Raw genomic sequence first — 54,883 nt, 5'->3', positions numbered from 1 at the left:
CATAGAAGGTTGTGTCTGAGCTCCCCTTCCCCACCACCCTGCAGATGAAGGGAGGCCCACCACCCCCTCAGCACTGCCCCTTCCTGTCGCAGAGTCCTGAGATGTCACCGCTGGAAAGACATGTCTTTGGGTTGAGCTTTCAGAAGTATGAACATCCCAGGGGAGGTGACCCCGAATAAGTGAATGAGGTTCTGAAGCATTTCCCAGACTAGAGAAAAGTGAAACCGTGTGAGCCTGCTGGGCTCCAGGAGGGAAGCCTGGCATGGGCACAGCAAGGGAGCAGGAGTGAGCAGACAGGTCAGCCGGTCCAAGGTCTCCTAGTTTTCCCCTCCACTGCCCCTCAGAGTGGCCCAGGCTCCTCAGGGCCACCCATCCTCCAGCCTCTTTAGACAGCAGTCTGAGCAGTGCTTGGTCTACACTTGCACCAGCTTTGGCCACTATTGACCGGGAGGGAGAGGGCCACTCACGCAGGCCTCAGGACCGTCTGAGCCTATTCTATGTAGACAAGGAGCCCAGTGAACCAGGCCCTGCAGGGAAGGAAGTGAAGAGTCGGCTGAGCACCTCTGCCCTCTCTCCACCCTACCAGCCTCCTGCCCAGTTACCCAGCAAACGCTTTCCAGGAAAATTCTGGCTCGAGCTCCCATCTGGCTGGGCCTCAAAGGCTATACTTGGAAAGTGGGAGGTGCCAGGACGGTGCCCGTGGCAGCTCCGGGCCAGAGCTGGTATCACAGAAAGGCACAGCCATGGGAAAACCAAAGACCCCCAGCCCAAGGCCCCTCCTTCCCGGTCCGTTACCAGCTCCATTCTGAGAAAAACAAACTGTTCTCAGTCAAGTTCACACTGCCACCTTGAAATGCCTCAGTCTAGCAGAGAATGTTCCTACTTACGATTCCCAAAGGGCACAACTGTGTAGAAAAGATAAATGCCTATAAGTTACTTTTCCTTTCTTACACCACACACACACACACACACAGTAAACAGGCAGAAAAGACAACACTCCTTTCTCAGGTTTCCAGGCGTCTCTAAATTGCTGTTGAAAATTAGGGCTTGCAAGGTTTGTGTGTCTGTGAGTATGTATGGTGAGTGTGAGTGCACGTGATTGGTGTCAGTGTGGTGGCTGTGAGTGCTGGCAGGTTACGGGCTCTCGGTCTCCATCTGCAGGAATCATGGAGCTCCTGTGTGCAGACACGTGGCAGACCCCACTTCAAGGGCTCCCGAAAGACCAGACATGGCTAAGGGCCACCCCATGCTGCCAGCCGTGGGGACAACACTTTCTCGAGGTTCTCACCCAGTGATCTCTCCCCTCCCAAGCTCCAGTCCGTGTCTTTCAAGGCACCAGGACAGGCAAGGAGAGAGGGTGACATTCACCCAGCAGTGCCTGGGGCCAGGGCAACAGGCGGGGCTGCTGCCAGATGACCCACAAACTGGCTCCCACGCCCTGGAGTGCCACCACCATTGGCCAGGGTCTCTGACAGGGAAGGACAGAGGAAACTGACAGGACTGCTCCCTTGGGAGTCGGTTCCTGGCTTGTGGGTGGGACCTTCTGGCCCATAAGGTCACCCACCACTGGGATGGGGGTGGGGGGTCACACAGTGCACAGCAGCACAGTGAGGAGCCGCACCTACAAGGCCAGCGCAGGGTGGAGGACAGAGCTGGCGCAGGGTCTGTGCCCTGGGCCAGGTGGGGCCTCCCAAGAGCGCTAGCGGCTGTGTCAGCACACACCTGCATGGAGCAGAGACACCTCTTCCTTCCCAGTTTCCTCCAGACCACAAGCTCCTCGAGGGTGCTCGTTCCTTTCACATCCCCACCGAGTCTCCAGCTCAGGAGGCACCCAAACTCAAGCAGCTCGTGCTGAGCCAAGTGGGAGAGTCGGGGATGGGCTGAACCCCAACTGTGCCCAGGACTAGCCTTCTGGCCTCAGAGACACAAACACGGGTAATTACAAGGCAGCCTGTGCAAATGTGGGGGGGCCAGGAGGGATCCGGGTGGAGGAGGGCACTGCTGGCTTCTGGTCCAGGCTTCTTCCCATGTCATTAGTGGGCGCCAAGGCTGCGGTCACACCTTGGCTACAAGGGCTGGTCTCTCTGCCCCAGGCCACAGCACTGCCTGGTGTCCCCGGGACCCAACCTGCAGTGCAGCAGGGGCAGCAAAGGCCCCACCACATCCCACTTCCTGCCCCCTGCGAAATTGAGGAGCTCGCAGCCTATCTCCTCTCCAGTTAAATTAGGGTAACACCACCCACCTCTCAGGGGTCTGTTAGTGTCCTCAGTCGCCTAACAACTGCCACAGATGGGGGCCCTGAAACGGAAGAGATGTATATTGTCTCACATTCTGGAGCCAGAAATCCAGGGGCAGACAGGTCGCTGCCTCTGAAGGCTCCTGGGGTCCTTCTGCTCCTCGGCTCCCAGTGGCCTCGGGCAACCTGGCTTAACTGCAGCAGCATCCTGCCAACCTCCCCCGAGCCTCCTCTGGCTGCTGCATGCCTCTGTGTCTGTCTGTGTCTCCCCTCTTCTTGTAATGACACTAGCCATATTGGGTTAGGGACCGACTTGTTTTAACTAATCACATCTGCAGGGATCCCATTTCCAAATAAGGATCCGTTCTGAGGTCCTGGGGGGTCAGACGCAAGCACAGCTCAGGGAGGGGCAGGCACGGCTCAGCCCACGGCAAGGGTGTGGGGAGGTGAGACCAAGAGGCCACAAAGGAGAGTCCCTGTGCCCAGCGATGACTGAAGCAGGAACCACAGTGCCCACTTCTCAGTCCCTGGGAGAGCTGCCAGACAGGCCGGGCAGGGCAGGCTCTGCCCCCTGGGCTTGTTTAAAACCACCCTCATATTAAGAAGAGGGTGGGCCCAGATGGGCAACTCACTCAAGGCAACTTGATTTTCCTCAGAATAGCCCCCAGTCCCTAGAGAGGGTAACTGGGGCCAATCCCTTTGAAGTGCAAATACAGGACCCCATGCAGCCCTCCCGGAACGGTCTGGCCTGACATCTGCGCTGCCACCGGAAGTGCGCCCACCAGCTGCTCACGCTCTCCAGGCGACCGGCTGCAGTCAGGTGGCGGAGGATCAGGCCCCAGGCGGCCCCCCATCACCACTTAGCGGAGGGGGATTAAGAGGACTGAGTGTTCAGTGTGCCGACGGCAGCTGCGCCTGCCTCCGCATTTGCTGGGCTACCTGCTGTCCCTGCCAGGCTGTGTGATGAGGATGGGGGCAGGGCACAGGGGCCCTTTGTTTAACAGGCAGTCCTGGGGGCCTGGGGCTTGGTCACAAGAGGGGCTATAAGATTTTGCCAGTGGTCGTGATAAGAATCACTGAGTGAACTTGGGGACAAGGAGGGACAAAGCTCCTGTGTGGCAGAAGGGGCCCCAGCTGGCTGCTCCAGGGACACTCTCTGGGTTCCCCTCAAACCCAGGGCCAAAGCCAGCATCCAGACAAGGAGTGTTCTGCTGCACAAGCCACTGGGCTTGTGAATCAGCTAGAGCGACGTGGGGACCACTGCTGGTACTCAGCTTCTGTGGGGCTTTGGTCCAGTTAGCCAGCACGAGCTTCAGCTCCCTTCTGTGTAAAATAGGAACCATAACGCCCACTCATCAGCCGTTGGGAGCAGGATGAGAAAGGGAAGGTAAAGTGCCCACCAGTAATGCTGAACAGGTGTAACTCCCCACCCCAACCCCCAGAGGTGAGCTGAGGGAGAGGAAGGCAGGCTAAGGGAGGAAGAGGAGGAGCAGGCTCTGTGGCTCTCAGGTGATCCTTGGCTTTGAACTAAGACTGTGCTCAAGAAACGACTGTTCCTTTCTTCCTCCTTCCATTCCACGTATCTGCTCCTTCTCGACCTAGTCACTTGACCATTTCGCAGAGTTGCTTGCCTGTTTCAGGGCGCTGTTTAGGATCTGTCTGGGCTGAGGTTAGCAGACCCCGTCCTCAAATATCTCCCAGTCTGACGCTTGGATTGGCACTGAGAGAGCCAGGAGCAGCGGTGCTGGGGCTTGGGCCCTACAGCCTCTCTCTCGGGCTTGCTCAGCTGCTGCCTGGGAGTGAGGCCCAGGCTCCCTTCCTCTTCCCAGAGCTTGTCTTTGGGGCAGGGCGCCCTCCCTTGGAGGGGACAGGGCTGTGCCATCAAGACTGTGAAGCCTGTGGGGTACACCTGCCTGGGCCTCCCTGGACCCCTCAGGGACCTTAGTCCTGACCCACAGCAGACTTGGAAGAGAAGGTGTTGGAGTCAGGCCTGTGGGAGTATTCTGTGGTTGCTGTAATAACGTACCGCTCGCCGACTGCGTCTTCAACAACAGAAACGTGTTGCCTCATGATTACGGAGGTCCAAAAATGGAGGTCAAAGCCATGCCCTAAACCCAGGAGCGGGCAGAGTTGGTTCCTTTTGGGGGGAGTAGGGCAGACTCTGTCCCTGCCTCTCTCCTCAAACCCGGTGCCCTGCTGGTCACCCCTGGGCTTCCCTGACCGGCAGCTACGCCACTCCAGTCTTCACGTGATGCTCCCTGTGCCACTGTCTTCACCTGGCAGTCTTGGGGACACCAGTCATACAGCATTAGGGCCCTGCTTGAGTACGACCTCATCGTAACTTAACTAATTCTGTGAAAACCCTACTTCCAAATGAGGTCCCATTCTGAGGTACTGGGGGCTAGGACTTCAGTATAGTACTTTGAGGGTGCATTATTTGTCCCACAACAGGACTTCAGGGTAGAATGAGATTTTAAAGCAGAAGAGGAGCACCCCCCCCCACACACACACATTGTATGACACCAAGATGGTGTAATATATTTAGGAAAAGGCAAAGAAACCAGTGTGCCCGGCCCTAGGACCTGGAGGTGGGACGGAGGCTGCTGCTGTCTCAGGATAATCACTGTGGCTCACCTGTCTGTTTGCCACCTGGGGACATGGGAACTATTGAGAGTTTGCCTGTGAGTGATTTAAGGGGACAGAAAAAGAGAGGTGGCTCCTTGTGTGGCTGGGGCTCTGCCACCGGGGGAAGCCACCCAGGTAAAGCCCTGGCTGGGGCTTTATTTTTTATAAATATATTTTATTGATTATGCTATTACAATTGTCCCAATTTTTTTCCTTTTGCCCCTCCACCCAGTACCTCCCTTCCCTCCAGCAATCCCACCCCCTTAGTTCATGTCCCTGGGTCATGCACGTTAAGTTCTTTAGCTTCACCTTTTCCTATATTATTCTTAACTTCCCCCTGTCTATTTTGTACCTACCAATTATGCTTCTTAGTCCCTGCACCATTTCCCCATTTCTCCCCCTTCCCCCTCCCAGCTGATAACCCTCCAAATGATCCCCATACCTGTGATTCTGTTCCTATTCTGGTTGTTTGCTTAGTTTGTTTTTGTTTTTTAGATTCAGTTGTTGATAGTTGTGAGTTTGTTGTCATTTTAATGTTCATAGTTTTGATCTTCTTTTTCTTAGTTGTGTCCCTTTGACATTTCATATAATGATGGATTCCTTTAGCTTTACCTTGTCTGGGAAGCACTTTATCTGCCCTTCCATTCTAAATGATAGCTTTGCTGGAAAGAGTAATCTAGGTTGTAGGTCCTTGCTTTTCATCACTTCGAATACTTCTTGCCAGTCCCTTCTTGCCTGCAAAGTTTCTTTTGAGAAATCAGTGGATAGTCTTATGGGAACTCCTTTGTAAGTAACCCTCTTCTTTTCTCTTGCTGCTTTTAAGATTTTTTCTTCATCTTTAACCTTCGGCATTTTAATGATGATGTGTCTTGGTGTGGTCTTCTTTGGTGGTCCAGCCTGTTTGGGACTCTCTGTGCTTCCTGGACTTCTATGTCTAGTTTCTTTGCCAAATTAGGGAAGTTTTCTTGCATTATTTTTTCACATAAGCTTTCAATTTCTTGCTCTTCCTCTTCTCCTTCTGGCACCCCTATGATTCAGATGTTGATACGTTTCAAATTGTCCCAGAGGTTCCTAATCCTCTCCTAATTTTTTTTCAATTCTTGTTTCTTCTTTCTGTTTATTTCTTCTTTTTGTTCCAAAGTGTTGATTTGAATCCTGGCTTCCTTCCCATCACTGTTAATTTCCTGTATATTTTTCTTTATTTAATTTTGTGTAACCTCCATTTCTTCTTTTATTTTGTGGCCACACTCTATGAGTTCTCTGAGCATCTTTATCACCAGTGTTTTGGCCTCTGCATCTGATAGGTTGGCTACCTCCATTTCATTTAGTTCTTTTTTCTGGGGTTTTGTTTTGTTCTTTCATGTGGGCCATATTTCTTTGCCTCCTCAATTTGGCAACCTCCCTGCATTTGTTTCTTTGTATTGGGCAGAGCTGCTTTGACTCCGTGTCTTGGTAGTATACCCTAATGTAATAGGTGTCCTATAGGGTCCAGTGGCACAGACTCCCCTATCACTCAAGCTGGGTACTCAAGGTGCACCCTTCATGTGGGCTGAGTATACCCTCCTCTTGTAACTGACCCCTGGTTGGTGTTGGCAGATCAATGGGAGGAATTTACCCAGGCCAGTCAGCTGCAAGGACTGGCTATAACCACTGACCACCAACCTCCACCCTCCATGGAGGATCAGCTGTGCAGGGGCAGTGTGGCGGTGCTCCAACGTGGTCTGTAGCTGTCCACTGGGTGTGCTGGCCCTGGGGTTTCCCAGGTGGTGCAGGCCAAGGTCAGCCCCCACCTGTGTTTTTCCCAGGGCAAACCTGCCTGAGCTATAAAGCAATCTGAGATGGCTGCTACTTGTGCTGGGCTTGGAGAGTTCCAGGTGAAGCCAAGCTGTGAATCTAAGCTGGCTGCTGCTAGTGCTGGGCCTGGGGCTTACTGAGGCTACCTGTTGCTTGTTTTAGGGTTTAGGAAGTTGTGAAGCATGAGCCAAGAGCAGCCATTCTTGTGGAAAAGCAGCTTGGGTGGGCCTGTAAGTTGGGTGGGGTGGAGTATCTGTGAATCTCCAAGGTGGGTCAAACAGTGTTAGCCAGGTTGATGGAGTCTCTGATATGGCACCAGCTTGCCAACTCTGGGGGTGGGGGAGGGTTGTTAGAAAAGGGGCAATGGCCTCTGCTCGCCTTGATGATAAATGCTTCAGTTCCTCCCTGGATACCACTGGTGCCTTTCAAGCTGCCACCCCGGTGCTGGAGCTCAGAGGAAGTGAGTCTGAGTAGATGAGTCCATGTGTGCATTCTTTAAGAGCAACTGCTTGGGGCTCCAGCCGTTTCCTCCACCGACTCAATCCCTACTGGTTTTTGCAGCCAGAATTTTTGGGAATGTATCTTCCTGGTACTGGGACCCTGGGATGGGGGGCCGGGTGCGGTACTGGGACCCCTTGTTCCTGAGATATCCCTCCTGAATTTTTATCCACCATACATGGGTGCAAGACCAGCCCATTCAGCATCTGTGACCCTCCTATCAGTCTGGATGGATGTTGTTTCTTTAACTTCATAGATGTCAGAGTTCCATTCAACTCTATTTCTGATGGTTCTGAGTGATGGTTGTTCCATATTTTAGTTGTAATTTTGATGCGGTTGTGTGAGGAGTAAGTCATGTTTACCTAGGCTGCCATCTCAATGGGCCCCCCCCCTGACTGGGGCTTTTGATTCACGTTACTGTTAACCTCCATTCCTGCACTTCCTCATCTGTCAGACAGGTAACCAGTCATGCCTGCATCACAGCATTGTTTCAGTAATTAAATAAAGTGACCCTGTGTTCCAATCTCAGCCCCGAACGCAGTAACTACGTCAGTTCTGACCATGGACAACAGAGGCACCTTTGGGCACAGAAGCTCTTGGGACTACAGTAAGAACCAGGGTGGAAGGAGGGCCGGAAGGGGAAAGGAGGTATGCGGATGACTCCCAGATGGGGTTTCTGTAGGGTCTGCAGCAGCTGGGCTCCTGCCCCTCTGGCCCCCAAGCTACCCACCGGGACTGAATGCCACCCTGCTCTTCACAGCACCCTCTCCCTCTGCAGTCCACTGACACCTGGTGGTGGACAGGGGGAGCGCAGCAAGAATCACAGGGCTTTACGTGGGCGTTTATTTCTGTGACAGGTTAAAAGCATTGCCTCTTGCAGACAGACACAGGGGATCCCCAACTGAGGGGGGCTCAGCCCAAGGTGTGTGGTGCTGCTGCTGCTGTGGGTACCTCTCCTCCTTACGTGGGCCCGGCTGACCTTAGAGCCGGCCCAGGAGAGTCCATCCTGTCTATGTCTCTGATGATTCCCTAGTGTGAAAGCTGCCAGGGCCCGCCCCACACGACTCTCCCCACCCACCACCTCCAGCCAGTGACAGAAGCCACGATGGACCTGCATGCCCAGGTAACCACAGTCAGCTGGCTGAGAAGGTGAGTTTGTGAAGTGAGGAGAAGGGGGCAAGAGGGGAGAGAAAACAGCTGGAGAAGGTCACATCTGACCCTTTCCTGAAGCCTGTGAACCAATGCACATCCCTGAGGGTGCCCTGATGTTTTTGGTCACTGTCTGGGAATTAAGATCCAGGCCCCCTTTCCAACAGTGTGGGTGGTCCTGGAGGGCATAAGAGAAATCGGTTACACAGAGAAAGACAAATGCTGTAGGATGGGACTTCTATGTGGATCTACAACACTGAACTCCCAGGAACGGAGATCAGATGGCTGGCTGCCAGAGCAGGGGCTAGGGGAGAAAATCTGGCAAACAAACTTCCACCTACAAGACAATTAAGTCCCGGGGATGTAATGTACAATGTGGTGACTATAAAGTTAACAATTCTATGGTATATATGGGAAAGTTGCTAAGAAAGTAGATCTTAAAAGTTCTCATCCCAAGAAAATAATTGTAACTATGTACAGTGATGGATGGTAACTAATCTTTTTGTGGCGATCATTTTGTATGAATAATAATAATAATATTATTTATATATATATATATAAAATCATTATGCTATATACTCCTTAAACATAGACAATGATATAAGTCAATCGTATCTCAATAAAACTGGGGGTGGATCCAAGGCATGTCCCTCCTTTTTTAGGAGCACTGAGTTTGGAAGTATTTCCAGCTCTCAAAGGGCTTGTTCCTCACACAACAGCAATGAGTGAGCCAGGACCCTACAGCACCTCTCTCACGCCTGCTCAGCTGCTGCCCCGGAGGTGAGGCCCAGGCTGCCCTCCCCATTCCCTGAGCCTCTCCTTGGGGGCAGGGCGCCCTCTCTTGGAGGGGACAGGGCTGTGCCAACAAGACTACAGCCTGCAACGTGAGGGCTTCCTGGAGCCTGGGCCTTCCTGGGCTCCTCAGGAGCCTCGGGATCCTGTCTTGCCCGGAGGCTGTGAGGGGTCCCTGGTCACTGCCAGCCCTGTCCTCCGACCCTGCTCCTCAGCCTGTCTCACATAGCAGACAGGAACGCTGCTCCTGGTGGGCGCAGGGGCTCGGGCTCCCAGCTGCTGTCACAGCAGCCTGGCCTGGAGGTAGCCCTGTTGAGGTCCCTCCACTGATGCAGTTGGGAGCCATGGTGTGGGGAGAGGAAAGAAGGCAGTACAGCATCACCCAGGGGTGCTATTTCCTTTTGCTCTCCTGAAAAAGATGCCAGTCCTGAGCCCTCTGCCCCCAGACAGTTTGCCTAGGAATAGAATCCTGTAGCCCTGGGTTTGCCATTCCACTAAGAGACTGCGTGGCCCACCTTGATGGCCACAGGTCTTGTTGCACTAACAAGACTTAAGGTCCTATTCAGGACCTTCTTACTTCTCATCAAAAAGACAGAGACAGAGATGAAGAGAGGGAAGGAAGGAAGGAAGCAGGGAAGGAAGGAAGGAAAGAAAAGGAAAGGAAGGAAGATTGCCTTTAAGAACAAGTTGTGAGTTAGAGTTGGGTCAATCGTATGCTATCTATGTGACCTTGGGCAAATGACTCAGTACCTCGCTTCAGGACTAACTTTAGCAATAGGGAAAGCATCTCACTAGTTACATGAGAGGCAATAAAATGTAGCTTCCCCTGGACACTGAAGGTATCTTGAGATCATACAGTCTTCTAAGAAACATGGTGTCTTAATATTTCCACCCTGTTTTGAGATCATGTATTATAAACAATTTCCATTTGTTTTTCCCCCTCTGGTTTTCATTTATCAATATTTCTTATTTCTATCACCACCTGGTAATATAGGGATGACCCCCTGCACAGACTGTTTGCAGATGAGGACACCAGGTTAAGTGACTTAGTCAGTGAGATGGGGCATTGAATTTCCCCACAGCTGTGAATCATTCATCGTCAGTAACATAAGGAGTTTTTTCTTATTTTAAAATAAAAGGTGTATTATTACAAACATAAAAACAGAGGCCAGGAGATGACAATTTTTCACATAATCAGTAAGAAAGAGGCAAAGCCAGAATTCAAACCCAGATATTCTGTTAGGTATTTTGTAGTATTTTTGCTTAATCCTAACATTTAGAGTAGGTGTTGTCCTCATTTACACAGTAAACAGGGTTAGAGGTGGTAAGCAACCTGCCTGAAGTCTTGTCACTCAGCAGGAGAGCATGGATGTCATCCTGGGCCCGCTCCCCAAAGCCCACAGTGTTCACGCGAGGCTGCCAGGCTGAGGCTGTCTCTCCCCACCAGAGAAGCAGAATGGCACACGGGACCTCAGGACCCCAAGCTCCAATCCTAGGTCTAGCACCAAATCCAGTTCAGTCCCTGAGCTCCCTAATTCTCCGGGGAAGATAACAAGGTTACTCTTGGGAAGGCTGGAAAAAACAAGGAGATAATAGGGTAGGCTGATCTGGGGCTGGGGGTAGTGCTGGAATCTTCAAGACACAGAGGAAAAGCCACCTCCATATTCCCTCTCTGTACCTGAGGACTCGGTGCTTCCCAAAGCGCTCCAAGGATCACTTCCCACAGGCTGGTTCTCGGGTTTCAGGGGCAGAAGGGGAAGACCAGGGAGCGGGGAAGACCAGGGCATAGGGCTGACCAGGCAGACTGCAACAAGGGGCCAGGTCTGCTCTTCCAGGAAAACAATTCTCTGTTCCCAGACCCAGGAAAACAGGAGGTCCCCTATTCCAGGCTTCTGCCAGTGCTGAGAGGAAAGAGCAATGGCTTCAGTGGCTTCCTAAGTACTTATCCTATCTGTCCAGGCCAGAAGCTCACCAGCTAAAGAAAAAGGGAAAGGAGTAGAGCCATGAGTTTAGCAGTGATCTGACCTGGGGTAAAATGGTTCTCTCATCTTGTAAGTTTTTGAGTCACAGCCTCTGGAGTTGGATATGATAATTTACAAGGGGCAGGAGGGAGCTCATTATCACCTAAGCAAGGCAGTAAGAAAAAGTCCTGCCATCTTCCCAGGAGGGATGCTGAGCACAGGCGTGCACACGGGCCAGGTTGCCTGGCAATCACAGAACTTTAAAATCACATGGGCTCCCTCTTTTCACACCCACAGGGGACCCAGATTTCCAAAAACAAACACATATAGCTAAAAGGGTTGGGAATTTTATGGCAATTTGGTTTACATGGAATAATGTACATTTTGATGCATTAAATTAGCAAGGCTCTTCCCCCCTCTGGTATTAGACTTTAGGATTGCGGCTCCCCTGGGGAGGGAGTGGGAACTGTGTGTCTCTGGGAGAGGGCTCCATGGTAACTCCCCGGGGGCTGAAATCATCCTGTCTAGTGAGTTGGGTCTGGTTCCATGGGCATGTTCACTTTGTGAAAAATTCATCAGGCTACACATTAATGTTGTGTAATTCTCTACATAAGTTTCTGTCATAGAAAGATTTTTTTTAATTAAGATTTTGTTTTTTATTTTAGAAAGAACACCCAGTGCTAATGAGGACACAATGAAATGAACACTCATATGTATTTTTTCAAAGCAGTTTACCAATGTAAGTCCAGAGCTTTGGTAGTGTTTGTATTCTCTGTCCTATGCTTTCGGAAATCTCTTAAGTAAACATCTCAGAATCCAGAAAAATGTTTATATATCAACAATATATATCTTCGCAGCATAAGTGAAAAGATGAAAATACCCTAAATGTTAAACAATAGAGGAAATATGGTATATTTTTAAAGTCTAATATAGTCATTAAGTTGTCTGAATGCTTAATAAGTGCAATTTCCCACGCAATTAAGTAAAAAGGCAGGATGCAAAATTTATGTATCTTTAGTTTCAACAGTATTAAAGCACTTAAGTCTCATAATAAATAAAGGTCTAGTTTTTTAAAAGGGAAGGCATTAAGTATATCTTTAAAAGTACAGTAAATAAGAGTTCTAGAAGTTACTCATTTCCCAAGCACAACCAATTCTTTGGCATTAAGAAACCCGCCTTCCCACTGCTGGTGGGAACAAAAAATGGTGCAGCTGCCGGGGTAGACTTGTGGTTCCCCAGAAGGTCAAAGAGAGAGTTACCATGTGACCCAGCCATCCCAGTGCTAGGAGCATACTCGGGAGTCATGAAACACACACCCACATAAAAACCTGCACATGACTGTTCATAGAAGTATGATCCCCAAGAGCCCCAAAGTGGAAACAACCCAAATGCCCATCAATCAAATAAAAGGATAAACTAAACATAGTATATCCACACAATGGAATATTATTCGGTCATAAAAAAGATATGAAGCAGGACATGCTTTGATGTGAATGGACCTGGAAAACAGTAAGCTAAAATGAGAGACGCAGTCGCAAAGACAAACCATATACTGTGGTTCCACTTACATGAAATGTCCAGAACAGGCAAATCCACAGAGGCAGATAAGTTAGTGATTTCCTAGGACTGATGGGGGAGGAGCAGAATGAGGAGTGATTTCTAATGGGTAAAGGATTTGGGGGAGGGTGGCAGATATCAAAATCTTATGAAACTGATTGTGGTGATGGCTGCACATTGACGAGCACACTTTAAGGGGGTGACTTGTATGGTCTGTGAATTATATTTCAATAAAGCTGCTAGTGAAAAAGAAACCCCCCACAATGGGAACCATGCTCCTGCGTGAGCCGCCGTGGTCCAGGGCCCACTCAGGGCTTCAGGTCGTTCCCTGTGCAAGCAGACTCTCCTGTACACTGTGGCTTGCAGGCTAAGCCTGCCCTTACTGGCTTCAAATATCTTTCACCCTCATGTCGCTCAGAATCCTTGGTAAATCACAGGTAACTGCCTGCTATTTTCACAGGTTGGCAAAGTACTTAGGGGTGTACTTCCTGTGCTAAGTCTCCCTGCTGGCCCAGAAGTGAGCACTCTTGCTTCAGCCTTGACCCTGCCCCTCCCTTCAAGTAGGGGTGAGGGCTGGGGCCTTCTATCTTGGCTCACACTCCAGTCTGGTCTCCCTCTCACCCCCTCTCAGAGTTCAGCCTCCTCACTCTGGCTCCTGGGTCTCAGGACAGGAAGGGGAGGAAGCCCAGGAAGCAGCATGATGAAGAACAGATTCCTCCATCCTCCCAGAGGCTTTAATCCAAGCAGCTGAAGGGGATAAGAGGAGCGAACTGATAAGAAGAAAGGGGCTTTTGAGTTCTGCTAGGGGACCCTGGCTCCCTTCATTGTGTTACTGGACAGGGGCCTGGCCCTCAGCAGGTCTGCCAAGGGCCAGCAGTAGTGTGTGGGCTCTTGGCTTCGTGTAGAAAAGATTTCACAACACCAGTCCAGGTGACTGTGAGGGTATGCTTATTAAAGCTGGCGACAGTGAAACAAGGAGGGGCTCAGCATCGAAGCAACGGCAGAGCCCAGGCTAAGCTGCCTTAGCTCACTGGGAAGTCAGAGAAAAGGGGGCCTTGGGGGCAGGTTCAGGGGATTAGCCCAGGCCAAGCTGCCAGCTGCCCATTGCCTTACAGTTAAGGAGACACATGGCTGTAAAGAAAGAAGTGGGGAAGAGGGGGGAGGGAATGGCTCGGGCTGCTCTCCAAAGGGTGAGTGCACGCATGACACTCTGTCTTGAGGTTTTTCTCTCTCCCTTGCAGGTGGGAATCTTACAGGAGGTCTCAGGAGAGGATTTCAGCAGAACAGTGACCAGTTTTCTAGGTGTGCCCTCTCAGGGTCGTGGTCACTACTGACTGATCAGTGCCAGGGCAGGTCTTAAGTCTTTGCAGCTGGTCCTGGTATCGCCCACCTGGTTTTGCTGCTTTTCTGGACCTGGAGCTGAACTACAACTGAGGCAAAGATGTTATCTCCAGGGAGGAAAGGCCTGGGCAGGAGCGGTTCCCCTGGGGGCCAGGCCCTTGCGTTCCCAGTTTTGCCCGTCTTGGTGACCTTCTATATCTGGCTGTAAATTGTTCAGCCATTGTGTTTGGCTGTCTCAGTTCCCCTATTCCACTCCCCACCAAGAAGTTTTCCTAGCTTCTCACTAACCTGTTTCAATTGCAGTTGAGGAAATCCAAGCAAAAGAACTTTATTTTGAAGTTGCTTTTATTACCTGAGTTGCGTTGTTTTAGCTCTGACACCCCTCAGACTGAAAGCACACAGCTCACAGTTTCTAGGTGTGTATATTGCGAGTTTATGGCCTACACAGCTCTTTTTCTGACATGACTCCCATTATGCTGTATACATGTTCCATGGGAGAAAGAAGCTGTAACTGCTGTGAGTTTTGGCTTAGAAAGATGGGTGGGCCTTGAAGCTATGCCTGTTAAGGGATTCTGTATAACAAAATGTTCATAGTTTCTTCTGAGAGGCGGGATTATGGAATTCTTATTTCTTGGTACTTACCTGTACTTTCTGAGTCTTGTTGAAACAATGAGTATCTATTAAGTAAACACATGAGTGCCACTGAATAGTAGGTCCTGGGGGAAAGTACAATAGCACCAGAGAACAGATTGTCTCCACTCAGAGCATATCGAGGTTGCCAGTACCTGAAGCTGGCATCAGAGTCCTGGCATCCATGAAAGCTGGTCCTGAAGAGCACACTCAAGGTTTTTATGAACTCCATTCCAGCCGCCCTGTTGGAAGAGAACTTGACTCTAAGAACAGAAGTATAAAGACCTCTGTTCTAGAAGGTTGGATCTGGGTCCTAATCCTATTCAGTTACTTAAGAGGTGAATCATTGTATCACTGAGGGATGGTTGAGGGAGCTAGAAATATTTAGACTGAAGACTCAGAAAAAATGGCAACTATCTGCAAAGCAGAGGAGGGTTTTGTACAGGGAGGAGCCCAGGGGGCAGACCAAGCACAGCACTGTGCGAAGCCACAGAGGCAGAGGCGAGTGTTAACATGATTTAGAAAGAACAGTCCAACCATGAGGGTCCGTCCCTGCAGGGGACTGCCTCCTGACAGTTCCACATTCACCGGAAGCTGCGTGTACGTTTCAGATCTTCAAAGGGCCTTTAGTTATCAGGACAGAATTGGACCAGATAACCTATGTGATCCTTCTAACCCAGATCTCCTGATTCTACAGGGCTCTCTGCGTCAACTTTGGCTTGTTTTATTTTTATTAGAGCATGTTCCCTTATAGCTACAAGTTAATGTATAGCTTGCGGGGGCGGGGGATAAAACAGAACATTTGATTCAGGGAACCGTTGACCTCCCTGCTGCTGTAGCTGAAAATCGCTAGTCTGCATTCCGCAGCTGGGTTTGGGCTGAGCCTGGTGGCTCACGAGCTGCTGCCCTCTTGTGGAAGTGAAGAGAACAGCTGCTTAGAAAGTATGTGAGGCAATCGTCTACACACACAACCGTGGATCTTTCCTTCCCGCAAGTCTTCACTTTTCGGTGTGAGCCCCGAAGTTCCTGACCCTAGTCCATCATGACCTTTTGTTTACATTCACAACACCATGATGTCCCATCAAATACTGGACTTTTAGCCACAATATAAAGTCCTGGTTTCCACAGAGTGGCTGGAATTTGCGCCTACCTGTTGCAGGTTACAGAGTGAACTGGATGTCAACACAGTGCTATATGGGAAGACCACTAGACCAGGTTTAAAGGCCTAGGTTCCAGCTCACGTGCTGCCACCTTACATCACCTTGAACAAGTCACACGCTTATTACACTTATAAACTGCTCTGGAGCTTGGAGGTAAGATCCTTCGGAGAAAAGTGGTGTATCCTACGTGCACTGCATACGGTTGCTATTCACAGCACATGGCCCGTGTGTTTTTGTTCTAGGCCACACAGAGGAGACTGAACAGCCCCCGTCTTTTTCACCTGTGCCTTCTACTTTGGGCACAGCCACAGGCAGAGGTTTTTCTTTTCTCTTCAAAAGGAACCATACTGATCACGGCGGGCCCAGCAATTGCCAGGTTGTTCAGGTGCCTGAAAATATCGTTCAAGTGTTCCAGGCTGGTTTTGCTGTTCTTACTGAGGACACAAAGCCCTGTGACTCATGGGTCCCTGGGAGGGATTTCTCCAGGCTTCCCCCTGAGGGTGCCACACACGGTGTGAGTGCTGGGCAGGTGGGTGCTCAATGCCAAACCGAAAAATGGTTTGGAATAAAACCCCAGTTGGGAGCTGAGTGAGGAACATGCCATTTATTTTGTGGTGTGTGTCATGAACTTTGAAGGCACTCTAATGAAGAGACAGAGAATAAAGATTAACAGGCGATTAGTGATTGTGGAGACTCTTACGTTATAAAGGGGATCAAAAACAATACCTTCGCCTGGAAGAATGGACCTCTAATTCCATAAACTATGGCTGAGATCATGCAGTAATTTCACGGAATTTGAGAAGCAGGGCAAAGCCAGCGCCAGTGTAGAATATCAGATATGCAGCTCCCCCAGAGCTGACTCAGCTAGGACTCCCGTTTCCAGGGACTCAACAGGTCTCACACTACACAGAGGACAGAGTGTTTTGCGTTATCCTTTCAATATTTAACTTTATTTAGGGCATCTCTCCATGTCAGCATATAATCTATTTCATTCTTTATAAAGACTCCATAATATTCCTTTGTATTAATTTACTATCACTTACCTAATTAATCCATTAATGGACATCTAAGTTATTTCCAATTTTCTGTATTATAAACAGTACTGCAATAAAGCCCTTAGAAGACAGTATATTAATGTACACTTCCATCTAGTTTTTTAACAGAAAAATATTGAACTCCTATTTTTTTCATTTTTGATTACATTGAAATTCAATATTATTAGTTTGAAATGTACAGCATAGTGGTTAGACATTTATATAATTTATGAATCTAGTACCTACCTGGCACCATACATGGCTATTACAATATGATTGACCATATTCCCTATGCTGTACTTTACATCCACATGGACTATTTTCTGACAATTTGTATTTAATCACTTCGCCTTTCTCGCCCAGTCCCCCACCTACCTCCCTCCCATCTGGCAACCATTAGTTTATTTCCTGTATCAATGAGTCTGTTTCTGTTTTGTTTGTTCATTTATATTGTTCTTTGGGTTCCACACACAAATGAAATCATATGGTATTTGTCTTTCTCTGTCAGATTTATTTCACTTGGCATAATAATCTCTAGGTGCATCCATGTTGTCACAAATGGTAAGATTTCATTTTTTATGGCCAATTAATATTCCATTGCCTGTATGCACCACTTCTTTACCCAGTCATCTGTTGATGAGCACTGAGATTGCTTCTGTAACTTGGCTACTGTAAACAATGCTACAGTGAACACAGGGATGCATGTTATCTTTTCAAATTACTAGTTTGGGGTCCTTAGGATACATACCTAGAAGTGGGATTGCTGGGTCATACAGTAGATCTATTTTTAAGTTTTTGCGGACCCTCTGTACTGTTTTCCACAGTGGCCGCACCAGTCTGCATTCCCACAAAGAGTGCACTAGGGTTCCCTTTTCTCCACATCCTCACCAGCACTTGTTTGTTGATTTATTGATGATAGCCATTCTGGCAGCTGGTATGTCATTGGGGTTTTAATTTGCATTTCTCTGATTAGTGATGTTGGGCATCTTTTCATGTCTATTGACCATCTGTATGTCCTCTTTAAAGAAATGTCTGTTCGGTCCTCTGCTCACTTTTAAATTGGTTTGTTTGGGGAGTTTGGTGTTAGGTTGTATGTGTTCTTTATAAATTTTGGATATTAATCCCTTATTGGATGTATCATTGGCAAATGGTTTCCCTCAATCGGTAGGTTGTATTTTAGTTTTGTTGGTTTCCTTTGCTGTGCAAAAAGTAGTTTGTAGTCCCACTTGCTTTTCTTTCATTTCCTTTGTCCAGGGAGATTAATCGGAAACAATATTACTAAGAGCAACGTCAAGAGTTTACTGCCAATTTCTTCTAAGAGTTTTATAATTTTGAGTCTTTAATTTCATGAGTTTATTCCTGTACATGGTTTAAGGTGGTCTAGTTTAATTCTTTTGCATGTATCTGTCCAGTTTTCCCAGCGTTTATTGAATAGACTGTCTTTATCCATTTGTGTATACTTGCCTCCTTTGTCATAGATTAACTGACCATATAGGTGTGGGTTTATTTCTGGGCTCTATTGCTGTTCCATTGATCTATGTGTCTGTTTTTATGCTAGTACCATGCCATTTTGATTACTATGGCCCTGTAGTAGATGTGATCCAGATAGTATGGTCTCTCCAACTTTGTTCTTATTTCAAGATTGCTGTAGCTACTTAGTCATTTGTGGTTCCAAATAAATTTTAGGATTCTTTCTTCTAGTTGTGAAAAAATGCCATTGGTATTCTGATAGGAATTACATTGAATCTGTAAATTACTTGGGGTAGTATGGACATTTTAACAATTTTAATTATTCCTATCCACAAGCATGTTAATACACTTCCATTTATTTTTATCTTCTTGTGTCTTATAATTTTCCATGTACAAGTCTTTTACCTCCTTGGTTAAATTTATTCCTAGGTATTTTATTGTTTTTTCTTTTTTTTTTTTTTTTATTATTGACAATATTAAAGATGTCCTCCATTTCCCCCCCTTTGCCCACGTCCACCCAGCCCCCACCCCTGCTTCCCTGGCCTTCACCACACTATCGTCTCTGTCCATGGGCTATGCATGTATGTTCTTTGGCTAATCTCTGGTATTTTATTGTTTTTGATGCAATTATAAATAGGATTTTCTTAATTTATCTTTCTGATAGTTCCGATATTGGTGTATAAAAATGCAACGGATTTCTGAATATAAATTTTGCATTCAGCTACTTTACTGAATCTATCAGTTCTAAGTTTCTTGATGGAATCCTTAGGGTTCTCTCTACATAGTATCACGATTTTTTTTTTTTAAACCCATTTTTTTGTACTTAGGTTTTCCCACAAGATGATTTTCCTTCAAGAATTGGTTTGCTAAGTTTTTGTTGTCGCTAAATGGTATTTTTAATTTAGTGTGGGGAACTGTTCTCTGTTGTCCCCTAATACTGTATTATTTCAAAATGGAAAATTTGAAAAGCAGACAATGTCTGTTGACCTCAAGACACCTTGCACCATCTACACTTGCTAAAAAGAAAACATCCTAATGAGGTATTTACTATTAGTCTTAAAACATTTTTTTTTATTTACAGGGAATCTCACAAACTGAAGCGACAGTCAACTGCCAGCAATACATGTTTGATGAGTCATTTAGTTAGCCTAAACCTTAAACATACTCTTTCTCTTCCCAAATACTTTAAGCTAACTAAAATGGAAATTTTTTTCTTTCTAAAAAAAGCTGGTCACAGTGATCAGCTTTAAAGCATAATTTTAATGAGTCTTTTAATTAGCTTTCATCACTGGTACAGAAAGGTACACTAAGAAAATCTTTTCACTAAAAAGTAACAAACTAACAAGAGCACTACTTCACCAACTAATCCTAAGTATTATATAAGAGTACAAGAATCTGCCTTCATAAAGGTTTGTTACTACCAGTAGCCTACTCTGAGTGACCACCATGGACCAGACACTGCTCTAGTGTTTCACATATAAAACCTTGGAAGTCCTTGGAATAACCTCAGAAGGAACATAAGTAAACACTCACGCTCATCAAATGTCACAGTGGCAGCAGCAGGCAGCTGCAGTTCCTGCTGTGACTGGGCCCTTCCTCTGCACCTCCTACAAGCTGCCTTGTTGAAGAGAAACGGGACACCCCCATGATGCCACACCCTGCTACTTCAACTTTTTTTTTTTATGTACTGGACATCTGTTTAAATTTTTTTTTTATCCTCACACTAGAACATGCTCATTGATTTTAGAGGGAAAGGAAGGGAGGGGAAGAGAGAAACGTCATTGTGAGAGAGAAACATTGACTGGCTGCCTTTCCCATGAGCCCTGACCAGAGACCGAACCTGCGACCTTTCGGTTTACGGGACCCACCAGGGCTATTAAAATTTTATTTGAAGCAAGTTCGGTTTGCTTCAGTATGTATTTCATTTTCTATTTACCGCCCACTTTCATTATGGCAGACGAGTTTAGAGGTCCTGAAAGCACTTGAAACAAAGAACAATACAGACCCCTGTAGCAATTCTCAACACTGGATCAAACTCCGATATGTTGTTGGAAGAGGTAATACTACAGAGCTTGAAAGGGGCAGCCTGAGAAACAGGGGGTACAGAACTGGGGCCATGTTCCCTATGACCCAAAGGGTTGGTGCACAATACTGGTTATGATGTTCTAAACTGTGAGTGTAAGAGGTGCATTACTATATACATTTGCTTGTTGCTACTGTTTTCTGATTAGAAGACACAGAGTCACTTTAGATCACTTCCATTAATTTAATACTTATTTTCATTTTATATCCAGATGTCACATTTTCTACATTAAAATATAATCATGCCAACTCCTCCCAACCCCCCCAACACCCTCCGAGAAAAAAGTGAAGAACTTTACACACCTTGAAAGATGGAATGCACAGAGAAGTTGCTATTGCACCCAAGTAACAAAGAACACAGAGACCACACAGAGACATGGTGGAGTGCAGAGAAGACAGCTCAGGGCTCACAGCTGGAAGGAGCAGGGACTAAAGGGCTAAAGCTTTTAAATGCTATCACTTGTGCCACAAGATTACCCTGAAGAGGCAGAGATAGGTCAGAAAGCAGGACCAAATACGGGCGTTTTCCAAAGGCTGCTCTCTAACAGAGTTTAAAATATCCACACACAGGACAGCTTTCTCCTCCCACCTTGCCTTCCGCATCTAGCAAACACTTTAGAAAATTACACCACTGTTAGCATGTCCGAATGTAGAATGGGTACAGGTTCCTTTTTTAAAAATTGTATCCCAACTCTTTCCAAGCAACAACTACACTAGTTATTTTAATTAGGATTCCTGTGCATGAAAACCCAGTGGGGAGCAAGACAAGGCATCCCACCAACACCAGATCAACGCAGGATGTGCAAAAGCCGCGTGATTCCGTGTTACTCAGAGGGAGGGAGAACAGTCAGACCCAGGAGACCCAACTCGTGCAGACTGAGGAGGAAGAGGAACTCCTTTTCTAACCCACCCGTTAAACAGGAAGGAGCAGGTGACAGTGAAAGCCATCTGCTTAGAGCAGCAGCACAGACCCAGAGGGGCACCAACAACGCCAACACCACGTGCTCAGGAGAGGGCTCTGGGCCCTTCCAAGAGTGGGCTTCTTTCAGCCCTGCCCCTGCCCCTGCCTCTGATTTGAAGATGAACGCGCTGTAACTTCCGATAGTGATATTCTTGACGGTGTGGAGGGGACAGTCTGGAACATCCTAATAATGACATTATCAGGCAACTAGCTACCCACTATGTACAAATACACACGCCAGTAAGGAAACTCACCTCCATCCCTGAAGCTACTTTAAACAAAGCATTGAAAATCCAGGTTTTCTGAACAGGGGATAGTTTAAAGTCTGTAGCAGGTTAAGACACGGCAACACTGGCACAATATGTCACCTATTCTGTTCTTAATTACAGGGTAACACGGTAAACTCCAACACCACGGTGGCGATGGGGAGTGCGAGAGGAATACAGGAGACAGAACCAGGATTTCACAAGAGCATCGAGCCAGCGACGAGAGGCAGCTAGTGCTTGGCGGAGTCCCGCGGGTAGAACTCGCTCAGGGTGCTCTGAGGGATTCTCTTCAGCATTTCTTTGGGGAAAATTCGGAGCAGCTGCCAGCCAATGTCCAAAGTCTCAAAGACAGTGCGGTTTTCATAAGGACCTTATAAAAAAATTGAGATTGGATGAATAAAGGCAAACAACTCCCAGCGGCAGCGCAGCAGTGTCGCTCAGGAAGCTCCCGCGCCATGACCAGTCCCGTGAGCATGCAGTAAAGGAAGGCAGACGGACAGAGCAGTGAGGCCTCCCTGGGCTGGACAGGACTGAATGTGCAAAGGAGGGCACAGGCCGTAAGCACCATCCCATCAGAGGGAAGGGAGAAGGCCTGCTGCTGTCGACAGCAGCCATCAGTCCAGTGCATGTAGCGGGGAAGCAGGGAGAAGCTTTTCTGACAACTGGGTGGAATCTAAACGCCCAGGGCAGTGGACCCAATCCCCGTGCTGAGTCCAGAGGCAGCGAGAAAATGTTTCCCAGGAACAGAGGCTACTCCAGGTATTCAGAAAGCCTGAAGGGCCAACTGAGCACGTAAACACCTAGGTCAGTGGTTTTCAAAATTGTTATTTTTTATGTAGCATAAATCATCTTTATCATGTAAATAAATCTCATTTCTTAAGCAAGGAATCAGTGGCTAAAGTTCTGGATTCTTTTCTCTACCAGAAGAACTTCATCTTTACTTCAAACAAAAAAACATTCATATATTTGGCATATTTTAATGTTAATAAAAAAAAGTATCACACAAATAGAGAACTACACAAATTCTAAGTGTGTAGCCTCATGCATTATTGTTCTAAGTAACACTGAGCTCAGGAAGAGTATTACCAGCATTAGCAGGAGTGGCAGGGGAGAAACCAAGCAAAACAGCTTGAAAACCCTACATACGTGATGAAAAGAACTTTTTCGTAGAGGGACAATCAATAAAAGCTCCTCTGGCAATGGTATACAGGGAGGCAGGGAGACGGGTGAAAGAGCTGACACTAATGGCCAGGATGACAAATCAAAGGTGTGGACCAGGTCTTAAGATTCAAAAGTGTGGCCCAACTCAAAGAGTGGTCAGAGACCCCAGGAACTTAATAACGATGCCCGTTACTGAGCTTGAGCTAACCAGGACAATGGCCACACCAGAGGTAACACGGAAACCAAAAAGGCACAGTCAGCTGAGAAAAAACTTTGGTTCTGACCATGCTGAGCCTCAGGGGTGGTGGCATAAACAACAGTGTCCCCATTGAAGATGCAGGATTAGGGATTCAGAAAGAGGGTAAGGATCATACACAGCAATTCAGTCAGCAGCACAGGGTAAAAGCCAATGCTTGGAGAAAAGAAAGCACAGAAAGAACAGGCAACTAAGCATCTCAGAACATAAACAATTAAACAGGAGGACGATAAATCAAAAAAGGAGATGAAAACAGTGGGTAAGGAAAGTCCCAAACCCCCAAGCTCAGAGGAGATGGCTGAGAGAGGCTGGAAGGGGGAGGCCTGGCAACACCAGCAGCTGTAAGAAAGGAGAAATAAGGTAGGAGCTCCATTGCTGGGGACTGGACCAGAAGGCAGAGGGGAGGAACCAGCGTGCTGACTACAAAGACCTGACATAACTGAAAGGCCCTCTTCTCTAATCAGAAGACAAACTGTACAGAGACCAATATAAAACCTTTCAGGTTGGGAAAGAGGTCTTCAAAGCTACATATGAGGATGTTTATGTTTGTAAGAAAAAGGTCATCTTACCCTGAGCAATAAAGTTTCTCTCAAACTTCTGCAGAAATTCCAAGTAAAGAAGATCGTCTGAGGTGAGGGCTTCTTCTCCAACAACGGCTTTCATGGCCTGCACATCCTTACCAATAGCATAGCACGCATACTACAGAGGAAAAGGTTCACGGAACAGAGTAAGATTTTACCAATGTTCACAGTAATCTGGGCTACACAAGTGTACTGCCTTAGCTGTCTTCATAAGGGACCACAGAAGGAGAGTCACATTATTTACAAACACAATTCACATAAATACAACTCATGAAAGTATCAGACGAACTTGATTACAAAGCAGTCTCACTCTGAAGGGAGTCTTCAGGCATGCGATAAACATTACTACAGAAATACACTTCCTTAATGTGTCAATGAGCTTGCATTCCATAGAGCATTTAAAAATCAGAACTCATGCCATGGAGTAATCCATCAAGTTCTATTCAAGAGAAATATTTGTGATATCAGGTGTACCATTTCTTCTTCAAAGTTAGAAGTATTTTTCTTTATTTGTGCCTGCTCTACAGTCTCACATGACTATGGCAACCAACACAGAATATATAAAGCTGTGTCCCTCGGAGTCCCAGTGATGGCTTAATAAGTTAAATAAGAAATGTCAGAGTACCCTCTCAGGAATGCTCAGTAATTATTACTAAATTTACTAATAAAAATTTAAAACAGCCTTACAGCTTGGTTTCTTACTTAGGAACTACCTTACAAAGCATTAAACAAAGGTTTCAGGAATATGATTTTTAATCTTGGTTATCAGCATCCAAGTTTATGAAAAGAAGAGCTTGGTTCTAATGACTTTTTATATTTCACTTAAAGCCTATACTAAAATTCCATGTGAACTGGGAAAAGAAAAGTGATATGGGAGAAAGATAAGAGGTTTAAGAGAGCAGAAAGGATGGACCAAAGGTACTGACTTCTTTCAACACCATCCTTAGGAAGTTACACGTACCAGCTGGTTAGACACATCGGCGTGGTCCTTCCTGGTCATGCCTTCTCCAATAGCAGACTTCATCAACCGTGATAATGAGGGCAGCACATTAATAGGTGGGTAAATCTTCAGAAAAATGGTGGGGAAAAAATATTATATCTAAGCACAACAGTCAAGCTTTACTGGTAATCAAGAAGCATTTTGAAATTCATTATTAGCCCTTAAATTACATTAAACTGCTTCATTGTTTCCTAGATGAGTTTTAACATGATTCCCTGGTACAAAATACTTCATGGCACAATATTTCTTTTGAGAATCAAATCCAGAAAGTGAAACCTATACAACAGTACAAGATTACACTGAAAAACTGAATCCTCAGTATCTGCCTACAGAATCAAATCTAAGTGGTCTTCTGAACTCTGACCTAAAAGAAATCACATACAAAATAAAAAGATTAACAATAATTTCACCTAAAGGTGATCTACTACAGAACCATAAAAAATCAGTCTTGATTAGTCAGCCATAAAAAGGAACGAAATTGTGTCAATCTCAACAACATGGATAGACCTTGAACGCATTATGCTAAGTGAAACAGTCATACAGAGAAAGATAAATACCATATGATCTCACTTATATGTGGAATCTAAAAACAAACAACAAAAAACCCTGAGCTCAGAGATATAGAGAACAGATTGGTGGCTGGCTGCCTGAGGTGGGGAGTGGGGGTGGGGAGGCAAAATGGGTGAAGAAGGTCAAAAGGTACAAGTTTCCAGTTATAAAATGAGTAAGTCCGGGGAATGTAATGTACTGCACGGTGAGCATGGTTAACAGAACTGTACTGCATATTAGCAAGCAGCTAAGAGAGTGGATCTTAAGAAGTCTCATCATAAGAAAAAATATCATAATTTTTAACTATGGTGATGGATGTTAAATGGACTTACTGTGGTGATCATTTTGCAATATATACAAATATTGAATCATTACATTGTACATTTGAAACACAGAGAAGGAAAACTCTGACTCCAAAAAACCTCCGCTGCCTTGCGGCATACCTCTTCAGGGGAAAGGCTAAGGGAGTAAACCCCGACAGAAAATCCGGAGCCGGAGTCCCTAAGGCGGTTTGACGTTGTAGTCAACACCGGCAACTCCTGCGGCGCACCTGAAGCCAAGCTGTATTGACTCCGTCTTTCCCTTGGACCCTTCAGCTGCGAAGAGAGGGGGGGTCTGCTGCATGGGCAACAGCAGACCCTCCATATCACCCTGCCCAGGCTCTGTAGCTTCAGCGTCATCGCAAGATGTCGATTCAACACGGGAGGAGACAGATACCGTGTCACTCCCGAGTCGGACTGCACAGCCATTCTCGGCGGTGCAGATAGACTCTTAAGAAGCTACACCATCGTCTCTCAAGACGGACGGCTGCCGACGACCAACATTTGAAACAAATAAATTATTCCTCAATAAAAAAATAAAACAGAAAAAAATTGGTTTTTGTATTACTACCAAGATCGGTATATTATACCACCATGGAATAGAATATCCAAAAAATTTCTTTAGGACAACCGACTTCTTTTCAAGGCACAATGGAGTGGAAATTTTATTCTTAATTCTCGCACTCTTATCCACACCAGGATTTTGTAGTTAAGCCCTCAATTAATGTCATTGACTGGTTCTGTGACTTTAAGAGAAATGACATATAACAAAACCAGTTTTATCACAGGCTAATTGATATAAAGAAGAGTTAAGTTCCTATGGCATTTCATCAACTTTAGAACAAAATGACATTGAATTAAACAACGTTATTCAAGTATCTTCTGTACACAGAAACGACACGTTTACAGCCATATCAAAATCAATTTAAGTTGATATTTAAAAAAATAAATTCCTAAGAGCAAAGTCCAAGTCACTGAAGAGTAAGTGAAGAGTAGATTTGTAAGTCTGACAGCACTGCTCAAATGTAAAATACCTGTCTGTTGTGTAGCTGTCTGTCCACATAGATCTGCCCCTCTGTGATATATCCAGTCAAGTCAGGGATAGGGTGAGTGATATCTACCAGAAGAAGACATCCAACATTAGTTCAAGTATCCATCTCATATAAACCACCCCAGGATGTCAATCTGCATTACCTACAGCATTACCTAAAACTGCACTATATAAAATAATTCTGTGATGATGGAGAAGTTCTACAGCTGTGCTGTACAATATGGTAGCCACTAGCCAAATGTGGCTATTGAGCACAATAAAAATGTCACTGACACAACTGAAAAACTTCACGGCATTTCGAATTGATCCAATTTTAATTAACTTTAGAATTTAAACTGCCAAATGTGGCTAGAGGTTATTATGTTGGACAGCTTAATTTATCTGGTTGCAGCACAGTGAAGACATGTGTTGGCACATGGGATAAGTTAGCTGCAGTCATAAAAAGTACTATTTCTCCTAGTTATGTGACCTCCCCCCAAAATGTTTTAAAATTCCATCTAAACACAAAGCTCCCTTGCAGAAATCTGCCAATCAATGCTTACCAAGAGACTACTCCTAGCTTGTAAGTATTTCAACACGAAAAACACAGAGATGCTAGATGAGCACAACTGCACATGCAGGCAGCACCGAGGAGGTCCCACCACTGAGTCGTTTCTAAGTCAGCTGAATTACATCAATAATTTTGTAGCTACCTTCTTGGAACACACAATTTTCCTGTCAGAGGCAGCCTAGTGGACCAGCCAGTGTGGATTATGGATTCAGACGGCCTGCGTTCTGAGGCTGTCACTTTCTAACCTTGACAGGTCACTTACCTCCCTGTGCCTCAGGTTAGAGAACCCACCTCCAAGTCGCTACAAGGATCAAAGGAGTCAATATTTATAAAGCACTCAGAACAGTACTCAAATATAGTGAGTTATTACTGTTTCTGGAAAATATCTTGTAAAAGTGCTTTATAAAAACAGAGATAAGGACTGAAAGGCTGAGGCTCTGCTCCAGGAGCCACCCTGAGCACACACTCAGATAGGCACTGTGCTGCGCACTTTCACACACACACCACAAGACCGTCATCTTTTTTTTTTTTAATATGCTTTATTGATTATGCTGTTACAGTTGTCCCAATTTCTTTTCCCTCTGCTCCCCTCTACCCAGTGCCCCCCTCCCTCCAGTTGTCCCCCCCTTAGTCCATGCACATTGGTTGTGCATATAGTTCTTCTCAACATCTTCCTGTCTACTCCACTTCCTCCTACTATGCTTCTTAATTCCTGCATCATCTCCCTCCCTTTCCCCTCTTCCCCCTCCCTGCTGACCTCCCCGCAATGTGTTCCCCATACCTATCATTCTTTTCCCACTCTCGTTGCCTACTTAGTCTGCCTTTGTTTCGGTTCCGTAGCTTCTGTTGTTGGTTGTTGTGGTAAGTTTTCATTTTAATGTTCATAGTTTTGATCCTCCTCCTCCTAAACAAGTCCCTTTAACATCTAACAGTGGTTTGGATCTAACAAACTCCTTCAGTTTTACTTTGTCCTGGAAGCACTTTCTCTGCCCTTCTATTCTGAATGAGAGCTTTGCTGGATAGAGTAATCGTGGTTGTACGTTTTTGCTTTTCATTACTTTGAATATTTCTTGCCAGTCCCTTCTTGCCTGCAGTTTCTTTTGAGAAATCAGCTGATAGTCTTATTGGGACTCCTTTGTATATAATTCTCTTCTCTCTTGCTGCTTTTAAGATTTTCTCTTTATCCTTAATTTTTGACACTTGGATTATAATGTGTCTTGGTGTGGTTCTCTCTGGGTCCAGTTGTTTTGGAACTCTCTGTGCTTCCTGGACCTGTAAGTCTACTTCCTTCCCCAAGTTAGGGAAGTACTGCTTCATTATTTTTTCACATAATTTTTCAATTTCTAGTTGTTCTTCCTTACCTTCTTGCAACCCTATGATTTGGATGTTGGCCTGCTTATAGCTGTCCCATAGGTTTCTGAGCCTCTCCTCATTTTTCTCACTTTTTGTTTCCTCCTTCTGCACTGGTTGACTGTTTGTTCCTTCCCTATGCTCTGATTTGTTGATTTGATCCCTGGTTTTCTTTCCCTCACCACTGGTTTTGTATGTGTTTTTGTTCATTTCAGCAGGACTAGCCTTCATTCCTTCCCTGTCTTGTTTAAGATCCGCTGTCAGGTCTGTAAGCATTTCTATAACCAAAGCTCTGAATTGAGCCTCAGAAAGATTATCTATCTGCTGGTCCATTAGATTAGATATCTGCTGTCTGGTCAGCTGCGTCACTGGGATCTCTATCATGATCTGTGCCATCCTGACAGTTTTGTGTTTACCTTTGCTTCCTGGGCGGGGCTGTCACACCTCCTATGACATAGCGGGCAGAGCCCCGTGCACTCGTCACAACCGGGCAACTCGTCTCACCACACTTCAGGGGTGGGGGTCCAAGATGAATTCCTACCATTCACTTTCCGCTGAGAGACCGGGAGCCTCCTCCTCCGTCCTCACCCCCTCCAGGCCTCACAGTCCAAGGCAATGGAGGTCTGCCTTCCCCAGCTTTGGAATCCCAAGCTGACAGGTCTGGTCTAAAGCCGGGGCTGCTCCCCAGGCACTTCTAGCCTCCCCTTAAATACAGGTGTCTGTGCTTACCACTGTCCTGCCGCTGTCGGACAGCATAGCGTGACCTCTCCACCCCGGCTTCGCCCCTCTTCCCTGTCTGGACAAGCACCACTTCTTTATAACTTCATACATTGGACTTCCATTTATTTTCTGGAACTTCTGGTTATTTCTGGTTTTGCGGTAGTTGTATTCCTTCTTAGTTGTGGAGGGAGACTGAGTGTGTCAGTCTAGGCCTCCATCTTGGCCGTAAGTCTCCTGTGTGTGTTTGCCTCTGTGTCTTAGGTAGAGCTGTCGCTCCTATTACATTGCAAGGGGCAGAGCCTTAGGTATTCATCAAAACGGGTGACCTATTTCACCACGTTGTGGTGCTGTATGTGGGGGAGGGGTCTGAGAAGGAACAATACCGCTTGCCCAACACTTGCCCCTTTTCCAAGCACTTCTTCCACTTCCATATGGGACTGGCGCCTCTGTAGCTCTCGCCCTGGCCATTGTTCCCAGAGTGGGTGGGTCTGCAGATGTTCTAGGACTGTGGGGGCCCTTTAAACAAGCAAACTCTGCTGAGACCGGCAGTTTCTGCCTCTGCCCCAACCCTCACTGGTTTGCACAGTCAAAAGCAATGAGGTTTCATTTTCTCTGGTGCTGGGACCATGAGCCTCGAGGTCTGGTGAGGAGCTGGGAATGCTCCCCAGGTGTACCTTCTGACTTTTTAAAAAATGTAACTGCACTTTCCACCGGCCTGCTGCTCTCGCCGCTGCTGTCATCACCACACCGTATCCTCTCCACCCCCGGGTCCGCCACTTCTACCTGTCTGGATGAGTATTTCTTCTTTATATCTTTGTTTGCTGGACTTCCATGCACTTTGATTTTCTGGAACTTCTGGTTGTTTCTAGTTTTGAGGTAGTTGTATTCCTTCTTAGTTGTGGAGGGAGACACAGCATGTCTGTCTACGCCTCCATCTTGGCCAGAAGTCCTATCTCCGATTAAGACCGTCATCTTCAACCAGCCTCTGGTGATCACCTGCCTCTGAAGTCTCATGGCATTTACCATTTGTGATTTTCATTTGACACTTAACACTACTATACATTATTTTTGCACATACATAAAAATATATCCAATTAGACTGAAAAACTTACATTAGGTAGAGACCATACTTTTTTTTTAGTTCTTTATATCTAGACCAGTGTCCTACAAACAGTGGGCACTTGATAGTACCTAGTAAATGAAAACTTAAAATTCAAATTATAAAGGAAATTGCTTTTGTTCTTCCACAAATGGATAACAATAATTACGAGCAGTTTTCAAATGAAACTTTTATTTGGGTACATTTCACTAGTTGAGGCGAACTCCTGAAGGATAAACTCTCTCTTAGAATCAAAGTCCCTACAAGAATCAGGACTGCCATTATCCAGGGACACACTTACCGTCATTAGGCATGGTGAGAATAGGAATCTGAGTAATAGAGCCATTTCTACCTTCCACTCGACCAGCGCGTTCATATATTGTGGCTAAATCTGTATACATGTAACCTGGGAAACCTCGTCGACCAGGAACCTCTTCTCTGGCGGCGGAAACCTGACAGTAAGCCAAGGAGGAAAAGATCACACACCAGAACATGGGAAACAAGGCTCTGTTTGTTTGAACATGCCAAATTACAAAGTTGGGATATTATCTTTTTCATTTTAAATAGTCTCTAAGAGACCATTTAGGAAAATCTAGCAACACAAGTTCAAATTATCCTGCAACAAAAATGCTGACAATTAAGGACCGGAAGTTATTTTTTGTTTTTGTTGTTTGTTTGCTTTTGCTAAAGTCATGTTGCCATAATGCAAATCTTCAAAGAGCTTACTAGAAGAAAATGTGCTTGCAATTTTATAAATCGAAGGAAGTTAGTTTTAAAACTATGAGAACTTCTGAATTCACAAGACGTATTTCATGCTAAGGATCTTGCCATATTTATGTAAGCTAAATCTAAAAAGGTCAAAAGGGAAGGAAATCCATACCAGGAGGCATCTGATGTACTTTATATTCATTATTTAATCCTCACAACCCTATGAGGAAGGCAATGTTGTTAATAACAATTTATAGTTATAACCAAAAGTCAAATAAGTAATTTCCCAAAATCACAGAGCCATTCACTGCACAAAATAAGAACAGTAACAAATGCTCTTTCTCTTAGAGACATGCATACTAGAATATAGGAGTACCTATTAATCTACAACTACTAAAAACAAAGGCCTTAAGACCAAGTTTAAGCACTACTTGGGCACTTCCCAAAGAGCGTGCAACAGCGGTGTCAAAGTACCGTCTGCAGACCAGCTCTTCTCAACATGCCACTAGTGAGAAAATACACACAAGGTAAGCATTTAGAAAACTTTAATGGCGATTTAACAGAATAATTTCACATCTGTTGAATCTAATAAAAAAAATCTAGGTTTGTAAATTATGTATTTTTTACTTCACTTTTCTAATAACTTGCTTTTATTGTATTTTAGAAAAGCACTGGACTGTGACAGCGATGTGGCAGGAGGCCCCCACTGACAACAAGGCAGCAGAGTGAGAGATGGCCATGGGTCTCAGGGAATTTTAGGCAGCTAGATATTTATACCGCTTGTCTCTCCATAAGTCCTTTTCCTTTCTCCATGCTTAAAAGAGTAACTTACTCAATATTTCAGTAGCTGGCACTAGAAAAAAAACACCCTAAACTTCTGAGTGATCACTCTAGAATCTTAATATTATTCCTAAATAAATATCAAGTTTCCTGAAGGGAACAGTCTGGGAAGGGTGCCACCAGAATATGGTCTTTATTTTTTTAAATACGAAATTAAAAATGAAATTCTGTAAAAGGTTAAAAATTGACAGTCTGAGCAGAGACAGAACTTTCTGGAAGAGTAAATTAATAAATAGCTTGCAACAGTTATCATTTACTCTATTTTAGAATCAAATCTTACTCCACGGAGACAGTGACAGTATGAAAAATAGGCCAATAACTTAAATCTCTTCTCTAATCATTTCAACTAAAGTGACAGAAAACAAGCTGGATTTTCATTTCTGATTAAGGTAGTCTACTAATATATGGGCAATGAAATTTTTAAAACATGATTAAAGAAAATGAAAACTTACAAAGGGACAAGATTACCCCGAAAATTAAGCCATTTTAACGAAGAAAAAAGTTACCTCTCGAAGTGCTTCAGCATAAGAACTCATGTCTGTTAGGATAACCAACACATGTTTCTCGCACTGATAGGCCAGAAATTCGGCTGTGGTTAGAGCCAAGCGAGGCGTAATAATTCGTTCAATACTGAAACAGAACATTAAGTCCTATGTCACTCAAACAAAAAGGCCAAGAACAAAAGAAAAATGAGATCCTGGAAATAATAGTCCAGTCTCCCTCTAAAAGTTATAAATAAATTGAGGAGGGTAAAGCAATTATTCCTTTAAAAGTTCTTAAATAAGGCAGTTATTTTATTTACATAATAAGAATTACTTCTACAAAATTAAATTATTTTATAAATAATTTCTCAGAACCATTTAGTTCTCAAAACAGAGAAGAAAGAAAGAAGGAAGAAATAAGAGGCCAGATTTCTTAGGTAAGAGGGAAAAATCATTTACTGGGTACAGACTGTGTGCTGGATAATTTATATGTATTATCTCATTTAATAGGCACAATGACCCTGTGAGACAAGTGTTATCTGTCACTTTTTCTATCAGAGGAGACTGAGCTTCAGAGCCAAATAACTACCAAGAAGTAGAACTGGAATTTAAACAGTTATCTCATTCTTATGCCCATGTTGCTTTCATTATTACAACATTTCCCTTCCTAATCTTAGGTAACATTTTTGACCTGAAGCCTGAGTGAACAGAAAGAAGGAACTCTATTTACTTACGTAGGGTCATTAGCCAAGTTCAAAAAGAGGCAGACATTGTCCATGGAGCCATTTTCTTCAAAGTCAGATTTGAAGAACCGGGCAGTTTCCATGTTTACCTAAACAGTAATGACTTCATCAGTGCTAGGAGAAGAAAAATTCGCAACATGTATTTCTAATGAAGGTCAAGCTCTCTGCATTGTTCCTTCTTCTACAGTTTCAAGTACTCAAAAAATGTCCACAGAAGCCAACAGAGTAAACAGCCGGCTTTGGGCACAAAGAGAATTATTCTTACATTTCATAGTTAAATGCCAAATTTTAATCCTTAGTTTGCCCAAAATGCCAAGTTGCAACTTCTCTAAGTAGAGATAAGTTCAACGATATGAGTAATTTTCTATATTGTTCTTATAAGCAATTTTTTATTTCATATTAAACCAGAAAATAATTTTACTTACACCCATAGCAGCAAATACAATTGCAAAATTTTCCTCACTGTAGTCCACTACATCTTTGGATTTCTTTACCAAACCAGCCTGGCGACAGATCTGAGCTGCAATCTGATGAGGAGTACAAAGCACTGAGTTGAAATCTAAAATAACAAATCTACAACAAAACAACTTTCATCCTAAACTTTCTGAAATTGTAATTACAGATGAAATTGGGAGGTTTTAAAGGACTTTACCCAACAAAACTGTTTTGCACTTTTTGCAAAGATTCCTAAAAGGAAACAAGAACACAGCTATCAGGCAATGGATTACATAAACAGTAACACTGGGGATTAATGTTCAAAACTCTTTGGTTTCTCATCAATGTGAAGCATTCAGAAATTCCTCCTCGTGAAACTTCATACTGAACAGACCCTAGTTCTCACCTCATTGTGTGGCAAGCCAGCTGCAGAGAAGATAGGGATTTTCTGCCCCCTGGCAATGCTGTTCATGCCATCAATGGCTGAAATGCCCGTCTGAATCATCTCCTCTGGGTAGATTCGACACTGAGGATTGATGGGCTGGCCTAATGCAGTTCAAAGGGGAAATTTAATATGTCTGCACATGAAGACTAAAACCACGTAAAGCATTTCTTTCTGCTATTAAAATATCAGTTATTTCTGAAATCTGACACTGATTTTTTCCATTAGTCTTACACAGACTCATGAAATATATGGTAGCAGAATTCAAGTTCCTAAAGTGAATAAAGTAGGAGCAATCCTCATTTCAAAGCCATGGCTTTACTATTTACATTTCAGATATACCCTAATGATATCTTAAAGCATTTTATATAAAAGTTTAAGATGACCTCTAGAAAAAATAAATTAAATAATAAATAAAGTAATTAATTATGGTGTGTGTTGGTGACTGGCTAAAGTATCACAAAGTCACTATCTGGCAAAGATGTAAGCTAGAGAGGCCATTCTCGCCAAAACACAGCAATCCATTTACTGTCCTCACCCATGATGTCAAGGAAGTCTTCTGCCAGGACAGCAGGACCTCTGTCGATTGGTTTTCCCGATCCATTGAATACCCGACCTGTAAAACAGTGAAACAGGACAGAATGAACAATGACACAAATATTCATCATTTTTTAAAAGACTTTATGGAAATATGTTTAAAAGGAAACAGATCTTTGCTCAGAACGAGTAACAATATCAGTTTACCTAGCATATCCTCAGACACTGGTGTTCGGAGAATATCCCCAGTAAACTCACAGGATGTTTTCTTGGCATCTATACCTGAAGTTCCTTCAAATACCTACCAAGAAAAAGAAGTAGTAAGAAGGGTAAAAGAAATTTAAATCATAAACATTAAAATTTTGTCAGCAGTTACAGAGTCAAATATTGTATATAAATGTACACTGTTTTTAATATGAACACAACCTCCTGACAAGGGTCATGCCGATAGGACATGAAATCCTACAAGCAAGCTAAAAATATGTTTTACATATTTAAAGAATTGTTGAATTTAAAAGAAAAAGAATAAAATAAATATGCATCAGAAACCTTAGGTGGCTCCACAAAGCGCCTTACAGAAATTTTGCTGACACTTTCTCTATGTTACTTTTTAGGGGAACACATTATTGGAGAAAACTGGCATTTCCCATAATTGGTGACATCACAAATTAGGAATTATAGGAGACAATTTAAAGAAACAGATTCAGATCTTGTTTTGGTTTCATCTCATAAGCTGTGAATTCTGCTTTTCATCTCTCTCCTTCTATGTGATTATCTGCTTCATTTTATCCATTAAAAAAAAAAAGCCATTTTACCAGTGGAGCTATTGGCTAGAATGGAGGTAAGTGGCTGACATTTGGCAAGAACACATGCAAAAATAATTTTTTCCCCACAGCCAGTAATCACTCTCTAAAGACACACTTATTCAATGATGACTAGAAAGAACATATGATGTTCCTTATATTTTTGTGATTAGGAAAAAGTTCAACTGGCCAGGTTTTGAAAATGATGCTTACCTGAACCACTGCTTTGGATCCACTAACTTCTAGAACTTGCCCACTTCTCTTTGTGCCATCTGGTAATGTCAAGTGAACAATCTCAGCATATCTGGGAAACTAGGAGAAAAGAAAAAATTAATAACTAACGATAGGATTAGGGGTTAAAGTTAGATTTAGGGTTAGGGTTAAAAGGTTAGCCAAATATTCCACATGCTCTGTCTCCAACATAGCGTGTGTCCATATGCAATCCCACCACCTCCCTCACACACTAAGGTATACTCTGGAGCTTACAGCATCCTCAAGTAAAATGCTCATCACTGGCACATACACTGGCAAACCCACATAAGGTACAGAGAGAAGGCTCTTAAATCCACGAAAACACAGTAATTAAAATTTTTCCTTCTGGGTATAATGTTTTGAGACTATAAGAAGGTACAGAACTTAGAAAGAACCATGTTCCCCCCACTCAGAACTGAAGTTTGCTCTGTGTATACTCTGGGCCAAGTGTGTAATCACCTGTGTGCTTGTGGGGGCAGTAGGAGAAAATGCAACTAAACAATAAAATAATGACAATGGGCCATGATAATAAACTGATATTAATGTTCCCTCCCCTTGGTCTAATTCTCCTAACCAGATATGTATTCCTTTAATCCGTTCTTAATATTTTAAACACATTTCCAAAAATATAGTGGTTTCATTTATATAAATGGCACCATACCATATATATATCATCCTGCAATGTTTTTCTTCATTTCACCTTATGTTTTGGATCTTTCGTGGTCATTTTTACCTGATTTTATCAACATAACCTACTGAAAGATGCACCACTATTTTGTGTGATGTGAAGGAAAGCATCTGCCAATTAAACTATGACAGACCACTGACTGTAACTTGATTTTGGAAATCCTAACACGTGAAATTATGGGCATCTTAAAATTAATGTTAGAACAGACGTTGTGAAAATAAACTCAAATGACACCACATTTTATTCAGTTGTTCTACCAATGGAGTTCAAGGCTGAACATTTTCACATGTGCTCCTTAAAGGCTGTGCCCATTTTCTGCCAAATTACCCTGCAAATGAACTGTATTACTTTACAATCTCCCTACCAGTAGACAAAAGTATCTTTCCCCACATCTCTGCCAGCTTATATAATTATTACTAAATATTAATTTTTACCATTTGATAAAGTAAAAAAGAGCATCTTTCCAATATCTATTTTCCTGATTCTACTAATACTGAGCATCTTTTCATGTCTGCTGACAATTCAGACTTCATTTTCTATGACTGGCTTTTATATCTTTTCCTCACTTTTCAACTGGGTCTGCTTTTTATTTATTTGTAAGAGTTTTATAGATCATGGATAAATTTTTTTTTGCAAATATATGCTCCCAGTCTGTTTCTTGTCTTTCAAATTTGTTTATGGTATCTTACCACATGAAGATTTAAAAACATTTTATGTAATAAAATAACTCTGTTTTCCTTTATGATTTGTGCCTTTTGCATCTTGTTGAGGAAAACCTTCCAATCTGAAGTCATTAAATGGTCTTCTGTACTACGTTCTAAAATGAACTTTTCATGTTCAGGTCTTTTCTCCATCTGGATTTACTTTTGGTTAATAATTTTACTCTTCTCATTTTTATTCTTTTTAATATAGGAAGCATAAAATGCCCCCCACTGACTTGTAACGCAGCCTTTACAGTTTACCAAGCCCAGTTCTCACGTGTGAGGGGCGGTCTTTTCCCGTTGCCCCACTGTTGTACTTGCTAACTCCTGTACCAATCCTGATTCCCAACCCCTCTAACTGATCTCTAACTGATTTTGTTACCTGAGGAGAATCAACACCTTTCTGTTGTCATTCATGAACATGGAATCTACACTTATTTTAAGTGTTCTTTCGTCTTTCGACAGTTTCATAGTTTTCTGTAAGTAGGTACAAATTATTCTAATTAGTTAATCTGGCATACAGAACACTACTGATTTCTGTAGCTTGATCTTGTATCCAGCAACTCTGCTTTATACCATGTTTTTAATAGTTTGCCCACTGATTTGGGTTTTCTGATTAATTAAAATCAGCAAGAAATGATGACTAGCTATGCCTTTTTCTTTCTAATCCCTTGATTCCCTAATTTCTTTTTCCCCCAGATGGACAGGGGTGTTGACCACAGGAATCCTCACCTTGTTCCTGATTTAAGTGGAAATGTTTTACAGTTTAAGTAAGCTGTTTGCTGGAGGTTGTGGTAGGTGTCCTTTAAGAAGCTAAAAGTTTGTTCTGGTCCTTATTTCTGAGACTTTTTTTCTTTAATGAGTTGTTTTATCAGCTACATTTTCTGTATCTATTGAGAAAAGCATAAGCTTTTTCTAGTTTTATCCATGAACAAGTTGAATTACACTGATATATTTTCTAATATCAAGTATCTTTGTACTAGTATGATAAACTCTACTTTGTCCTAGTTGTTTATTTTTTGCAGTTATTTTTGCTAATATCCACTACATGAGTATATTTTAAGAATTTTAAAATCTGTGTTTTTAAGTAAAAATAGTTATTTTTTTATTTTCTTGTACTCCCCTCTGTCTGATTTGGGACTCAAAGACGAGCTAACTTCATTAAGAGGAGTTGGGCGGCAATCTCCATTTCCTCTATTCTGAAACAATTTGTAGAACAGCACCTGTTCCGTGACCCTATGTGTATGCTTTAAGCTAAAAAAAAAAAAAAAAAAAGCCAAGAACTAAAAACAAAATAATCATTCTAAACCTGGCGGTATAAAGCCATTCTTAAAACTACATAAAATGTACCAGCTTTTCCTCAGCTGGAGCTATATACCCCAGACATTCAATGAAACTTTGTTAGCTCTCTAAAATTACTTCCTCAAAGATGTTTCCTAAGTCCTTTCAATTATTGACTCTCATAGCACCCTGCACTCACCCTTGATAGCATTAAATAATTAGGCATTGACGTGTTTGGATTATATCTGCTCCCCCACTGCCCTGCACTCACTGGGGAGAGACCAGGCTCACTGTTCACCATTATATTTTCTGTGCTGAGTTCCGCACTTAACATAGTTGAAACATGAATTAATATTTTTAAACTTTTCAATTATATATTTTCTAAGATAAAAGTCTCACATTTTAAAAATAGCCAAAGTTTTATCTATTAAAGAATATAGAAGAAAAAGAAAAAAAGAAAAAATAGAGACACAAATAAAGCTTCCTATATTTCCTCAGAAAAGTATAAGAAAGAGAAAAAAGAAAGTATAAAGATACAAATAAAGCTTCCTGTATTTCCTCAGAAAATAATAGTGTAGGCTCTTTCACAAAACAGTAATGGGCATCTGCCTAACCCTGCCCACCTTGAATGCTGGACACTGAGGCCTTGGATCAAATTGCAGACTACCATGAAACTGTGGCCAGGAGGTAAACTTGCTATGCTTGATCTTGAGATTAATTTGTATAGGTACTTTGTTATGCACAAAAATATTATCTTAGTGATAAAGCTGAAGAGACAATGTACTTTTCCCTTTCTTTTAAGAGATGTTTTTCAATTTATTTTCTGCTTCCAAAGAGGTCGCATGCCAACATACTTCTACCATTACTTTTCTCAGCAAACAAGTAACGGTGTGTCTTTCACCCTAATCCACCACAACAATCAACGTAGAATTACTGTCCCAGAGAGTATATTATAGAAATTATTTTCTCCAGAGATATTTATCATAGAACTCAGGCAGATAACTTAGCCAAGGATATTCATTTACAGACTATATTCTATGTCTCTTTTTCTAAGATAACGCTAATGTGTTCACAATTCTTATATACACGTGTGGCTACAACATGTAACTAAAGATACAACAAACTGAGAAAGTAAAAACTATACTTTGCTTTAGGGGTTTAGTTTCTATTGAGGTAATGTTCTTATTTATTCAATATGTGAATACCAGTGTCATGCCCTGGAAGATAAAAGTAACATTGTTCATTCATTCATAGATCTTAAAATTTTAGCAGACAAGACAAAAAACTATAACAAGTAATTATAACACATGGCAGTCTATGAAAAGAGCCATGATATATCTATATCTATATACTATTCTACAGGTTATCAAATATACTCCTAAACATTACTGTTGTTTTTTTCCCTAACAAACCTGTGAGGTAGGAGCGACATTTTTTTTTTTTTTTTTTAATTCTAATGACAAGGGGCTCTAGGCCAGTAACATAACCCACAGTAGATCCAGTACTGGAACCCAGTCTTCTGATTTTTTATCTAAAACTTGTCCCCTATATAGTACTGACACTCAGACTAAGGGATGGCTTAAAAATTATAACATAAAATTTAAAGTATATGTAAACAGGACTTAATGCCACATTTTTAACTTCACAAATGGTTAAACGATGATGGTAGTGTATTACCTTAACATGATCTAAGATCACTAGTGGACCATTGACTCCTGATACTGTCTTGTACGCTGGAAGAAAACAGAAGAGTCAGCTTTAGTCAGGTAGGACAGCAGCCTCGATGATCTCTCTGGGATTACACAAAAAACCCTCTCCACTCTATCACAATATGGAGCACTCACACAGTTATACGCTTCCTTATGGAATTTATCAAATATGGCTGTGCCTGGACAACTTTTCATAACCTACCCAAAACCATTTTGAATCCTTACTATGAGTAAGTTGCAATGTTTTAAGGATCCAGGATACAAAAACTAAAAAGGCGCAAAGGAACAGATTTCCCTCAAGAGGCCGCAGTTTTATTCGGAGAAGGGAGGAGTTAAGGGCTCTAACAACCGCGTCCAGGGTGTGGTAGCACAGGGGAGCCTAGCAGTCCTCACCTTGAAGAGAAAAGGAAACTTGGTAGGGGAGGTGGCACTTACCAAAGCAGAGAATGAAGGGGAAGGGAATACTTAAGCAGAATTGACAACACAAAGGAAATCTGAGAAAACGGAACCTGTTAAGGTAGGAGGCTATTATTAAATATAGTCTTAAAACCTATGGGAAAACTGCTTTATTAAGGAGCAAGTGGGGAAGGGAATGAAAGGCCAGAGGGTCAAATAAGGTAAGTATCCTTTAAAAAAAAAAAAAGTCAAATGCTACTGTCAGTTTAGAGGCTTATATCTTCCACTGAAAATTATGCCCCAGGAATGAACTGTGGGTCTGTAAGGAAGCTAATCACTGGGGTACCATCCTTCAGCGACATCACACCTCACACAACTTGTCAAGTGTAAACAGAACACTCAAGAGAGTGATTATAGTATCAGAATTAACTCAATTTCATAATCAGAACAGTGAAAAAAGCAAATAAAATGAATGTATGAAAAAAACTCACTACAAGGCCTAAAATAATTTTAAGAGGCTGTCAAGCAGCTGGGAACTTTTCACTTGCTGGATCTCTCACTGAGTCTCAGACAGATTTCTGGCACAGACGCAGACTCCCAAGAATGAGGAAACCATTTAAAAACCAGCCTGTCCACTCAAGCGGCTCGAGAACTCAGAGACACAATTTCTTCTGCCAGGGAGCAGGGCCCTGGTAGAAACGTGGGGACAGAACGGGCAAGCACTGTCAGGGCCCCTGGCTTCCATGTTCATTGGACATTTAAATCCTGAGATCTAATATTTGCTTGAATACATCTATAATTGTAATGATCTCATCAGAGCATCCAAAAAGACTTTTTTTTTTTAAACTATAGACAAAAGGCAAGTCACAAACTTAAAAAGTTTAGTTACTTGAATGGATAGTAAAAAATGAGCCATCTCTCAAACATTATTAGAAAGACCTCAATTGTCATATTTTTGCTTTTATGAAAATCCACTCCATTGTTTTAAAATGACCCAATACTCTTAAAAATAATTCCTAGCCCTAAAAAATGATTTATTGTTCTCATTTTAAGAGTCCAAACAGTCTATCAATGACTTTTTAAAACTGCTATGTGGAAATGCAAAGTGAGCTACATTAGAAACAATTTTCTTAGAAGCCAGTTTTTAAAAATACAGAAACACAGACCTTTTCAAAACTTTTACCTAAACAGTTGGGAATGAAAGGAGGGGCAGTTTATAGACAAATATAACATCAATAAAATCCCTCAGGTCCTGAAAGCCTCCTTACTTTTTAGAAAAGATCCACATCTCTTTTGAACTTCTAACTTCTACAACAATGTTTCAGAATCTCATGTTTAAATTCAAGCACATTCAAAATTATGTTTTGCCAGTCACGAGCAAAAGCATGACCAAGAAAAAGAAACACTAGTCATTGCTATTCCTGGAAACAGTGAACAAAGCTGAGTTCTACACAAGACGAGGTTCTACTTCATCAAAAGCAGTCTCTAAATTTGCAACAGTATATGCAGCCTTAAAATTTTTTTTTAAGTTTTATGTTTCAATTAGAGTTTACTTTCAACATTGTTTTGTATGAGTCTCAGGTGGACAGCATAGTGGTTAGATAATCATGTACTTTGCAAAGTGGTCCCCTGATATCTCCAGGACCCACCTGGCCCCATACATAGTTACTACAATATTATTATTCATTATTCCCTATGCTGTACGTTACATCCTATGTAACCTTTAAAAAAGCCAGTAAATAACCATTTGAATTCATTAATACCAATACTATCAATACACATTTAATAAGTACTTGTCAGAAATCCTTATTTAATCTCCATTAACAGGTCAAGAGTTAACTAATATTATCCCAAGTTTTAAAAGAGAAAAATAATTCTCAGAAAGTAAGTAATTTGCCCAAAGATTTGAACTTACAAAGTCCAGCTCCAGAGCCATTTGTCTTTAACGCTGTGCTGCAGCTCAAATTCTAACGCTGTACTGGTTGTTTTTCGTAGTCTGGTACACTCATAATTATCTGTGAGGTTTATGTAGCTATGTCACTCAAAAGAATTTCACGAGGCTGCATCTTTAGCTACAAAAAAATATGTTATTTTTACTATTCAATGCACTGGACAACAATTGCCTTTGTGTCCACATTTTGTCACTACTGCAAAGCAATCTTTCTTCAATGGACTGCAGCAACCTGAGAGCTATTAGAGGAAAAGAGTCTCATGGAGATGCTTCAGCAGTTCTCCCTCACTGGGAAACATGAAAAACGGGAGGAGACTACTTCAGATACAAATCAGAGGTTAAGCAACATGCTTGCTTTAAATTAAACTGACACACAAACTAACCTAATAAGTGTTATAACCCAAACTAAATAAAAAATATTACCAAACAAAAATTTGGAGAGTGCATCAAGCTTCTGCAGAGCATCTTTAGAAAAGTTACTTTATTTCAGTTCCACAAAATGCTGAGAGGCAGGCAAGGCTGATACATCCACTGACACTTAAACTAAGGCTCTGAGAAATCTGTTACTAAATGGGAAAGCTAGGCTGGGAAGTGGTTTGGAGTTTTTTATTTTTTCCTAATTCTAAAGTTGGTAACCTATGACCTTAAAATATTTCTGAACTTAATTTAAGTCTCCAGTATAACTTAAAAATACGGAGATGACACAGTTCCAAGCACTAGTACTTGGGACTACGAATAAATACGAATATATAGTTTATGTACAAACTATAGCTCTTTCCCGTAATAATAAAACTATTTGCAAAAGAAAAAAAAACTAGCAGAGAAAATGTTATCAAACACTACCTTTTATCCCTCAGCAATATTCATCCAGCTTTCCTCACCATTCCCATTAACAGGCCAAAGCAGAGGTAACAGTTTAGAGTAAGGCTGCAAAGACATTAAGCGGCTCTTCAAAAAAATAAAAAACCACTCCCAGATTACATGAACACTTCTATTTACCAAAATAATGACCATTCCTCTCTTGAAATGTTCCAAATGAACAAGAACTTGGATCTGCACGGAACGATCAGAACTTGTGACGACACAGCAGATACATGTTTACATTATATGCCAAACACAGTTTACAACCAACATGTCACATTTTTTATTCTATCAAGCAGGCATTACATATTTATGCAGTAACATTTAAAACCAAAACCTACAAAGGTTTTTAAGAAGCATATACTTTGTCAGATGACATCCTCATCTTCCTGCAGGATGTAAGCTTGTTCAACACTACTAACGCCACTTAATGATTGTGAAATTTTTAAAGAAAAATTTTGAGAGCCATTGCACAAGAGATCTAGTCCTTCAGCCTCCACCTTATTAGCAAAACAAAAACCCAGAGCAATCATCTTCCATTGTGCAAGAAGAGGGAGAGGTCCTAGAAAAAGGCAGACCAATGATTCCTTTATTTGACTTTTCTGAGGCTGGCTATTTTATGATGTAAGAAACATTAACTTAATTAACCTAGGGTCTCAAGAACAATGGCAATTATCTAATTCAAAATGTACAGTGTCCAACCCTGGCCTGTGGACCAAAAGGTTGCGGGTTTGATTCCCATGCCCATGCAAGGGTTGCGGGCCAGGTTCCCAGATGGGGGTGTGCGAGAGGCAACCAATCAATGTATATCTCTCACACATTGCTGTTTCTCTCCCTCTCTTTCTCCTTCCCTTCCCCGCTTAAAAAAAAAAAAAAAAAAAAAAAAAGTATAGTGTCCAAAGCTCTTTGTATATTATTGAACCTTGCTCAAAGTTTAAAAGAAAATCAAGTTTCCTTTCCTTGTGACTTCAGAAATTCAATTAAAGTGCTCAAAATTATCTAAAGCCTGCATATCCCATTTTCCAGTTCTTGTTAACAGCCCCATAATCCTGAAGTTGCTTTAAAACAGGATCCAACCTGTACAGTGAGCTGCCGATATTACTCCATTCCTTCCTTCAGACAGCACACATTAAATAACTATAAATTACCGCGTAAGATGGTATCATCTATCTTTAATTAGAAAAATTAAGAGGTTAATCAGTAATCATTCACAAGCAATTAAAACTGTTAACCAGAATCAAGAATGTGGCAATGCAGGGAAAAAAGATGGTATTCCACAAATGTGGTTAGCTGTTAGCCTAAGTATGACATCATTTGTGCTTTTTAGAGTAACTCCACAGAGGGGAGTTCAACTCAACCACGTACCCCAACTCCCCACTCTGATTCCATTCACTTAAGAATCTATCCACTAAACAGAACAAGGGGTTTAAATGCAAGTTATATAACAAATTATAAGACACAGTACTTCTGTTTGTCAAGCTATGTGCTAGGCACTGAGGATACAAAAAGGTTCAGTTTTAAGCATTCTGTTGCCACAATTCTGTCAGGAGGAATTTCATCAGGAGAAGTTCTTCAGTCCCTGGCTAGGCACAGAGATGTCACACTCATCTCCTTAAAGGGCTTACAACCTTAATTATGGAGAACTCTAAACAATGTTACTATTTCAGCTGATACTCTCTGAATTGACATCGAATGAATAATTATTGAAAACTGACTACTGCACCCTTATGTTCTTTTTCTCAGAAACACCACTAATGTCTACCTGTTCTACCCAAAGCAAAACACATAAATGCAATTCATAAGCAAACTCATAATTGTCAGGTATACATTTATTGTTAAAGTCAACATAAGAATACAACACCTGTCAATTTCCTGAGGCACTTATATCAGCTTATATGAACCCCCAATAAGTATTCTCTAATTCAGATCATTCCCAGTAAAAAGCACATCTAGGCAAACCACAGAATCAAGCATTTTCCTCTCCTCCCCCAGCAGTGCTGTCACATGACCCAGTGACAGCAGGATGGGATTAGTCAGGCAGGAGAGAAGCCCTTCGTCTGAAATTCTTTTTCACCCATGAGCCACCCACAAAAAGGCACTCTGGCAATGAACCAGCGCAAACACAGTCCTGCCACCTGGGGAAACATCAGGTGCTTTCCCAAGTTCTGAGTCTATTTCCAGGGCTCACCATTCCCAGTTCCTAAGAAAGCTGTGAAGAGGGCTGATGCTACCTAACTGTCTTGTTTCATAACCAAGAGCCATTTCTTAAGCAGTTCTCTTAAACCTGGTTTGTTAAGGCCTTTTTATAATCACAACACTTAAACATGTTTATGCATACGCTTTGCATAAATCATGCTATATGAGCAAAGATGTTTGGTTTCTCCAAGACAGCCCTGCTTAACCAAGTTAGGTTAACTGGTCAGTAAATGAAGAAGCAATGGTAGGAAAAGGCCCTGCAAGAATTGAGAAACCTGGAATTTCAGTTCCTGCTCTGCCAATAATTAAGTGTCTAAAGCCTGGCAAGTGCCGTCCCTCCAGGAACCTTAGGCTCCTCGCTGTAAAATGAGAGGGTTAGACTAGATAACCTGCAGGGTACTTTTCAGCTCTAGCGTCCTGTGACATCTAGGTGTCCTGCAGCGGGGCGGCTCGACCACCAAACATCTCCCTCTGGCTACCGGCCGACCTCCACCCCCGAAGGCCTGACCACGTCAGCGATGGCACTACACCTTCGCCCGCGGCAGGAGCTGCCCTGAGGTCCATGCCAGTGAGAGCAGGAAGGGAGGGCTGTTCCCTCGACCACTAAATACCCAAGTGAGGTCAGGCGAAGAGGAAGACTGGGGTGACAAGAGGAGGCCTTCCCTCAGAGACAGGAAGCAAGTGATGAGAAGGCTGCAGCCCAGGGAAGTTGGAGAGGGCGGGGCAAAAGCCAGAAGCCCACCAACCCCGGGAAAGTTCCCGCTGGTGCTCCTTCCCTCACGGAAATATAAAGTATCCTCGAATCTTCTTCTAGAGAGAGGCATGTGGGTGAGGGTAAGGGAGACGTGGAGGGAAAAATAAATAATTCATCACCCACCACCCAAGCCGTTGGCTAAGCAGGTGAGTAGGAGCAAGGGGCTGGGCTAAGGAGCAAAGCCAGGATCCATCTTGCTCTCTGATACTCACTGAGGCGAGGCTGGGAGAGGTAGTTGCGGCTCACTGCCAGCGCCTGCTCCCGAGATCCCGCCACCGCCCCAGTGGTGGGCACGGGTAGCTCGGGTGCGGCCCCGTTCACGATTCCCCGCATTGCCCGCAACGCCATCTTGTCTCCTCCGTCCCGACTGGCTCCGCAGCGGCGCCGCGCAGGCGTAGATATAGCAGGGGCAGCCCGCGCCCCCGGCTCCGCCCCTGCGCGCTGCGGAACTCCGGCCCCGCCCCGCCCCCTTCGCCGCTGTCGGCTGGCTTCCTCGTGACTTGGGATCCGCGTGGGCGGGACTGAGCCTGCGCACCAGCTACAGGAGCTGACCAGCGTGCTGGGAGGGAGGGAGCGTGGCCGGGACTGGAAAGCAGGAGGGAGAGAGAGAGAGACACGCAAAAAAAAAAAAATAATAATAAAAATAAAAATTTTTTTTTGAGGGAGAAAGAGGACACTTGGAAAAAGGGAAGCACATGGGGGGGGTGAAGGGGGCGGAGGGGGAAGAAAGGCAAGCGCGTACAAGAAAAGGTCAAGTGATGTCCACTTTAGAATGGTATTTCATGACGTTGAATGAACTAAAGTTCTTAAAATACACTTTGAGATACCAAAGCAATAAAGAAGTACGAATGGGTAGTTACAGAATAGCCATGGGGATGTAGAGTACAGCACAGGAAATGGAGGAGCCGAAGAACTTTCAGGCATGACCAATGGAGGATTGCCTGAAGGAGTGGGGGTAGGGGGCAGCTGTGAGTGGAGGGAAGAAAATGGGGAAAAATCGGGACAACTGTAAGAGCATAACCAATAAAATATAATTAAAAAATATATTTTTTAAAAACCTATTCTGATGAGTATTAAATTAGGGTACTATGTGCCATCATTTCTTTTACTTTACTATCTTACTGTTCAATTCATTCACTCATCTATCATTCAAAAACCACATATTGGGTTGCTTTAGAGTGGTGGTAGCAGTGTAAAAGACAAAGTAAGATGTATTTGAAAACTAAGAGGCAGAGCTAAGAAGAATGACCAGCTGGCTGTGGGTGGGGACAGCCCAGGCTCCCGGAATGAGTGATGGAAGGGATGGTGGTGGAGAAGGAAAAGAGAAAAGCTAATACTTGAGAGTCTGTTAAGTGCCCTGTGGAATATTCAAAATGAGATTTTTGTTGGACTATATAGATAAATATCTCAGGACACGATATCTGGGCTGAACTGAGATCAAAATGTGTGTCTTATAATCATGCTGGTGATATGGAAATAAAAGGGATTTTTAAAAAGAGAGTGTGTGTTGTGGAAAAAATGCTGAAGATCAACTTTTAAGGGATCACTAAGATTAGAGTATGAATAAAAGAAGAGTATACTGCAATCAAACTTGGACTGATATTAGAGTTATAGGAAACCCAGAGCACACATCCTAGAAGCAAAAAGAAGAGAAGATATTAAGGAAGTGTTATTATATAATGCCAAGGACCAAAGGGAAGGCAAGTAACAGGAGCATTACAGTATCCACTGTATTTGGCCTCTAGAAGACCATTGTGTTACAATGGGAAGATAGGAGCTTAATGAAGAACAATAAAACTTTCACATAGGTGAAAATTTTAGCGTTTGGAATGTATACAGTGGTGACATGTTACATATGAAGTGAGAATTACTGTCATATAATCTATTTTAGAATTACTGTTATATAGTCTATTTTAGGTGCATATTGGGATGAGGCTCTAACCAACTGAGCTACCTGGCTCAAGATGTTTACTTTCAATTTTTTTCTTTAACTTTTTACTCTGTGAGCAGGAATCAGTTCTGGTCTGTAGCACATAAGCAAAGTCTTAACCCTAACATTTATTGAACAAATATTTGAACAACTAATTATGTGTACCAGATACTGTTCCAAGTCTTAGAGATGTACAAAGTCCCATCCTCGTGGTACTTACAAGAGGGGAAAAGTAAAAAAACAAACAACATATTAGTAAAATGCCTGGTAGGGACAAGTGTAATGAAAAATAATAAGCAGAGTGAGGGGTAAGAGTGATCAGGATAGAAGATTTTAGATGGTATAGTCAGGGAATGCCCATCTCAGCGGTCTGAGACCTAAAGTCCAGAGAGAAAGAAAGTCATGAGAAGTTCCAGAGGATGTGTGATCCAGTTAGAGAGAAAAGTAAATGGATGAGTCCTGAGTCAGAATGAAAGTGGGGCTAGAAAGGATTAAGCTAAGTAGAGAGCAGTAGGAGAGAGGGCTGGTCCCCATCAATAGGGTCTTGGAAGCTCTGGATAGGGGTTTGAATTTTATTCTTAGTGTGATTAGAGAGTTTTATAAAAGGATAATACAACCTGTTAAGTCTTTAAAAAGACATCTTGTTTTATTGGGTAAAACCTGAACTGTGGCAGAAAGCAAAAGAGACATTGAGAGACCAGTTAGGAACTGTCTAGGTGAGCAGTGAGTGTCTGTGTGAATGGTAATGGCTCAGACCAGTGATGGCTCTCCTCCAGCCACACCCTGACCATGCCTCTACCACAGAACTTATCACTGTCATCACAGCAGTGGTAACTGTCCATTCATGTTTTTCTGTTCTGCTGTCCTCATCTATAACCCAATATAGAACAAAGATATTGGCAATGGGGATGTACAGAAGAGTGCAGTTGGGAGAAATATTTGAAAGAATAAATGATAGAGATAAGGCCAAGATTGCTGTAAAACAAGGGTCTTGAACTGGGGACCCATGGAAATCTGAAACCTTATGAAAAATGTATGCATATAGACATTTTCCATGGAGATAACCTGTGGATTTCTATCTGATTCTCTAAAGAACCTGAAACTCTTAAAGACAAAGAATAGCTAAGCAGTATTCAATAATTGGAAAAATTATATCTTTGTTTATAGAAGTACATATGTTAAAATATATTTCTATCTGATAATATCAGATATAGTTGTATTACTTGGCACCATGTTCAACTTCTTAGACAAATACAATTATTTTTATTTTATAATTTCTTATGGTCTTATGATGGTATCTGTGTAGAACGCAGGTAGCTCAAAATATTAGTCAACTGAAATTGAACATGAGAATTTCTTAGATATTTAAAGCATTAATATTTAAACACTTATCCTCAAGTTTTTCAAAAAAGTATTTCCTTAATATGTAAGAAAGACAAAGGGTAAAACAAATATTTTACACATAAAAATGCAGGAAGAAAATTGTGGGAAATGTTAGTTTTCCTAATAACAAAAAAGTTCAAACTGAAACAACCATGCAGTTCTACTGTATCTGTGGAATTAGCAAAACTAACCAAGTGATTCTTCTCTGAGTGCTGGCAGAGTTGAGGACTAGGAGGTGTCCGGACACATCTCTCCAGGCTTCGTAAACTGACCATGTCTTCTGGAGAGCAATCTAGTATGGGCCCGGGATCATAAAGTTGTTTGTCATGTTTGATCCAATACTTTTATTTGTTAATCTCAAAATGGGGTGGATTATTAACCAAAGAAATATGTTTATAGCTTGTTATGGTAATACTATTATTCATCATAGCAAAATATCTAACAATAGTAAACTGGACGAGGATTCTATACACTGGCATGCCTATGATATATAGCTAGGAGAATTTAAGTATAGGGAATTATTTATACAAAATAACACTGAGTGAAAAGAGCTAAACTTATATAGATCAATTGCAATAGTATAAGACACTTTTATACTCTGATAAAAAGCAGATGACACTGTGCTGTGATATAAATAATTGAGAGTGCAGTTTGGGGAGGTCTCTTTTTTCCTTCTAAAATAACATTAAGTATCCAAAGCCACATCCACTCACACAGACAGCATTGACTGGGGGACAGGGGTGGAACACAATACTATGGTTAAGAGGCTCTGGAGTTGGACAGTTAAAGTCCTGATTTTATTAGTTATCCTTGGACAAAAACTTGTTTGTTTGCTTATTCTCCATAAGTCTCACTTGCCAAATGGGGATCATAGTGGTACCTTCTTCACAAATTTTTTATAAGCATTTAAAAAGATTACCCCAAAGTATTTGGCACAGCAAGGGCTAAATATGTTGAAACTAGCATTATATTATATAGTTTGACTGATGGAGTGCTTGATCAAACATTTACATATTAATTACTATGTGTCAGGCTCTTTTCTAAGAGCTTTCATAAATGACATATCTTCCTGACTAGTTTGTATTAAGCAGTGACTATATCTTACAATTTTCTTGTGTCTTCTATCTATAATATCCAGCAAGATAACCTACACATAGTATTATACTTAATAAATACCTATTGGATGAGTGAAAAAGTGTTACTCCTTTCTTAAGGATGAACAGTCCTCCACCAATCTTATTCATACAGAAGGATTTTTCCTAAGGAACACTCATCCTACTCAGATAGTATTCTGGTTTATTGTCCTCCTATTATTTGTTGAAATCCTATCCTTACTTTACCCCCAAGGAGTGCAAGACCAACTGGCCTCAGCAGTAGGGAATGTGGTCAGAACATGAGACTCAGAGTCACCAACCCCAGTGACCTTGGGCCAATCTTAAGTTCCTTCTGTCTCTGAGTCTTCATTTGTCAGTTGGGGAGATTCTATGTCATAGTTCTCAAGGATTTAAAAGAAGGCCTCCAGAAATCAACATCTCAGACAGAAATGCAACTGCATTCTTTTATTACAAATGATTAATGCGGAAGAAAATTCAAGAAGAGAAGGGGAGGAAAAGCTCGTGCCCGTGACCTAGTTTTCCCCATGTAATGTAATGTGCAATCTATCCTCATTTGCTGGAACATCCTGATCAAGGAAAACATAGTGAAAACAAAACACAGCGGATTAAATAAAAAGGCCTTTACATATTCATGTAACAAGGCATAAACCAGTATAATATCATCAATATAAAATTTTCAGCATCCAATGGGTAAGGAAGTTAATTAATTCATATAGTTTCTAATTCAGAGTGAGTTTTACAGGCTGGAAAATGTACTTTGACCCCATGGAAGCTGAGATCTCTGGTTCTATTCCATATTCCTTTCTTTGTCACTAGGGTTACTGATGGGTGGTGGAAAGAAAGGGAACAGCAGAGGGCTCCCTATGATCAGCACAATGGCTACTTAAGAGCAAGCCTTGCCAATGTTTAAACCTGTGAACCCAAGAAGAGGCCAATGGCTGGAAGTTCCCATCCCAGGTGCCACTCTATCATTGTCTCACAGTGCCAAGTGGAAAAGAGGGTCCTTGAGACTCCAAGTGTCCTTTGTTAAGGACTTCTTTTTGTTGCCAGATTAAGACAGGCTTTTCTCATTCCAAAGGTCCCAAACAAAATTGAATCATTTGTATAAATGCTGATGCCTCCATTTGGTAGAATATTATTCAGACACTAAGACAGAAAAATATTTAAGCATGGGGAAAATTCCACAATACGTACAGTATTAAGTAAAAACTTCTATATGAAATGGCACACCCGTAGAATCTCTATTATCTCTATTATCTCTATTATATGTGTACACATACCCTCAGAGAAAATATTGGAAAGGAATATATACAGATATTAACAGTGATCACCTCTAGCTTATAGGATGTTTTGTATCCTTTATATTTGTCAAAATTCATTTTGCATGAGCTTTCATCACATTTTTTAATCGGACATAAAATTAAGACTATTAAGGTGCTTCTGTTTAAGATGGTACAGTTTTGATTAATAGGCACAGTGGGTTAAACTACTGGTAAAATAAACATGTGACCAGGCAAATGAAACATTCTGTATTATAGAGACTTGGGAGGAATGTGGGTTAGAGAGAGTGAGCCAGCATTCAATGTGGACTCATTGTTTTGCCTCTAGGACTAGTCTGTGATTGTCAGACCTGGACTAGACCTTAGAGATCTACTAGACTTAACTCCCCAATTTACAGATGAGCAGACGGATGCTTAGAGAAGTAAAGAAGTTTCCCAAGTCCCAGAAGCAGAATAGTATCAGGGCTCCGGGAAGACAATCTAACCCATCCAGACCTAAAACCATATTGTGGTTGCTTTCTTCATAGCTGCTCAGTTCTGGCTCTGTGGCCTGTGTACACAATAAATAAGTCTGGGAAATTTCCTCTCATGCAGCATCATTATAGATGATCTACTCTATCCCCATCTAGGAGAACTTAGAAAGGGCAAACTAATTCTAAGGCAGACAGGGGCTTCTGACCCTCTGAAGTGAGAACACAAGTGTAGGCTCTGACCTGGTGTCTGCCTGAAGCCCCTTCTCTGGTGTCAAAGGTGACACAAGCTGGGCCCAGAAATCAGATATATTTAGGAAGAACTCTAGGGATTTACTCCAAGTTGGATCATCTCCACTTTCCCACTGGTTGTCATGGCAATGTGCCTGCACTGTCTCAATGTCCGAAGCTGACCATTGCCAGGAAAGGCCTCGTTTTCTGGCTTACTTATGATGTCCTTGCTAGAGAGCGCAGTGAAAGCTGGAATGACATTTCCTGTTGAGGAACACCAATGATGAACTTGACGTGGTGGTTGGCACTGAAAAGCCTTGGAAGAACTTAAGACGTGTTTCTTTCTACTCTCAAGTGGCAAGTGCATTGAACTGAGCTGTGTCCTCAGGCAGATAGTTTCTCTGGGCCTGTGTCACATCTTTAAAGCAAAGGTGACATTACTGTAAAGTGTTATTTCTAAAAAGCTAAAGGCTATATTGTGGAGACAAGAGTAATACACATAATTAGACAGAGAGAACATGCAAAATAGCATAGAATAACATCTTGGATTGTCTAGCTGGTCAGAGAAAGGTCGGTTAGGAGTGACTGAGGTCAGGTTCATCCCCATGGAAAGATGAATTTTTTGGTTCGACAGAACTTGGGGTATTTGGATTAGAGGAGCAATATTGGGCATCCAAATGAGTCTTGAGCAAGGCATATAAATGCTCATCATCAGCAAGAAGCAATAGCTCTGACACCATTCGTGGTGGAGCCTGCATTTAGAAGAGGAATTTATTTTAGGGAACTTAGTGTTTGGAAATTTCCCCAATGAATGGAGGAGTTCAGTCAGAACGGAGCCCATGTTTTACTGTTTTTCTAATAAATATATGCATAGCCTCCAATATTATGCACCTACTTGGTGCCATTCTTCTAAGTTCTGATTGCTAGTTTACTCTCTGAATTCTCACAAGAACTCTGTAATGGAGGCACTGAGAAATCAAGTAGTTTGTCCAAATTCTCACAGTTAGTGAATGGCAGAGCCAGGACCCAAATCCCGCTAATTCAGGTCCTTCTTTTCTGTTTCCTGGTGTTTATAGAAATATTTTTTTTTTAATGGTCTTTGTTCCTAAGAGACTTTACCACTGGTTGTTCATACCCCACTGAAAGCCATAGGTGTCTCCTCAGACTCTCTGACTTAGCACAATGGTTTGTGGGATGGTAGATTTTCCATCTCTGATCCATGAATTTAGGTTAATAAGAAGCCATGACTGAGACTAAGATCCCAAGGGTTAGCGGTGGATTTCAAATCCTTCAGCTCTGCTTATAGAATTCTGCTCACACACTCAAGGATGGGTGGATTAGGAATCTGAATTCCAAACGGAAGATGGAATTCCCTTACTCCTATTCTTAAGCGATGAGGCTCTGGGAAAGGGCAAGTCTCCTTCAGGGCTGCCAGTGCCACAGCCAGTCTTATCTGATACGTAGAGGCAAGAATATTCACAGTTACTGAGCATGGGGCAAGATGTCAGGTGCTGTGTGGAATACAAAGATGAGTAGGGTAAAACCGTGCCTTTAAGTAGCTTCCAGTCTAGAAGCAGACAACTGTAACTGAAGGAAAAATGTCAGTGTCATGAAGTGTTATCTTTCTGCTTCCGGCTTTTGTCCAGTCTTGTTCTTGACCATCTCCTGAGTAGCTCCAAGGTGGCGCTAAAGGAGAGGAGGCAGGAGCACAAACAGGTGAGTGGAGCTGGGGCTGCACTTCCTGAGCAGAGCAGACTTGAGTCAAATTAACGGAGAAGACACACCCACATAATCAGAGGGCAATGGCCAAGCTGAACTTGATAGTAAGAGAGGATTTTTGAAAAGGCATGCTGAGGAGCAGGAAAGAACTAGAAAGACTGGCAGGCCCTCACCAGGGCAGCAGAGGTAAAGGAAGTTGAAAGCAGGGAGAAAGGACAGGACAGGCAGGAGTGTGCACATGAGACTTGGGTCTGCGCGGAGAACACAAAACATAATAATTGAGTAGCAGGTGAGAAGCGACAGACAGAAGGGCAAGTCCTGCCAGGACAACCCACTGCCAAGTTCTGCGTTAGAACAGAACAGTTGTACGCCCCCTCTGGTAGTACTGGCCGGAGGAAATCCACCATGAATTTGAAGGGACCTGGCTCTCAGGATAAGGAATCCAGTCTCACCGGGGCAAAGTCTACATTTGCTTCGGTTTTAAACATTTCTGCATCTCCTATCTCCATAGGCAGGGCTATCTCCTCAAGAACATTGGGGATGAAGGGATGCTGACTGGGAGAGGAGGGCTGAATTTCCCTAATCCCCAGCCCTACTGATTTATTGTTGAGTTTGCTATCTGTGTCCCTACAATGCAATCATTCAATAAGGTTCCAGCTATTTTTGAGTTGGGTTTTCAAAGCACCTCATTTCCCTTTATCTGAAATGAACTCTTCCCTCACTTTAGCACACCCAGCAGTTCCCTACCTTTCTGGACACAGATTCACCCCTCATGGCTCACAA

The 54,883-nt window shown here is 42.8% G+C and overlaps 1 protein-coding gene across 1 annotated transcript; it reads right to left on the bottom strand.

The window, feature by feature from the left end:
- Nucleotides 1-21,384: 21,384 nt before the first annotated feature.
- ATP6V1B2 (ATPase H+ transporting V1 subunit B2) lies at nt 21,385-46,357 on the bottom strand. The gene is made up of 14 exons (XM_090290078.1): nt 46,185-46,357; nt 39,783-39,838; nt 35,397-35,495; nt 34,588-34,681; nt 34,382-34,459; nt 33,808-33,947; nt 33,392-33,493; nt 32,958-33,055; nt 32,248-32,371; nt 30,495-30,645; nt 26,458-26,540; nt 24,516-24,620; nt 23,543-23,672; nt 21,385-21,926 (listed from the first exon to the last, which is right to left on the bottom strand). The coding sequence occupies exons 1-14, from the start codon at nt 46,318-46,320 to the stop codon at nt 21,787-21,789; spliced, it is 1,536 nt and encodes a 511-aa protein (XP_090146204.1). The 5' UTR covers nt 46,321-46,357; the 3' UTR covers nt 21,385-21,786.
- Between the last annotated feature and the right edge of the window lie 8,526 nt (nt 46,358-54,883).

This window comes from Furipterus horrens, unplaced genomic scaffold (assembly GCF_987537825.1).
Source record: "Furipterus horrens unplaced genomic scaffold, mFurHor1.1.pri manual_scaffold_10, whole genome shotgun sequence".
Lineage (NCBI taxonomy): Eukaryota > Metazoa > Chordata > Mammalia > Chiroptera > Furipteridae > Furipterus > Furipterus horrens.
The sequence above is the reverse complement of the archived record's forward strand: the minus strand, read 5'-3'. Positions and strand labels throughout refer to the sequence as shown.

Bases quoted from the DNA above. Each gene is read 5' to 3' on its own strand.
- ATP6V1B2 (XM_090290078.1), bottom strand. From the start codon at position 46,320: ATGGCGTTGCGGGCAATGCGGGGAATCGTGAACGGGGCCGCACCCGAG. The intron at 33,494-33,807 runs GTGAGAACTAGG...ACTCCTCATCAG, and splicing joins CTGGCTTGCCACACAATGAG to ATTGCAGCTCAGATCTGTCG. The intron at 26,541-30,494 runs GTAAGTGTGTCC...TTCTTCTGGTAG, and splicing joins TCTCACCATGCCTAATGACG to ATATCACTCACCCTATCCCT.